General features: G+C 37.5%; 1 protein-coding gene and 1 non-coding gene across 11 annotated transcripts; both read left to right on the forward strand.

The window, feature by feature from the left end:
- The first annotated feature begins 20300 nt into the window (after positions 1–20300).
- LOC136235772 (uncharacterized) lies at positions 20301–40950 on the forward strand. Of its 10 annotated transcripts, none has more exons than XR_010691930.1 (13): positions 29884–30044; positions 30128–30194; positions 31169–31337; positions 31525–31809; positions 31904–32103; positions 32186–32303; positions 37731–37892; positions 37977–38186; positions 38262–38360; positions 38441–38539; positions 38610–38915; positions 40429–40463; positions 40750–40950. XR_010691930.1 is itself a non-coding variant. In XM_066025784.1 (8 exons), the coding sequence occupies exons 2-8, from the start codon at positions 29947–29949 to the stop codon at positions 32587–32589; spliced, it is 1062 nt and encodes a 353-aa protein (XP_065881856.1). In that variant the 5' UTR covers positions 20301–20665; positions 29938–29946; the 3' UTR covers positions 32590–33571. The 10 variants fall into 10 exon arrangements, 4 of the variants coding, with proteins under 4 accessions (XP_065881856.1, XP_065881857.1, XP_065881855.1 ...); XR_010691925.1 differs by having other exon boundaries at positions 37739–37892; positions 37974–38186; XR_010691926.1 differs by having other exon boundaries at positions 37739–37892; positions 37974–38186; positions 40753–40950.
- A 27326-nt stretch (positions 40951–68276) lies between these two features.
- Positions 68277–68383, forward strand: LOC136201612 (small nucleolar RNA R71). The gene has a single exon (XR_010673959.1). It is a non-coding gene; the product is annotated as a small nucleolar RNA R71 (small nucleolar RNA).
- The last annotated feature ends 3706 nt before the right edge of the window (positions 68384–72089 follow it).

The following is a 72089-nucleotide window of genomic DNA, read 5'->3' on the forward strand; positions in this document are numbered from 1 at the left end:
TTGGCAGCGGTATCACTAATAATGTTCTCTTGGCTCCCACTATCAATGATCACATTGCACTTCACCCCTTGCACTAGACATCGGGTTCGGAACAATTGGTGTCGTTGATCCGAAGCTATTCGACTTGAGACTAGGAGCCTCCTCACTACGTGTATGGCATGGCCCCCATCATACTCTTCCCCATACTCATCCTCAACGGGATCACAACAAACATCCCCCTCGTCATCATAGTCCTCGTCATCCTCATACCGCTCAACCATATTGGCACTTCTTCTCTTGGGGCACTCGTTGGAACGGTGGCCCGGCTCATTGCATCGGAAGCACTTGAATGGAGCCAGTTTAGCATAAGGGTTGTTACCCCTAGGGGGTTGTGTCGCCTTAAAAGGCCTCACATCTCCGCTAGGTGCTCTTCCCGTACTTGGCGCTTTGGGGTCGCTTGAACTTGCGATTCCTTTACCCTTATCAATCCCCTTGGGAGCTCCTCTCCCTCCATAGGTACTCTCGGTTCCAGCCCTTCTATAACCTTCTCGACCCCTCAAACTCAGTTGTGCTGCGGCCTTCAATGCCAAGTTACGAGCATCTTGCACCCGAATGACCATTTGCATCCCAATCCGATCTTGGATGTTGTACCTCAATCCTTCAAGATACCTTGAAGTCTTTTGGCTTTCGGTTTCCGACAAGTTAGCCCTTGCCGAAAGCCGCAAGAACTCCGAGGTGTACTCCTGCACACTTCTAGCGCCTTGAGAACAATTCCGATAGGAACTGTAGATGTACTGCTCATAATCGGGTGGTAGAAACCGTTCCCGCAACATCGACTTCATCCTCAACCAAGACCTAATCGGTTCCCTTCCTCCTCTTCTTCTCCCTTCCTTAACATTATCCCACCAAACTGACGCTCCTCCTTTCAATCGGTAAGCAACTAGACGAACCTTCCTATCTTCCGGTATTCCCGAATAATCAAAGAACCGCTCCACTTCTAGCAGCCAATCAAGGAAGCCCTCTATATCAAGTTCTCCCCCAAATGAAGGTAAGTCCACTTTCAGTTTGAAAGCGTCATCCCGCTCAAAGTTACCACCACACTCCCTTCTCATATTCGGCTCTCTAACATATCCGCCTCTCCCATTACCTCGGCCTTCATACGGATCATTCAAACCCACATTTTCTCTCTCGCTACCACCTACAACATCATTATGCACAATATCCATATTCCCGGCACGCACATGCGCGGGACCAACAACATCATTCACATGCACATCATGTCTAGGCCTACCATTCATGGCATTTTCATCAATTCTAATCCCCATATTCCTAGCAATCCTAGGCATATCATAATCATCAAAGAACTCCCCATCACTATCACTATCCACATTTCTAATGGTTATGGGATTAGTCCGCCTTACCTTTTGAACCCGAGGGTCCATCACTTGTGGTGCATAGGTTATCCGTGGTGGTGGTGTTGGTTGCCTTTCAAGTAGACGGTGGGTTTGTTCTTCTTGTCTCCGATGAGGCTCTCCGGCGGGTTGGATTTGACTATTCCGAAACTCAAGAATAAGTCTCTCCGTATCTAGACGTCTTTCTCTTCGTTCCGTTTCTTGCCTCTCTTCCAACTCACTCATCTTGTCATTTATGGCTTTCAAGCTTGATTCTAGAGCTTCAAGCCTTTGTTCTTGAGTTCCAATGGTGTCGGTGGTGATACGTGGTTGAACCATCTCCGAGAAGAAGTCTCCGATCAAGGAAAACGACTCGGCTCTGATACCAACTGATGTAGGGTGAAATCGACTGAGGATTTTAATCTTAAATCCACAAAGAATGCAATCTTCTCAAGCTATACTTGAAGGTTGAGTTAAACCAAAGGATAGAAATCCAAGCTCTCAAGGAGGCTATAAGTTTAATTCTTCAAAAGTTGAGAACATTACAAAATATGGGAGTTTAAATACTATCCCTCAAATCAAAGAGAAAGACCCAAAAGCCTATGAATAGGGTTTTGGTTAACACTTGGCTAAGAGGGTAAAATAGGGAGAATGGTAGTCTAGTAAATAAGTCATAGTGGCAATACAGTAAATAAGGTGTCACAGAAATGGTCCCCCAATGTAAGAACTTGGAGAAGAAGTAGTCTCCAGGTCATGATACGCCCCGCGTATCGAATCTTACGCCCCGCGTGAAAAGGCTCCTGGACTTCAAGAGGTTGGCTCGAGTTCAGTACGCGAGGCGTCCTGCGGAATACGCCCCGCGTTAGAAAGCTTCTGACTTGGTTGCTCGGTGTCACGCGAGGCGTCCTGTGGACCACGCCCCGCGTTATGAGGTTCCAGGAACTGGCAGACCAGCGGAGTGGAATCTACGCGGGGCGTCCAAGGGTTGCGCCCTGCGTGTTTAACCTCCTGGAACTTTTCTTGCTTCATATGACCAATCACGCCCCGCGTGGCAAAGGATGCGTCCCGTGTCACCAACTGACCTGGTCTTTCATCCAAGACCACCATTCCCACGCCTTGCGTCAGGTTGGACACGCCCCGCGTGTTCTCTGTTTTGGGTCGTTCCTTGCTCTCTTTGAGTGGGTTCTCCCGGGTGGCCTCTAGTAGTTCCGGACTCGGGCTTAGGGATAAGATGCCCTCATCATAATGCTTGGATGCATTATGAGACCGTGGTTCCTTTGCTTGCACAATGGCTCCATTTTTATCACAGTACAGTGTAATGGGATTGACAATGTCAGGCACCACACCTAGTTCTGTAATGAAATTTCTAATCCAAACCGCTTCCTTTGCTGCTTCCGCAGCTGCGATATACTCTGAATCGGTCGTAGAGAAAGCTACGCTTCCCTGCTTGGAACTCTTCCAACTGACCGTGCCCCCATTCAAGATAAACAGGTATCCTGATTGGGATTTATAATCATTCTCATCTGTGAGATGACTTGCGTCTGAAAATCCTTCTATTTTCAGATCACATTCTCCGTACACTAGGAACATATCTTTAGTTCTTCTCAAGTACTTAAGAATGTTCTTGACAGCAATCCAATGCTCGTCTCCCAGATTCCCTTGGTAACGACTCGTTACAGATAACACGAACGCTACGTCAGGTCTAGTGCATAGCAATCGAACCGATTGCGCTGGCGTACGGGACTACAGCCATGCGTCGTTTATCATCATCGGTTTTAGGACATTGATGATTGTTTAACTTTACTCCATGTAACATGGGTAAGTTACCTTGTTTCGATTCAAGCATGCTAAACCGGTTTAGCACCTTTTCAATGTATGTAGCCTATGAAAGACCAAGCAGTCTTCTCGATCTATCTCTATAGATCTTTATACCAAGTATATAAGCTGCTTCACCAAGGTCTTTCATTCAGAAGTTACCGGATAACCATACTTTCACTGACTGTAAGAGAGCAACGTCATTTCCCATTAATAATATATCGTCCACATATAGTATGAGAAATGCTATAGAGCTCCTACTTGCTTTCTTGTAAATGCAAGCGTCTTCGCAATTTTGTTCAAAACCAAATTGTTTTATGGTTTCGTCAAAACGCTTATTCCAGCTTCTAAATGCTTGCTTGAGTCCATAAATGGATCTCTGAAGTTTGCAAACTTTATTTACATCCTTCGATATGAAACCTTCAGGCTGCATCATATATACATCCTCAAGCAGGTTTCCGTTTAGGAAAGCTGTTTTCACATCCATTTGCCAAATCTCATAATCGTAGTGAGCGGCAATTGCAAGCATGATTCTGATTGATTTGGACATAGCCACAGGAGATAAAGTTTTGTCATAATCGATTCCTTGCTTCTAACGATATCCTTTCGCTACTAACCTAGATTTGTAGGTGCTAACCTTTCCATCCATGTCTGTCTTCTTTTTGAAGATCCACCTGCACCCAATGGGTATTATCCCTTCGGGTGGATCAACCAACGTCCACACTTGGTTAGTATACATGGAATCCATTTCAGAATCCATGGCCTCAAGCCATGCTTTAGAATCTGGACTAGTAAGAGCCTCTTCGTAGTTTTTGGGTTCGTCGTCTAACATGGGAACCTCATTATCATCTCCCACTAGAAAACCATATCTAATTGGGAGTTCACGAATTCTTTGTGATCTACGAATAGGTGGCACTAGAGTCTCATCTAATGGGACTCCTTCGGGTACCTCAACCGCCTCTGTTGTTTCAGTCGGTGTTTCTTCTTCTTGAACTTCGTCAAGTTCAATCATGCTTCCCTTTTGTGTTTCTTCGAGAAACTCTTTCTCTAAGAAGGTTGCGTGCTTGGATATGATTACTTTCTGATCATCTGGATGATAGAAGTAATATCCCATAGTTTCCTTAGGGTATCCAATGAAGAAACATTTATCAGATTTCGAATCTAGTTTGTCGGACACAATGCGTTTGACAAAGGCTGAACAACCCCATATTCTCATAAATGAAAACACGGGTTTCCTACCAACGAACAATTCATATGGTGTGGAACTAGCGGATTTAGTTGGTACTCGATTTAGGGTGAAGAGGGCAGTTTCTAAGGCATAGCCCCAGAACGTCTTTGGAAGTAAGGCCATGCTCATCATGGATCGTACCATATCTAATAGGGTACGGTTTCTCCTCTCGGACACACCATTGTGTTGTGGTGTATAGGGAGGTGTCCATTGTGAGCATATCCCACATTCAGTTAGATAATTCAGAAAATCATCTGAAAGATATTCGCCACCTCGATCAGATCGAAGCGTCTTTATTTTCTTTCCTAATTGATTTTCTACTTCATTCTTGAAGCATTTGAATTTCTCAAAAGCTTCTGACTTGTGCTTCATCAAGTAGATGTAACCATATCGGGTATGGTCATCTATGAAGCTTATGAAGAATCTGAATCCTCCTCTTGCTTGGACTGACATAGGACCACATACATCTGAATGAATGAGTCCTAGAGTGTCTGATACACGCTCACCTTTATTGCTAAAGGGTTTCTTTGTCATTTTACCTTTTAAACATGATTCGCATGTTTCCAATGATTCGGGATCGATTGGATCTATAAGCCCATCTGAATGTAGCTTTAGCATGCGTCTCTTGTTTATGTGGCCTAAACGACGATGCCACAAGTAAGTTGAATTATCTAGCTTATGTCTTTTGGTATCAATTGCAAAAGCAGGAATTTTGTTATCTAACACATAAATCCTATTTTGTGAAATTCCTGAAAAATAAAAGATCGAATCTTTATAAAAATTGCAACTCTTGTCTTTTATTGAAATATGAAAACCGTCGTCAACAAGACGGCTAATTAGAAATAATATTTCTAGATATTCCTGGAATATCCTCAGGCTGCATCCGGTATCAAGTACCAAAAGATTCAGACTGTGAAATTTCAATATAAAACATACCAGATGTTGAAGTCCCAGCTTCTTCCCCTTTTGAGGAAGGCTAGGTACACCAACAGTTTCTTTTCCAATGCCCGTCTTTACCACAGAAGTGGCACTCTTCTTTGGGCTTCTTCACTTCCTTTCCCCTAGCTTTGTAGGGCACGACTTTCTTACCTTTCTTGGGATAATTAGGATTGGGATAGCTCCCTTTCCTTTTCTTTGATCCCTCAATGACAAAAGCCGGTATGTCTTTGTCTTTCTTCATATTGGGCTCAACTGACTTGAGCATATTTGCAAGCTCTTCAAGAGAGGTTTGCAAGTCATTCATCTGATAGTTCATAATAAACTATGAATAACTTTATGGGAGGGATTGAAGAATTAAGTCTATACTTAATTCGTTATCCATCGCAAATCCAATACTAGAAAGTTTGGTAATGTAGCCAATCATCTTGACACAATGTGTCATGACAGATGTGCCCTCTTGCATCCTACTACGATATAGCAACTTGGATATCTCATAGCATTCGCACCTGGTTTGTTTCCCAAACAATTCCTTTAGGTGCATGATGATGGAATAGGCATCCATTTCCTCATGTTGCCTTTGTAATTCCGGTGTCATCGATGCAAGTATGATGCATCCGGCATGATCATCATCAGCCTTATGCTTCTGGTAAGCATCAATTTCCTCAATGGGAGCATCATCAGCAGGGAGAGGGGGTATCGATGTATCAAGTACATACCCTATTTTATCGAACTTCAAAACAATTTTGAGGTTACGAAACCAGTCGGTGAAGTTTGAACCATTCAATTTGTTATCGGTAAGAATGTTTTGCAGATTGGTTTTAGTCATGATTATAATAGTGGGTTTAATTAAACCTAAGAGTGAGAAAGAGTAAACGTATGTCATTCATTTGCTTAAAGTATATCAATCTAAAATTATAGGCCTTTTAGTTTATTTTAGATTGCTCCCACTATTTTTCCAAATTAATAGCCTTCCATATTAATTCGAAGAATTTCACAAATCCTTTAGCGAGCTAGGATCCTAACTCCTGAGATTTCGCCTTGAGTTTACTCAACAAGCTAGTCTCATTCATTAGGTAGATTCATGTAATCAATCACATCTTTAATGTGATTCCTAGGTTATTGGGTTACTAACCACATTAGTAACTAATATGCTATTCATATTAATCACAACCGTCTTGCCCATTAGTTTATGACAACATGAGTTTACTCATCCAATTATCATAATCTAATTTAAGTATTACCCCATATTCATGAAAAATGATTTTTGATAATTCAGGTGTTACCGAAAGGACCCCGAGCTTGAGTTTACTCAACAACCCAAAGGCCCTCAGCACTGCCGGCTGAATTATAATATTAGGGAGGGGCAACCGATTTTAATAACTTGTTTATTTACTTAACTTTTTAATGAGGGATTTTATTTTAGGTCTCATAATCTAACTTAGTCTTGATTTGCTTTAGCATACATCAGACACATACATTCACATACATTGGCGTTATGGACATATCATCTAAATTATTCCGTCGAGCCAGAGACGGAATAAAAGGGCAAACCTAAGGAAATACTAACTATTACATATTTCTCTTTAGGTCCTCCGTCTTCTCCATGGCGCCTTGAAATTACATATTAATTTCTATACTACTAAAGAAAACTTCAATTGAATTGAAGGGAATTAGATGAGAGGAGAAACGGGGTCGGGAGACGTCAGTAAACCATCTAGTCTAGCTCTTTCTGGCAACTCGAGTTCACCAATGCCACAACGAATGCGCAATCACCCGACGTTAAGGCACCGATTTAATCTGGTTCAGCGTACGTCCTCGGCGACCGAAAGACTTGGAGCATGAAGTTTCTGGGCACCCTTCCGCTTCCTATAGGTGCGAATCCTGAGATAGGCCGAAGAGGAGAATAAGTGAAGTCCCGGTAAGCAAGCCTTTCACCTCGGGGCTCTACCACTAGCTATGATCAGGTTTGGCTAAATGTCTAGAAAGCCTCGTCCCTACGTTGATTAGAAAGGCGAGTTGGGCGCAACTTCGGAAAATCCTGATCAAAACTCCAGCTGTTCCCTGGATCTGATTCTCACACCTCCCCATTAGATTGATGAATTGGAAGCGAAATGCTGGAGAAGGAAGGGTGGAGAAAGATCTATAGAATCTACAACAACTGGGAGACCAGACCTATAAGGAAGGCCTCTTCTTCTTCTCTAGCCCTTGACTTACTTATTAGCCTCCGTCTCCGTATGCCCAAAAAAAGGAAGTCTTTCACTCATAGACTGCCTTAAGTATTCAGCATTTCAGCTGGAGCTCTTGTCGGAACTCGTATTTAAGTAGAAAGATCTATGGGCTACTTTCGCTTTTTTCGGCACGAAGACCCGAACCATCTTTCTTATATGGTCTGGCCATTAAGGGCTGTGGTCAAATTGACTTGGCGAAGTTTAATGGACGCCTTCCATCCGTGACACTATATAGCCCCCAAAAAAGGGATTCCGGGCGGTTTCTATATAAGCCAACGAGTCCACTTTGAGATGGTTAAACACCCCATCTTCAGTCGTGATTCCCCTTGGTCTAGTCACTGGAGTCGTTTGCCAGGAAAAAAGAGCAGCTTAGGTCAGTCAAGTATCTTTAGTGGATATTTCGTAGCGTAGCATGATCAGAGTCAATAACTTTCTCCATGCATTGGTCCGGTCAGTCAGAAGAAGGCTTATATCATCTATGCGTGAAACTACGATCATTGCTAAAAATCCTGGTTCAAATGGCCGGTTTCCCTTCAGGAACGACCGACCCCTGAAAGAGGCAAAAAAGTAGTGTTTTAGCCATAGCGAGATCACCGATTTCCACATTTATGACATGTCCCTCGATAAAAAACAGGAATTAACCATTAAAGAAGAGAGAGTAAGATAGGTACAATTCACTTCCTAATCCACAGGGACAGGGTAAGGAAGCTAGAACTAGAACAGAAGCACTCAAAGCATACGAATCTGCTTAATCAATTGTTTTTTAATAATCTTCCAAAGCAGATCTTTCAACATCCAAACCAGATGAAGGAGAAAGGAGAAGGCTAACCTAACTGTATTCCCAGAATCGAATTGAAAGCGTGTCGAGGTAGGTTTTCCACCTTCTCAACTAGGGACGGCTGCTAGGACACAAAGCCGTTAAAGATTACGAAGAGAAGGGTGCGTCGGATTGGATAGAGTGTTTTGTTAGCTGAGAAAAAGAGTGGCAGCATTGAATTACCTTTGGTGCACTAAACTAAAGAGAGTTCCGCGAAGGCACTATTGGAGCGAGTTTTCATAAAAACCAAGCTTGCTATTCTAGCTCGGTTTGCTGTTTGCTCTTGTTGTTAGCATCATGATCAGGTTTAGGAGGCGCGAATAAAAGAACCTTTCTTTCGGATTATTCCATCCTATCATCCTTTGTAATGGGTTAACCTCATCACCTTCATCATCACTTTTCTAAGTGATAGATAGACATGAAGCTTTAATAAGTTTAGGCCTCGTTCACTGTGAGGTATTACCTGTTGGTTTTTGAGGAGAAGTAAAGTAGAAAAATCCGATTCTGCTACGCGCCTTTTCTTCTGCCACTTATCCTTGCACAGATGTTCTCGAATAAACTAAATGCCGCCGGGGGATATTTTTTTTAATAAGTAAGTGCCTAGCGCTTTCAAAAGAAAGTAAGTAAAGGAGGTAACAGAGCTAATGAGCGAGCCCTGGACCTTATATAGTGTCAAACCTTGCCCTACTTAGGACATACAATTAACAATTTATCCCCCCATAGGCAATCTGTCTCAATTCCACACTTCCCTTACCCAGCTTGAAGTAGGAAGTGAAGTTACTGTCTTCACTTCAAGGCAATCAGTGTCTTATCTACGACACCTCTTTTACTATTTGTAAATCCCTTCTTAGTTAATGAAAATAGATGTCTCGCCTGTCGAATCTTTAGCTTAGCCTTAGCCTCGATAGAAATCCCATACATCCCATCCACATCGGAGTCAATAGCAGCCTACTCCGGGCTTATTATACGACAGCACTCGCAAAGGTAAAGTCCTTACTTAAACTTATTAAAGGCTTTAATTCTTCCTTCTGTCGAATTTCTTCCTTTTCTTTTCATGTGCAGCCTTTACTTTATCTTATTATACGATAAACCAGTAGGTATTCAATTTCCCTAGTCTAGCCTCAACCATATTTACAAAAGCTTTTTACCCACGGTTACAAGGGTCCCGAGACAGACAAGTGATGCCAAAAGCATCAATACTACATACAAGCTTTTCCTCAACCCCATAGCAGCAGACTCCCTGACATCGGGAAAGGGCACTATACATATACAGAACGAGCACTCGAACCGATGGAATTGGGCGATTCAGACAATATATAAGGAAACCTAAGGCCCTATGACCCAATCCTTTTGGGATCTGAAAAACATAGTATAGTGTTAGACCTCTCGTCAAAGGGTGAAGAAAGTATTTTTTCAAACGCGTCATCGACTTACTCTACTCTATCAAGTAAGAGAGAGCGACAAATAATTAGAGCAGGATGTGGAATCTCTCTCCTATGCATTTTGCACCTACCCCAGGCGTGATCAGTAGAGAATAGAATCTGAAAAAGAAACTGCATTAGGCTTGATTCTGTCATAACGGATATGCGGGCAGACCCTGGATTTTAATTTGAAAGATAAGGGTTTCAGCTCAACAGGCGTATATATATAATAAAAATAAAAAAGGCATAAATTCTTTCAAAGTAGCTAGTAGCTAAACCAGATTCAATTGAGTTGCTTTTCGTCTTTGAATGCCGAGCAAGTCGTCTCCTTCCTTTCAAAAGAACAGTCATTTTTTCTGTTGCCCGAAATGGCTTGGGTGGGAGCATTTCTTACTTGGTAAACTCTGTTTTAAGCCGATGTAGTTGCGGCGAGCAAGTAAATTCAAATTCAATAAAAAAGGAAAGTCCCATCCCCAGAGCAAGGGTACGAAAGATAGCCATTCTTCGCATCTCTCAAGGCAGAAAGACAGTCAGTCCGAGACTACTATTAATAAGACTCAGAGCTATACCCTACGCATTCCGTCTATTGCCTTCTAAGGCTAAAGAGCTTCCTCGATAACGAGCCGAGCTTCACTTCCTTTTCTTAGCAATTAGATCTCTTCCCCCCAGGTGCTATTCTTCTTGGTGGCTGCTTGAAAGCCTTGGAAGCTTGTGCTCCACTAAACAGGGCATCTCATGATAGTTCCATACAAAACAATCTCTGTTCCCTTTACCAATCAACCATTTACTGTAAGTAAACACAAATGGAAGTTGATCCTTCACCATTCTCCAGCAATGAGTGGCATAGCTAGGGCAGGGCTTCTTTTTTAGACATGCGCCCAATCAGAAAAACGGAAGCTCTCAAATTCTATCTAAACTGTTGTCTGATAGATTGGCCCGAATTTATGAACAAACGGGCTTTGTTCATGGCCGTAATATTGTTGAAAATATTGCCCTTGCCTGCTGCGGATATTGAAAAGCATTATGGTTTGGACATTGGCAAAGTTGATATGCAAAAGGCTTACGTGTCTCTTGGGACTTCCTATTGGCTGTTTTAGCTAAGTTTGCTTTCTCATCTCATTGGTACTCTTTCTTTTACGGATTGGCTCAGCACACATTTCTCTATCAAGAAATCTTGCATTCATAACCAGTCTTTCCGCACATACTTCTAATGCCGGTATTGAATCCCAGAAAAAAGCATAGGAGAAGGCTGTTGCCAACTTGCTATTGAAGGCATAGATCGATCTTAGCACACCTTTTATATCCAACTCATTCTGCTGCAAGGCTACGCATAGCGCAACTATAAGGTAGGTAATCGCTTTTCTTTAAAGGAGAGAGAAGGGAAGGCCCAGTGCCTGATCGATGAATTCACTTGAGAAAGCGTATCGGCCTGATCCTAGTGGCTCGAAAGGTCATTCATACTTCATTTCTTTCTGGGGATAAAAGAGAGTTGGATAACAAAACCAACAAAAGAAAATGGGGAAGTTTGTCTTGAGTCTTCTTGGGGGGCAAAGAGTAATCACAGATAGCGTCGTTTTTCTTCGTCAATCAATTCTATTAGCACCCACCTTTGGATCTGGAAGTGAGGATGTTCTAGTCTAGTTACAGATGAATGGAGTGGGATTTCCGAGTCCATAATATGGGAATCGCTTGTTATTTAGATATCCCGACTGTGCACGACACTAGGACAGAGGTTTTAACTGTAGTAAGAGTAAGCCGCAGAACCTTCTTGTACTAACCGCACTTAGAGTATTACTAACTCAAAGCAAGGCCAACCCCTTAGGGCATTAGCCAGAACCAGATAACTTAGGCTTGATGGTAATTCACCCGTACCAACCTAGTCACAAGCCACAATGGATCCCCGGTAGCCAACCCATAAAGGAAAGGAGTTAGACAATAGGAATTAAGTTGTTTAGCTGGTAGGGCAATCAGAATCATCCTTGAACCTTCTGAGAGATATCCTTTTGTCTAATCCATCTTATTAAGGTGGAGGGCCTGGAGTTCCTTTTTTGATTCCCTTTTGTAGAAGCAAAAGCACGACCCGGAAAGATCCTTCACAGATAGAAAGAATCCAGGTTCCGCTCTACTTCTCCAAATTCGTTTGTATAATGGGGATAAGCGAATTGCGAGCATACTCGATGTCGATGTGAGGCAGCTATGCGTGTGCGGTGCTAGAGAGGAAATAAAGCCAAGCTGATATCATATAAAGGTATGGCATAATATTGATTGGCAGGTCTACTAGAGATGGCTTTTCTGGGAATCAGTCTTCATCCTCTTCCCTGACTTGGTTTGCTCCGTTGTGAAAGAATCCGCAGGAGTGAACTGTGCTGCTAGCGAGGAGGGTCCTTTTTTCTCTTGCCTTGGACATTGGTAAATCCGTCCCTCTCAGCTCTCCTAGCGATGTCACCTATTCCCACCCAAGGAATTGCTTATTACAGACAGACCGGTCCCACAGCTGAAGACGAGAAGCATTCGCAGAGTTTATTCACTCGCAGGCAAGCTTGCTCATTCATTCGTTTGTCAGCTCGCTCGTTGTCTACTAAACGAGCCAAGAAAAAACAGCCGTACAGAAACAAAAAAGAGGACTTTACCCTTCTATCAAAAGGGCTTACATCTAATCTAGTGTTAGCAGCCCTACTTAAGAAAGAATAAGAACAGTAGGAAAGAAGAGCTTTCATGTAATACCGTGGCTACTCTTTTTGTTTTTTATTAGATTAAGGAGAAGTTCTTGCTCCTCTCCTAAGGACACTATCCAGCTTTCTTTTTTTACTTTATTAGTTTAAGCTTGCTTGCATTGACACCCTGTAAGATGAAGAGTCAGCTTTTTGAGATTAAGCCGTTGTGGGGCCTCCCTCTGCTGAGAAAGTTCTTTGATGGAGTTGCAGCTCTTTATCACCATGTCTTCCTTTAAGCTCGAGATGTCTTTCCCAGGATCGAGAAGGAAGAAGTTAGAATGTCCATCTACAAATCTACAATGAAGATAGGGTACCTACCATCGATCAAATAAATCGAGTAAAGTAAAAGTAAGGGGTCTTTCGCCTTCGAGACAGAGGTCACATCTATGAGCTAGGATTCAATTAAACCTTTGAAAAAAAAAAAGAAAAATTTGACATCAATCATCCATTGGATCTTTCTCTTGCATCAGACGAGCTCGCACTACTCGAAGCGAAGCCTCCGTAAACTCATTGTTGGGTTCTATCGTAGTGAAGGTTGCTGTGAAGAGATCCTTGTGCCAGTGAAGATTGCTTCCAGTGATCGGGAAATAAAAATACAAAAACCTATTGTGAAATAGTCAATCTCTTCCCGGACTGAAGGAAGAAAGATCGTAAGGGGCGCCCTTTCAAGTAGTAGCTATATCGTATTGAAAGAACTATATAGGTGCACGCATTAAAAATCTCTACGGCACAGGCATAAGAACAGATGCGAAGGAAGACACTCTCGCATGAATTACGAGTAATAATCTCGCCAAGAGAGGGGAACTATCTGATCAAATCAAGTTTTCTTTTTCCTATCATAGGCAGCTTCCTTATATGTAAATCACAATCTACAAATAAATAAAAAATGTGCTACATCATCGTTATCATCATCAGATGGGTAATTTTTCTCATTACCAACCACATAATCTTGCAAGCGAGCAGGCAAGCGGCGTTGGTGCTGTGGACGACTAGAAGACTCTGCAGGAGTAGGCGTCACATGTGATGGAGGAACATCATTAGTAGACTGCACAATTTGATCTTCAACTTGTCTTTCTCTATTGACATGACAACAATTAGCACCGGCAAAGATAATATTATCTTGAACTGACCAATCCCAAACACCATCCTCGCCAAAAGAAAAGTAAGATCTCGACTGACTTTTTAGTCTTCGGATTATACAGCTTGTCACCTTTCGTCTCATGACTGTAGCCAATAAAGATACACTTTTTTTTGCCTTGTCATCTAGCTTCAGGCACGGCAATACAACAACCTTTATGATCAAGCAATTGTAAACTCCTTATTTAGGCTAGCTACTTTGCTGATTAACAAGATTATCGCATTGGAGCTGTGACAGTTACGTAAACTACTTTCTTAATGAATCTGAGGTCAAAGCCAGTGAGTAAGCCTACCCGCTAGGCCCTTGAGGAAGATCCAATATATATAATAATATATATATAGATACGTCGGCGAAGAAGTTGTTGAGGGGTTGAAGCTTTGTGCCGTGTCCAACCAGGTGTACTCGTCCCGAAGAACAGCATAACCAGACCAAGCAATATAGCAGCTACCTTTAAGCGTATCATGTCTACCGAATCATTAGGATGTACCTGTGGCGGGTCTGCTTCATTGAAGTATTCTCTCCTGTTGTGAAAGACAGCTCTATTCGCGTCTTGCTTGCTAGTCTCCAAGGGATTAAATATAAAGACTCACTACACTGTTCCAATAGCTTTGACTCCCTAACATTGATTTGACTCCCATCCCAGAACCGCAGTTACTATATATAATCAGATTCCATAACGTACATGTGTACTCTATCTGTAAAAGAAAGATCTTTTTGAAGCGGTTATTACCACAGCGGATGCTAAGACTGGACTTGCTCGCATCTCTCTCAAGAGTAAAAAGAAATCCCTTATTCGCTGCCCCCACGTGAAAGCTATAGAAGTACCATATTTTTCTTTAACTGCAACTGCGCAGAAAGAAAGGCTCCCCTTCGTGTTCGTGCCCCACGGTCTAATAGATGTGTCAAAGAGGGGATATTCCCCTAAGAGCGGAAATCCCCCACCCAAATGACTTGCAGTATATTCGTCGCAAACATTATTTGTTTGTCCAATTCTTCCATTCCCTCCTTCTATCAAAGAGCCAAACTATTCGATGAAGCGAATTCGATAGCACATTGTGAAATTCCTCTTTCCACTAGCAGCTTATTCTCAAACAGGAGATTCTATTCTGATTCAATTTCATTCACCGGCTATTCACTCACCATTTGGACATTTGTAAACAACCTAGCAGCACCTTCTTATACTGCGAATTCTTCTTCAATGGTTACGCCGACAAGAGCTCTTTACGGTCTGACTTCTGTGGCATTTGTCCCCAGCTTTCAGTGAAGTTCCTAAATAAAAAATTCATATCTGATGTCCGGCATTTCGAGAGGCATATGAATAGTGAATATATCCCCCTTCCTAAAGACCCACGAAAAGGGGGTATTCTTGTCTTTCACTCTCATTACTTTTCTTGTGGGGAAGAGCTGCTTTTCAAACGTCACTCGTTCAAAAGCCACTTTAGTTGATGTGTCCCATGCTAAGTAGCTTCGACTTGCTCTTACGAGATATGCCTTGCCTGCATTAAGAGAAGAAGGTGGGCCTTGGTCTTCTTCAGAATATTCAGGTCCAAAGTTCTCACTCCAAGTATTCCGTTCGTTTTATCCCATACGAATCCAAGACAATTTTCAGCAGACTTAGTTAGTTAAGAGGACCATCTATTCAGGCTTGGCACACTAAGAGAGGATCCTCCACAGCTAAGGAATTCACTTGGCCTTGTTGGATCGATCAAGACAACTTCCCTCCCAACTAGCTCCCACACTCAAGCTTATTTATTTAGCTACAGGGCAACTAGTTTAAATACTTATTAAATAGAATAGGATCTTTCTTAGCCCACTGGTGTACGTGATTCACTAGTCTAGCCTTCTCTTCCCTCTGCTCTGGGGAATATGATTAAGCTCTTGCTCACTAGATTTGAAGGGAGAGACCCGGGAACACATGTGGTTCTTTTATTTGGCGATACTCGTGCAAGCTCAAAATAGATGTACTCTCGAGTCGCTAAACCCGGGGAATTGGACATAAAGAGCTCTTTCATTTTAAGAGAGGCTCTTTCCTTGTGTATCGGCAGGTACCAGTTCCTGAGAAGACAAGGGAGTCCCAAACGGTTTCTTACGCTAAGCTCAGTTATGTGAGTGCTGCAAGGGAGTAACGTGAGCTACGTCTTAATATTAAGAAGGTAGCGGTCTTGTTCCAAAGGAAGGCTCAAGAGCCGTGGATATCCTATAGTGAAAGTAAGGGCCCTTCTTTTTTTTAGTAGAATGTCGCGTGAAGCTTTTTTTTTCATTCTGAATCTTGTCACTAACTCGAGGTTTTCGCCTAATGAATTCGTTTACATTTCCTTTCCGATTTCAAAACAATTGAAAAAATCTTCATATATATAGAAAACAAAGCAAACCACTTTTCTTTCCCCTGTAAAATTGAAATATATATATATTATGGATATGGAAAAAAAATGCAATTCAACTGCCACATCAGTTAAACTCAACCATTGAATACTGAAAGAAAGCATAAATGATCTAGTTCATTATTGAATGTATTGTTTAAGAAAAAGTAGAAATATCATATAAGATTCGAAGGGCGATTTACTGTCGAGAAAAAAGAGATAGGTTAGACTAAGAGCTCCCAGGAAGCAGGAAGGACGCTTTCAGAGACCGTCGAAACGGATGGCACACCTCACCTCAAGCCAAATTGCTACAAATATGCGGGAGTGCATAAGAAAAGGTCTCGGGGGGGATCCCATGGCCAAGACAATCATGCGGCCAAAGAAGGTAAGACCCGCCGCTTGGATAGAAGATGGCTTTCGCCAAAGAAAAAGCCCAATCGAAAATAACTACCATATGATATGTATGCTAGCCTACGGCAGAGGCCAAACCAACCCAGGGAAGTTTTATATAAAGAACGAGAGAGCGATCGTGCTTCTTGCGAGGCTTCACCTACGCTTGAAATGGCCTAACGGAAACAGTCCTGAGTCGGTCAATCAAACATAGAGTTAGTAAGTCCAACAATCAGACGGGCTCAGCGAATGCTGCCTTCACTCATTCTTGGGCCTTCGGGCCCGTCAGGGACGACTCTAGTCAAGCAATACAAAGAATGACATTGACTAGCCAGATATCACGTAGAAAAGACAGATCCGACCCCCTCGCGGGGAGCCTAGTCGAAGGAGTAGTTCGCAGAGCACTATGTACAGGCTGCAAAGGGCAGCGCCCCTTTTACAGGGAAAGTTTGATTGCGTGGAAAGGGATAGTGAGGGCTCAAATACTTACTAAGAGTTAGTACTATGCCTCTAATGCCAGTTAAAGATGAACCTAGAAAGTCACACACATACAAGTTGTTTGTATCTAGCTTTTGTTAAATTGATTAATTAAAAGTGTTTTAATTAATTAATTGACACAATTGAATATGTCAATGGGATTGACAAAACATTCTAACACTGTTTGATATTCAATTGAAATGAGGAATAAATAATAATTCTTGCTCAATTTAAATTGATGTCTTTTTCCGAATATAATAGTCAAGTGTTGACCGTTAGTATTAAGAGGTGTCTTAAATTAGCTCCTCTAAGTATGTATTAAGGAATATAATAGTAATTAATTAAGTTGTTAATTAATTATTATTATATATAATAATAATAATATAATTAATTATTATATTAATTTATTATTATTATTATATTAATTATTTTATATATATATATATATATATATATCAAACGATATATATATACATACTACGGAATAATAATAGCGATATACGATTTTTGCGGTTCAGAAAAATCGGATCCGAAATCAGTTTTCGATTTTGAGCAAGATTAATCAGTTTCTTCAAGGCTTGATCTAATCGACTTAGTGGACTGACTAGAGGCTTCACCACTAGAGAAGCTTTAATACCGGATTGGAATCTACAAGAGGTATTTTTCCAATCTCGTAGTATAAATATCAATTTGATTATTGAAGAACTTAATGATCTTAGTTAAGGATTTGATGTCAGACATCAGATGCTTGACTGTTTATCAGAGTGATTGGATCACACTGATTGTTTGTTTAGGGAAATTTTTTTGAAATTCGTTTCTTAAATACCAAGATACTTTCGCTTCAAATCCTTCAGAGTCTAGTAGAAAATGGTTTTGAAGAACCAGTCTCTGAGACTGTGTTGACAAACGCACAACAGCTGCAACTAGAGAATGCTAGAACCAAAGACCATAAGGTGAAGCACTATCTTTTCCGAGCCATTGATAGAGCAATTTTCGAACAGATCTTGGATAGACGCAATTCAAAGATCGTTTGGGAGTCCCTGAAGAGAAAGTTTGGAGGAAATGAACGAGTGAAGAGATCAATTCTTAACTCTTTAAAGAGAGATTTTGAAATTCTGCAAATGAAGAAGGAGAAACTATCATAGATTACTTTGCCAGGGTCATGACAGTAGCCAAAAAAATGCGCATCAATGGAGGAAATATGCAAGACTCGGACGTAGTACAAAAGATTCTTCGCACATTAACAAATCAGTTTACCTATGTGGTGATTTCCATTGAAGAATCCAAAGACACCGAATCCATGTCTGTGGATGAGCTTCAAAGTTGTCTGGTGATACATGAACAGAAGTTCAAAAAGAAGATGGTGGAGAAGAGCAACAACGACATTGATCAAGCTTTCAAAGTAGAAAGCAATTGAGGCCGAGACAGAGGCAGAGGAACTTACAAAGGTCGAGGACGTGGAAGAGGAAGACAATCATTCTCAAAAGCCACTGTACGATGTTTCAAATGTCATAATTTGGGGCATTTTCAATATGAATGTCCTTAATGGGACAAGGAGGCTAACTATGCTGAGTTCGAGGAGTTAGTTTTGATGTTATATGTGAAAGAAAAGGAAGCCAAAAGGAACCATGCTTGGTTCGTAGACTCTGGCTGTTCAAATCATATGTGTGGAGATAGAGGTATGTTTTCAAACATGGTTGATGGGATACAACATTCTGTTAGATGTGGAAATAATTCTAAAATGCCAGTAGCTATAAAAGGTAGTGTCCATCTAGTATTCAATGGCACTAAATTTACTGTAAAAGATGTTTATTATGTCCCTGATTTGAAAAACAACTTATTAAGTGTGGGTCAGTTGCAAGAGAGAGGACTTTCTATCTTGATTAAAAATGGCATCTGCAACAATTATCATCCTCACAAGGGCTTAATTACTCACACGAATATGAGTACCAATCGAATGTTCGTGCTGTTTCATCAACCTACAGATGTTTCAAGTTCTAATGTTGGTGAATGCTTACATACGACATCTGATCTCACTCATCTCTGGCACCAGCGATATGGGCATTTAAATCACAAAGGTTTAAAAACTCTACAGAGCAAAAACATGGTGAAAGGATTGCCTCAATTGGAGACGTCAAGCATAATATGTGTGGACTGTTTCATTGGCAAGCAACATCGAAATCCAATCCCAAAGAAAAGTAAATGGTGTGCAAACAAAATCCTAGAGCTCGTACATGCAGACATATGCGGTCTCATAGAGCCTATATCCAATAGTGGAAAAAGGTACCTTCTCTATTTCATTGATGACTTCAGTCGTAAAGCTTGGCCCTATTTGCTTAATGAAAAATCAAAAGCTCTCCAATGTTTCAAAATTTGGAAGAAATTGGTGGAAAAAGAAACAGAAGAATTCATAAAATGTTTGAGAACAGATCGAGGGGGAGAGTTCACTTCCCTAAACTTCAAGAATTTCTGTGAAAAAGGAATCAAAAGACAACTCACCACAACATACACCCCTCATCAAAACGGAGTAGCAGAGCGCAAAAACAGAACAATCATGAACATGGTTCGCTGCATGATCACGGCTAAAAAGGTTCCCAAACCTTTTTGGACTGAAGCTGTCACCTGGACTTTCTATGTATTGAATAGATGTCCTACTATGGTTGTTAAGAATGTTACACCACAAGAAGCCTGGAGTGGAGTTAAGCCCTCGGTGCATCATTTCAGAGTTTGGGGATGTGTTGCACATGTTCTCATCCCGGAGGTAAAGCGAAGTAAACTCGATAATAAAAGCTTTCCATGTATTCTATTAGGTGTGAGTGATGAGTCGAAAGGATATTGTTTATTTGATCCTAAGACTAAAAGAATTGTTGTCATTAAAGACGTGATCCTTGAGGAAGAAAAAGGTTAGGATTGGGGGGAATTTTTTGAAGAGCAAATAGAGGCAACCTTGGTGTGGGGAGATGATGATCTTCGTGACGATGATGAGTATAGAAGAGAAGATGATAATGAGAGCAACGGAGCTGAAATACACTACAAGAAATTCATTCTATAACGACCAAATTTAACGAAGGTACCTCTGATACTCTCGTTAAAAATGCTTTTCTACGTGGGTAAAAAATTACTCTCGTTTAAAATTACATTATTAACGACTGTAAATTGAAGTTGTTGTTATTAACACATATTACTGTCGTCATTGATATTATCATTTATTAACTAGAAAAAAGACGGTCATTATTTATTAATACTACCTTCACAATAAATCTTCAGAAATTTGGCGCTAAAATCTTACTAAATTTTTGTAAAAAAAAAATTCCACTCTAAGTAGGAAATCCTATTTTTACGTAAATTAAATAGATATAGCACCCAAATTAATATAGTGGGGTCATTGAAAACAAAACAAACTCTGGAGCAAATCCCTAAATATTGGGGATAATGATATTTTGAGAAGACGATTTCCCCCAAAACCTCACGATGTTAACCTGGCCGCCACGCTCAACATCTCCACGCCTCCACCGTTTCGTAATCGCATTTACATTCTGTATCAGTCTAGATACTTTCACAAGCATAATCCCCAAACCCCACGTTATGCATCATTGTCTCCCACACCATCTCCACACCTCCATTCATTCCATTTTTTTTCTCTATATTCGGTATAGATAAGTTCAGAAAACTTTCACGAGCACCAAAAAGTTGAAGTGTTGAAGCTGTTCCGTAACTCAACGTCTACAAACAGTGAAAAGATAAAGTTGAAGCTGTAGCATAACTCAGGTATGTTTGTTCAATGTTCCAATTTATGAAAATTAAAAGTCAAATGGTGGAATTCATCTTAACATAAGTTGATTTTTTAGTGGAATTGTTAAATTTTCAGTGTTGTATAATTTGATTGTGCTTTTTTTGTTGTTTAGAAATTTTGTTCCCAAATTGGTAAGACTGGTTTTATTTATTTTAGAGAAATTGCTGTCAGTTTTTATTTGCTTAAACTCTGAAATTAGAAACCCATAAAGTAGATTGATAAGGTTAAGCTTTTTAGGGCTAGTACGAATTAAGATTAGAGAGATGAGGGATGTGGTGAACATGAGGGTACAGAGTTAATTGAGTGCAAAAACAAAAAAAAAACTTATAAATATAAAGAATTAAAAAATTATACAAATTCATTTTCTATGTGTTTGGGGTTCAAATGAGGATACACTGTCAAGTCCATATTGATAGAAGCAAGGAAAAGGATACAACCATAATGGACAACACGACCAACTTACCAGAATATGTTCCTAGTGCATTGTTTTCCTGAATTTACTGTGTCTATGAATATGTTAAATTTTGCAATTAAAAAGCCAACTCATAGGTCCAAATGTCCTTTTATCACTTGTCATGGATTATTGATTCATTAGGTAATTCTGTTTTGCAGAAGTATCATTTTGATTACTGTAACTGTTATTTCTTCAATTTTCAATAAAATCCTTCATTTTCTGTTAATATTACAAGGCAATATATAGGTATTATACGAAAGTGTAGAGCAGCACTTTTCATCAATGTATTTTCATGTCACTGATTCAATTTATTTATTCAGTTTATCAGTTCAGACATTGTAAAACATGCCTAAAATGTATAACTAAGTGTGTGCAACTTTCTACTTCACCCTGGCCAGCTAAAGGCCATCTATTATTTGGAGTCCTTCCCCTACCTTTTTTCTAGAAAAACTCTAAACCTTCAGCTCAAGTGGTAACCTTTGCACCACATTAAAACCTTAAGGTAGAATGATAGTAAATGGTGATATAAAATGCCTATCCTGTAACAGATATAGAAACAACATCAAATGGATAAGTAGTTTAACAAAAAATTTGAAGATACATTAAATAATAATCAAAACAGAAAAAGGTACAGAGAATGATAGTAAATGGTTTTACCAACCATATTTAAGAGTGCTGTTTGTAATTAAATCAACCAAAAAAGTAGTTTTCATATTAACTTGACATGTGCCAACTATCTTATGTCAATATTTCACAAAATATAAGAAACTAAGCAGGGCCGTCTTAAACTTTTTGGGGCCCCTGTGCTAAATTTTTCTTAAACCCTTACTAATTAATAGAATTTTGTATTAAGGTTGTAAATTTTGAATGGTTGAATATCTAAATCACATACGTACTCAATGTAATGAAAAAGTGTAAATAAATCTTATTACATTATATTATTATTTTATTATTTTAAGCTAATATCTATATTCTACTAAGCACATCTTAAATTTTGGGGCCCTTATAATTTTGAGGCCCTGTGCGTTAGCACTCCTTGCACGCCCTCATCTACTCCTCTGAAACTAAGAATTGTATATAATGTAATTATCATTCATTTGTTGGGGTCTCACTTTTAAGCATAGATGAAAATGACACTGCATTTACTCTTATGGTACTGATTACACTATTTAGGATCTTAGAATTAGAAAGAAAGAAAGTCTCTTCTTATTAATCCTATTAGTTCATGGACCCAAATTAGAATATATATTATTTGGCCAGGATAAGGTACCAAAACAGATTTATGGTTATCAATTTTAGGCGCCACGTACAAAATAGCATCAATATAGGCTTGAAGTTTAAAAGAGTAACAATTTAGACCTCGGATAATGGATTGAACACGTCATTCCTATTACTCCATTAAGTTCTGACTTCTCCCTCCACGTACAATTGATAGAACTTAACGGAGTAATATCAATGACATGTCTCATTCCGTTATCGAGGCCTAAATTGATATTTTTTTAAAATGTTAAGTCTATATTGGTGCTATTTTGTACGTGGAGCCTAAATTGATACTTCTCCAAAAACCATAAATCTGTTTTAATACCTTACCCCTATTATATTTTATGGCTTCTATATAAGTTATAGCCTATGTAAAATGTCATTTCTATTGATAGGATTTTCACTTCTTTAGAATGTAGTAATGCTATAGGACTTTTCCTAATCAAAATTACTAAGAATTAATGTGTTCGGAATAATTTATTCAAATAATTTATAGTGAAAACAAAGATTGAAAGTAATGTTGTCAGAATTGGAGCGGAATTGGATTGCTTTCCTGTTTGGGTTAGTATGGGTTTTTCAATTTGCAACAACCCATCTGAAACTGGTGTCAACATGGGAACCGGATTCACCCTGTTTTTTTAATTATTAAAAAAAAAATTGAAAAGTCATTAGAAAACTCTCAACAACCGTGCTTCTTCTTCGATTTTCTTCTGTTCTTAGTCTTCTGCTTTGCTCTCTCAGTCTCGGCTGCTTCCCTTTTGCGTGTTCTCTCTCTTGATTCTTCTCCGCAAGCTATTGTCTAATTTTGCTATGAACTAATTGATTAATTAACTAAATTAACTAGTTGCTGCATGTGCTAAGTTATTTGCTGACTTTATTGAAAAAATAAAAGCTTGGATGAGGTGAACTTAGGAAGAGTTAAAGAAGAAAATCATTTAAGGTTAAGACCTTATGAGCTGAACTATCTTGATGCAACATCAGAGAATGAGTTTTATCTTTGCTAAGTTTTTGGATTATAATAAGTTATTATATATAAATATATGTTATATTATTTATTTAATTATTATTACGTCATCCAGTCCGACCAATCCGAGTCAATTGGTTGAACCAAATGATCCATAACCCAATTATAAATCTAGTTTAATATCCAGTCAGGTTCTGAAAACATTGTTTGAAAGTTATGCAGAACCCAAATCTAATCACCTGTTATGTGCTATGTTAGCTGATATCATAAAAAATCCAATCCACATTAATCCAAACATACAACTTCTTATTCTTACCTTAAAGTAGTAGTAGATCTACAAAGTCAACAGCTCAAAACATCCTTAAAAACCTACAAACTAATATCCTTAAACCTGGCCATACTAATCATAAAAATACATACCTCAAGGAGGAAAAAAGAATCTAGAAAAATAACTTGTGTATTGCATTAGCTAATTAAATGTGTAATTAATTACAAAATCCGATTTGATTAATATAAGATAGGGGATAAATTTCCCTAATTGTAATCCAACTTGTTAATTAGGATCTGCATGATCGAGTTCTAGAATAAGTCTAGAATAAGAACCGAAATAAGCATAAATCTAATCTGTATGATCTGACCTCCAAAGTAAAGTTTGGAGTGACAAAACACCTATTATGAATCTCTGAACTAGATTGAGTCTTTGATCCCTCCCCATAAATGAGACTTGTCAAAATTTGAACTTTTCATCTTAAATTTTGTACCTTTGATTGAATTATAGAGCAAAGCATCTGTATTTGAGGTTTTAAAGTTAAGAGTTGTAGCAACAATAATATGTACACGAAACCAACACCCCAAATTATTAAATTGGAGAGGAACATCTACTTAAATTTGTGAAGTAGTTAAAGAATAACCAGAGAATGAAATGAAGATAGAGAAAATTAAGAATTCCGCAATGAAAATGATACAAGAAAGTTCACAACTTTTACATCAATCTAAATAATACAAAGAAGTGAAAATGTATCACTTGCGACAAATACTAGTAGTAGGCAGTAGGCATTGTAAGGTCTAATAGGACCATACTTCTTCTTAGCTTTTGGTGTCCCTCTCATCGGCTAATTTTCAGCCATCACAACTTCCCCAAATGAAAATGTAGTAACAGCAACAGCAGTTGCTACAAACACCAAACCTCTCCATCCATTAACACTTACTTCCTCTTAGCTTCTGGTGTCCCTCTCAGCGGCTCAATTTCAGCCAGCGCAACTTTGCCAAATGAAAATCCAGTAATAGTAGTAGCAGCTGCTGCTACAAACACCAAATCTCTCCTTCCATTAACACTTTCTTCTTCATTGTTCTTCATCTCCACATTCACCCTTTCTCCATCTGATACATTTGAGGCTTTAGACACAATAAGACCTCAATGTTGGGCTGTGAAAAATGATGCCATCTAATTTGGAGGCTATCATCATTGTATATATATATATATATATATGGCTCACCAAAGGAAAACACTTAACACAGCAGACCAGTTCTACTCATGTAACTTTCTCTCTCTCTCTCTCTATATATATATAGAACTAGTCAATGAAATATGGTAGAAACATAGAGTTTTTTAGTCACTCAAATAGACAATGGCTCAGCTTTTAATAAACTTGGTCTAGTATATGAAACTGTCAAATTATATTTTTTAGTGTGTGGATTGGTACTGTCACAACAAAAACCCTCATCATGAAGAATTAATTTAAGAAACTAAAATAATACTCTTTTTTAGATGAATTTGGTTAATGGTTTGAGTTAAGTGTATTATTATAATTATTATTACATTTATATTTCAGTGTATTAATTATTTTGTTGTTGCATGTTCTATTCTTCATGTGTTTCTTTATTTGATGATTTTAGGAGAATGACACCTAATAAAGAATGGATAAGACTTACTAAGATAGATCGGTTGAGTGAAGAGTATAATATTGGTGTTATAGAATTCTTGAACTACACTTTCAAAAAAACAGGAGAAGCATACGAAATTCGATGTCCATGTGTTAGGTGTAACAACACCAATTTTGGAACTCGAAACTTGGTTCACACACATTTAATAACAAATGGAATAATGGAAAACTATACCTTTTGGTATCATCATGGTGAAAGACGACATGATCTTGATTCTGATGAAGAAGAATATGATGAAGATGATAATTGTAACATCCGTGTCTAAAATTTTTATTTTTCGAAATACATAGCGTTAATTATTTATAAATTTAAATATACTATTGGGTTTAATTTAATGTCTTTAAGTTTAAATTAAAAAGTTTTGGGTAAGTGTAATAAAAAGTTATAAATTCAAAGACCAAAATTGATATTTTTTAATTACTAATATACATACACGTGTAAGTATAGTTGAAAGTAATTTCAACTTATCCTATATAAAAAAAAAGTAAAGAATAATTCATATTAAAGTAAATGGATTAATATGGTTATGATGTAATGTGCACAAAGCTTTTTACTACATCCAATTAATTAAATTATAATATAAAAACATGGCTTTTATATATGTATGTGTCAATTAAATATGAAAACATGGTTTTCTATATCTATGTGTCAACTAGATATTAAAAGAATGCTTTAATAATAGATGATGTGTCAAAATATAGAATTTAGTGATGACAAGTGTTTCATAAATTGAAATTAAAATAAAAATATACACACAATTATATATATTGGAGGGTATCTTAAAAAGGGGGATGAATGAGGAAAACAAAAGAGTTTTTGTTAGGAATTGGAGAAAAGCGTTTTTGGTCGTTGTTGACGACGATATTTTGGATTAGCTACCGACGACGATATTTCGGATCAGCTATCAATGGATTACACTGATTAATTTTCAGTGACCGACGACGATATTTCGGTAGCTGTATTTGTTATCTAAATTATTTTATCAATGTTATAAGTATGATTTTGAGTAAGTTTAGTTTCGATAGTTCCGTCAAATTTAATAGATTTACGATTAATGAGTTAGCGTCTATCAATTACTCATAAAAATGTAAAATTTAGACAGTTGTCCATTAGATTTATTCAAGTCGGTATTTTAGCATCGTCACTAGTTTAAAAGTATAATCGGTATGAGTTTAAAAGTATAATCAGTCTGAATTAACTATCTCAGTGACCGAAAATAATCCAATAAGAATATTTGGATCAGTAAAATATTTTAAGCGACTTTAACAGTTAGAGTTAAAATAAGTTGAAAATAAAAGGACTAATACGGATATTTTCCAAATAAAGTCGGTATCGAGTCGAATATAAAATTTGTATAAAAATTTGAATATAAAATTAGTTCAAATAGATTTATGACAATATAATGTGTCTAATGGTATATTCGGTCTAAAATAACGATACTCAGTTAGCGATACGCGTAACAATTTCGGTAACAAACATAAACGGTTTGATAAAAGTGTTTAGTTTAAAATTATTTATATAATATATTTGAGTTACTTTGAATACTTCGATTCAATTGTTTAAAATATTATATACTTTGGATTTCGATTGAATACTCTGGATTTTGATTATTGGAAGAATAATTATTATTATTGTGGTACTTTGAAAATCGGATTGATAAAATGAGTTTGACGATTTCTTAAGAATTGTTTTTGAATTGAAGAAACTATTGCGGTTGTTGTTATTATTTTGGGATTGAAGTCCAAATATGATTTTTATGAGTTGTGATATTTTGAAAGATAAAATGGTTTTGTCCATCTAGGATTGCCCGGGCTAGGAGTTGTAAGTTTTAAGACCATACCTAAGGGCGGTATGGCCAGAGTGCACGGCTGGTAGTCCTAACATTAGGCAAGGCGAGATATGAATGAGATATCTCGATTATTGATATGATTGATGTTATGATAAGCTACACGGGTGGAATTCGAGGATGGACACACACGCAAATTTTGTATTACGTTTTGATAATGTTTGATGATTTGAATTATAATGTTTTACGATTTATTTGATTATGAGTTGGTTTGTTAAAGCGGTTTGTTCGATTTGATTCGATTTGATAAAACGTTGTTCGATTTGATTCGTTTTGATAAAACGTTATTCGATTTGATTCGTTTTGATAAAGTGATATATATATATAGTAATAAAATGAAATATACAATTAAGTTATTAGCGTGTCAATCAACGTGTCAATAAGTTACAATGAGTTCATAAGTTAAGAGAACTACCGGAGTTAAGAGAGCTACCTAAAATAGGTAGAACTACGTGGCTTTGATTCCCGATTTAAAAATTAAAAGATGCTCGGGATACGTAGGAAGCTTGATAGAATTATCAAGTCCAAGCCAAATAATAAATAAAATTTTAGGTAGTCCGAATAAATTTTTATCTAAAAAAAATTGGTTCGGCTTTCAGGATATTAGAAGTTGGTTGTCCTGTTTTCTGTTCATACCCGATGCCGTTTTGGATCGGGTGTGACAATAGTGATAATGATGATGATGATGATTGGGCTGAAGATATTATAAATGATATATATCCTGATATTGAATTGAATGAAGAGGGACCCAATGATGAAGCGAAGAAATTTTATAGGTTATTACAAGATTTAGATAAAGTAGTTTACCCTGGTTGCAAGACCTCTAAGTTGGATGCGCTTGTCAAATTACTATACATCAAAAGTGTTGGTCGGTGGAGTAATAAATCATTTGACATGTTATTGCAAGTGTTAAAAGAAATACTCCCAAATGGTTCTACTTTGCCAGAATCATATTATGAGGCAAAAAGAATTATAAAAGATATTGGTCTCTCTTATGACAAGATTGATGCATGTGTCAAAGATTGTATGTTGTATTGGAAAGAAGACGAAAATTTGGACAGGTGCAAAATATGTGGTCTCTCAAGATGGAAAGATGATATTCGTAATGGGGAAACTAAACTTCGGAAAAATGGGAAGAAAATACCAGTCAAGACAATGCGTTATTTTCCTTTAAAGCCAAGACTTCAAAGATTGTTTATGTCAAAGAAGACATCTTCTTTGATGCGATGGCATAAGGAAGGTAGAGTAGATGATGGAGTTATGAGACACCCTGCTGATTCCCCCGCTTGGAAGACCTTTGATGATGTTCATAAAAACTTTTCCTCTGATCCTCGTAATGTAAGACTTGGCCTTGCTAGTGATGGTTTTCAGCCATTTAATCATTCTAAAACTTCATATAGTATTTGGCCAGTCATATTAATTCCATACAATTTGCCACCATGGATGTGCATGAAAGAACCTAACTTTATCCTTTCTACCCTTATACCGGGTCCTGATGGTCCAAGAGATGCAATTGATGTCTATCTCCAACCTTTAGTCGAAGAATTAAAAGATTTGTGGGAAGTAGGAGTTGCAACATTCGATGTGTCGACAAGACAAAACTTTATGTTACATGCATCCTTGTTATGGACTATCAATGACTTTCCTGCATATGCAAATTTGTCTGGTTGGAGTACAAAAGGTAAGATGGCTTGTCCTTGTTGTAACAAAGACACTTGTTACTTGAGGTTAGCTAATTGTAAGAAGCAATGTTATATGGGACATCGCTGATTTCTTGATAGCAAGCACAGATGGAGAAAAGATAAAAAAAAAAAGTTTGATGGTACTCAAGAATTGAGGCCGCCACCGAAATCACTCTCTGGAATTGATATCATTGCTCAAGTTACTAGCCTTGAGGGAATCATCTTGAGTAAAGACCTTATCATGCAGATAGAGGTGACAATTTGAACAAGAAAAGCATATTCTTTGAACTTCCATATTGGAGTAGTCTTTTGTTACGACACAATTTGGATGTGATGCACATTGAGAAGAACATATGTGATAATATTGTTGGGACAAGCATGAATGTGAAAGGGAAGACTAAAGACACTATGCAATCTCGCAAAGATTTGGAGGCAATGAACATTCGTCCAGACTTGGATTTGATTCTCAAGGAGGATAAGTTTGAGATTCCTATAGCATCTTACATGTTATCTCATGATGAGAAGCACTCATTTTGTTCATTTTTTAAGCAACTAAAGGTCCCTGATGGTTTCTCATCTAACATTTCTCAAAGTGTGAACATGAAAGAGCACAAAATTTCTGGTTTGAAGAGTCATGATTGTCATGTTTTGTTGCAACATCTAATTCCTCTTGCAATACGTGGCCTCCTTCCAAAAAATGTTTGCGAACCCCTTTATCGAGCTATCTTTATTCTTTATTAGTTTGAGTGCTAAGGCATTAAAGGCAGAAGAGTTGGAAGAAATTCGCAATCAGATTCCTATAACTCTATGTAAATTGGAACAATGTTTTGTTCCTTCCTTTTTCGATATAATGGTTCATTTGCCGATTCATTTGGCTAATGAAGCTTTGATATGTGGCCCTGTACAATTTCGTTGGATGTACCCTATTGAGCGGACATTACATGATTTAAAACTTCTTATTCGTAATATGGCTCGTCCAGAAGGGTCAATTGCATATGGGTATATTGCAAAAGAGTGCATGACTCTATGCTCAAGGTACTTGAATGGTATTGAGACAAAATTTAATAAACCAGATAGAAATGGCGATGGTTGTTCAGATTATTTTGATGGTGGATTTTCCTTATTTTCGCAACATGGGCGATGAATGGGTGGAAGCACATGCATATGTCATAAATAATTGTGATGAAGTCATACCTTTTCTCGAGTAAGTCAATATCTTGAAGAGCTATAATTGTATTTTAAATTCTTAAATAATTATGAATAATAATTTCTAAAAATTCGTTGCAGAGAGTATTCCCAGATTCGAGAAAGTACTCATCCACAACAATCTTTTAATGATTGGTTTAAAGATACAGTGAGTATATCTTTAAACTCTTCATCAAGAAAATATATACCACGTTTAAATGTCTCATACGTAATTATATTGTAGGTTGCAAAAATGTATGCATCTAGCAAGGAATCCAATATTCGAGATTTGTTGTCATTATCTCGTGGTCCATCCCAATATGCTACAAACTTTGATGGTTATATTGTGAATGGGTATAGGTTTCGCATTGAAGATTGTGATAAACGACGTAGAACACAAAATTATGGTGTGTGTGTGAGCAGTGATGTTGGAAATGAGGGAGGACCTATTGATTATTATGGGATTTTAACTGAGATTCTTGAATTGCAGTATCTTGGTGAGAAAAGAGTTGTCCTATTCAAATGTAAATGGTTTGACGTTCATGACAATGTGTGGGGATCAAAAATAGATGAATTTGGATTCATTTGTATCAATCCTCAACGTTGTTTGAGAACAAATGAACCATTTATTCTAGCAAGTCAAGCTTCTCAAGTCTTTTATGCTATAGATAATGCTAATAAGAATTGGCATGTTGTTATTAAGACACAACCACGAGATTCATACAATATGTCTTCTCAAATAGATGATGACAATGAGAATTTTGATGATTTTGGTGAGGCTTATCAAGAGGGTGAATCATTCAAGTTTCAATGTGGCACTACATTGAATACAACAGACGGGAAAAATTGGGCACGAAGTGATTCATTACCAATTACTTATGATGTGTCAAAATCTAAAAAGAAAAGAAAGCGGTAAATAATATCTTGAAGCTGAGATTTTTTTTTCAATATGTTCATTATTATTTTCTGATGTATCACATATGTTTGAAGTCGTTATATTATTTGACTTCTTTAAATAAGTAAAATGCTCAGACATGCACTTCCTTTCAAATATGTTCAATATTAATTCCTTATGCTCATTTTGTTTGTGTTCTATAGTTTTCTATTGACAAATATTGCATATACCTTTTTTTTCAATTTGAGGTGAAAATGCAATCAAGCCAACTTCCTACTCGCAAAAAGTTCATCCAGCCAGGCAAACTGGGGAACAAAAATCGAGTATTGAGTGCTTTCCAACATTCAAGCGTACCTCATGATAAAAGTACTAAAGACACTCCGAAGGGTGTTACTCCAAGAAAAGAGAACCTTAAAGGTATTTTTCAATTTCTTTAAGGTAGTTTTCCATTTATATAATTTCTTTAAAATAGTTTCTATTTATACAAAATTGATTTTTTTTTGTAAATATATACTGCCTCTGCATCTGCAATTTGATGGTAAAATGTTGTATTTGTGTTATTATATTCGACTATAATTATCTTTATTAAATTAATGCTTTGTAGATGTTGGTTTGATTGTGCATTTTGGTGATCTACAATACCACGATAAAGGTTTCAACGAAGAATGTTGTTTCCTGGACATTTTGAGCATATGCAAAAAATTTGTCGATATTTATTCTGTTGGCTTGAGATTTGCTGATGATGATGGAAGACCAGTACAAAATGATTTAGATGTCTTAAATATGTTCAAAAATTATTCGGGTTCTACAGTCATACATCTTTATGCCAAAAGAGACATAAACTCACGAGGTTTAATATACAAACTCCCAAGTGACAATCCTAATCTAGGTACTTTCATATTATTGCTAAAGATAATCTATTTTAACATTTAGTTATATATCCTATTTGACTCTAACTCTTATCTAAATTTTCATGTTATTAGCTTCTGATATTGCACCCATACCAATAGTGACAAATGTAAAGATAATGGGTGAGCTTAAGGTAAATCAGAAAGTGATGGTATATGGTGCTATTAGTAACAGGGTGGAGACTGCGAGTATTGCCGAATTTTTCATAACTATGAATAAAAACTTGGATATTGAGAATGGTCTTACACCTATCAGCTCACCTAGCAAAGAGAAGGTAAATATTCTTTGTTATTCAATAATTATTATGTTGGACATATTTGCATTATTAATTTATGATGATGATATTGTTTATTTAGGAGCTTGAATTACCATTACAAGCTGTTGGTCAATTTGTTGTTGCCAAACTAACTCCCATGACAGAGGATGGAAAATCTGGTGATCCAAAGTATGCAATATCTCAAACATTTGTTAAGAGTAAGCATCTTTAATTGATGTATATTTTCATTTCAATAAATGTATACTTTCTTGTGCTTGTTTTATTTTGCTTAATTTCCTAAGAAAATAAAACATGAACATTCTGAATTCTTAGTATGAGTTTGTTTCTTCTTTTTAATTCTTTTTTATTCATTTTCTAGGTGATATTCCAAAAATTGTGAGAAAAGTTAGAGGTTGTAATAAGAACAAAAAAATTTGTTCTCTCAAACAAGGAGAGAAACTTGACATATGTTTCTGTAAGTCGTTGTTTTCTATCACTTGCTGATGATGATGCTGAGTCAACAAGTCAGCGTAATTGTAAGTCAACCCGTCAGCAAGAGTAAAATCAAGAAGTCGGAATGCTGAGTTATCAAGTCAGCATGGCTGTGGTCAGCATGGTACTGAGGTGATAATACAGGTCAACATGGTCTTGCTGTGTTACCACTGGTCAGTAGGTCTTGCTGAGTTAGTACATTTTGAGTAAGGATATTTTGGGTATTTTCACAATCTTGTAAAGGCTATAAAAGGTCTGGGTTGGGAAGTAGTTTTATACGAGAGATTCTTAGACTAAGTCATAAGTGTACACTGTGATAATCTGAATTGGGGATTGGGAAAACACGAGAGTTTCTGGAAAAGGAGAAACTGTTTCAATCTTGTTGTAATCTCCATTGATTAGTGAAGTTGCTGGATGTAGGCAGTTAAGCCGAACCAGGGTAAATTCTGTGTGTATTCTTTTGATTGTTGTTTCAAGATCCAATCTGTGATCTTTGTGTACTTTGTTTCTCTGTGTGGTTGATTGATCGTTCGAAGCGTAGTTCAACAATTGGTATCAGAACTAATCAAGAACAGAGCAATGGGTTTTACAAAGATCGAGATCGAGCGTTTCAATGGTAAGGGAGATTTTGCTCTATGGAGACAGAGGATGAAGGCAATCTTGGTTCAAATGAAGGTTGCGAAGGCTCTGAAGGGCGAGAAGGAATTTCCGGCGACAATGACGAAGGAGGAGAAAGAAGATCTTCTTGAATTGGCTTACAGTACGATCGTCCTGTATCTTGGCGATAAAGTGCTAAGAGAAGTTTCGAAGGAAACCTCAGCTGCTGGGGTTTGGCTCAAGCTTGAACAGTTGTACATGACGAAGACACTTACCAATCGGGTTTATCTTAAGGGAAAGCTTTTCGGCTTCAAGATGAACGAGGACAAGCCAGTTGAAGACTATCTTGATGATTTCTCAAAGATCATAATTGACCTAGAGAACATAGAGGTAAAGATTGAAGATGAAGATCAGGCCATAATGATCTTGAATTCTTTACCCCAGTCTTTCAGTCATTTTGTTGTAACCATGAAGTACGCTAGAGAAACACTAAGTCTGGAAGAAGTTCTGATGGCGCTAAAGTCAAAACAGATTGAGGCCAACACCAACACTGAAGCTGCAGAAGGATTGTTTGTTCGTGGAAGGTCTGAGAAAAAGGACTCTCATAAGCCAAAGAACAAGAACGGGAAAAAGTCCAAAACTACATCCTCAAGCAATAAAGAAGGCAAGGTCTACAAGTGTTTTCACTGCCATAAGGAAGGACATTTCAGGAAAAACTGTCCTGAGAGGAATAAGAGTCTAGGTCAGCCTAAAGATCAAGGCGAAGCCGCTGTGGTAGAAGAAGGTTATGAGAGCGCTGAGGTCCTTGCTGTCACTGATAAAGATCCAAACACTGACTGGATCTTGGACAGCGGATGTACGTTCCATATGACTCCCAATAGGACATGGTTCGAAGACTTTCAAGAGGAAGGTGGGAGGGTTCTTCTAGGCAACAACAAGTTGTGCAAGGTACTGGGTCAAGGCTCCATTAGGCTGAAGATGTTCGATGGTCAAGAAAGGATTATGACCGGTGTGAGGTATGTGCCAGAACTGAAAAGAAATTTAATTTCTTTGGGTACGCTTGATAAACAAGGATACAATTATAGAGCCGAAGGGGGTATCATAAGGATATCTAGAGGACCTTTAGTTTTTATGAAAGGTACCATGAGTAATGACCTATACACACTCCTAGGTAGTACTGTGTTAGTCTCTACCGCAAATCTCACCGAGTCTAAAACTGATAGAACCAATATTTGGCACCTTAGACTAGGTCACGTGAGTGAAGTTGGTTTACATGAACTTAGGAAGCAGGGTTGTCTTGGTAAAGATCACATAGGAAAGATAGATTTCTGTGAGAACTGTGTCTTAGGGAAGTCTAGTAAAGTCAAGTTTCCTAAGTCAGCAATACATAGAACCTAGGACATTCTTGAGTACATTCACTCTGACCTATGGGGGCCAACAAGAACTAAGTCTCATGGTGGGAGGACCTATTTTATGACTCTTATTGATGATTACTCTAGAAGAGTATGAGTTTATATTCTAGCTCATAAGAATGAGGCTTTGCAAACGTTCAAGGATTGGAAAGTGTTAGTGGAAAACCAAACAGGAAAGAAAATCAAAAGGTTGAGAACCGACAATGGTTTGGAGTTTCTTGACAAAGATTTCATCACTTTGTGCAAGAAGTCAGGTATAACTAAACATCATACCGTTCCTGGAACTCCACAGCAGAATGGCCTAGCAGAGAGGTATAATAGGACTATCCTAGAAAGAGTTAGGTGCATGTTAATCCAATCCAGTCTCCCTAAGTCTTTCTGGGCTGAAGCAGTGCAAACTGCGTGTTACCTAATCAATAGGTGCCCATCATCTGATATAGGTTTTAAAACACCTATGCAAATGTGGTCTGATTACCCAGAGGATTATGAAAAACTTAGAGTGTTTGGTTGTTCAGCTTTTGCACACGTTAGACAGGGAAAATTAGAACCTCGGGCTCTAAGATGTGTTTTTATAGGCTACCCTATAGGAGTCAAGGGCTATAAGTTGTGGTGCCTAGAATCTGGTTATAAGAAATCCATAGTCAGCAGAAATGTTGTGTTCAATGAGATGGATTTTCCTTATCGGAAAAACCAAGAAAAAACTCAGTTAGAACCGAGTAGTCCTAAGTCCATTCAAAACCTTGAGAGTGTTAAGAATGAGGTGGAGCTTGAAGAAAATAGTGAAAACACCCGTAAAACCGAGCAAGAAGTCAGTGATGGTAATGATACTGAGTCCAGTCAAAGCTATAGACTTGTTAGAGACCGTGAAAGAAGAGTCCCTAGGGCCCCGGTTAGATATGGTTTTGAGGACCTTGTAGCTTATGCATTTAGTGTTGCTAAGGAAGTACAAGAGTCTGAACCTGTAACCTATAGGGAAGCTGTGAATTCGGTTGACAAGGAACAGTGGATTAACGCTATGAAGGATGAGATAAAATCCCTTGATAAAAATGAAACTTGGATTTTGGTAGATAAACCTTTTGATAAGAAGTTGGTCGGTTCAAGGTGGGTGTTTAAAAGAAAGGAAGGGATACCTGGTGTAGAGGAACCTAGGTTTAAAGCTAGGTTGGTGGCCAAAGGGTTTACTCAGCAGGAAGGTATAGACTTTAATGAAATCTATTCACCGGTTGTTAAACATAGGTCTATCAGGATTATTCTCTCTCTTGTAGCTCGTTTTGATCTAGAATTAGAACAATTAGATGTCAAAACAACTTTTCTTCATGGAAACCTGGATGAGGTCATATATATGCAACAACCAGAGGGTTTTGAAATAGGAGATAAAGACCAGCGGGTATGTTTGCTTAAGAAGTCTCTATATGGTCTGAAACAGTCCCCTAGACAGTGGTACATGAAGTTCGATGAGTTTATGATAAGTCAGGACTTTCATAGGTCTAGTTATGACTGGTGTGTGTATAGTAGAGACCTTAGTGATGGCTCTAAGATTTATCTCTTGTTATATGTTGATGACATGCTTATAGCTTGTCAAAACAAAGCAGCCATAAATCAGTTAAAGGCACAACTAAACACACGGTTTGAGATGAAGGATCTCGGGTCAGCACGGAAAATTTTAGGGATGCAAATTTCTCGAGACAGAGGAAGAAAGAGGCTATTCCTAAGTCAGTCAGTTTATCTGAGCAAGGTGTTAGAACGTTTTGGTATGACGAATTCAAAGGCCGTTCTCACTCCACTTGCAAGTCACTTCAAGCTGAGCAGTAAGCAAAGTCCTCAAACTGATGAGGAAAAGGAAGACATGGAGAGGGTGCCATATTCGAGTGTTGTAGGCTGTCTAATGTATGCGATGGTCTGTACACGTCCAGATTTGGCTCATGCTGTGAGTCTCATCAGCAGGTTCATGGCAAATCCAGGAAGAGCTCATTGGTCAGCGGTGAAGTGGGTGCTGAGGTATGTCAAAGGCTCACTGAGTAAAGGTTTGAGTTATGGTGGAGCTGAAGCCCTAGTGGATGATGTAGCAGGTTTTGTTGATTCTGATTATGCTGGTAGCATTGACACCAGAAAATCCCAAACCGGGTACGTATTCACTGTGTTTGGAACTGCAATAAGTTGGAGGGCAAGTCTACAGTCAGTTGTGACTTTGTCAACAACCGAAGCTGAGTTTATTGCTATTACAGAGGCAGTAAAAGAAGCTATGTGGCTGAGAGGAGTCTTAACGGAACTTGGAGTGACACAGATTGATGGTTTGAAGATTTACTGTGATAGCCAATGAGCTATACATCTGTCAAAACATCAAGTTTTTCACGAGCAATCCAAACACATAGATGTGAGAATGCATTTCGTCAGGGATGTGATTAGCACTGGTACTGTTCAGGTGGTGAAAGTGGGAACTGAGGATAACCCAGCCGACATGCTGACCAAATCTGTTTCAAGTAATAAATTTGAACATTGCTTGAAACTGGTTAGGATGGTCAGTGGTCCTTGAGTGTATTTTCTTCACTAGTTGATGGAGTGAATAGAAAGACAAGGTGGAGATTGTAAGTCGTTGTTTTTCTATCACTTGCTGATGATGATGCTGAGTCAACAAGTCAGCGTAATTGTAAGTCAACCCGTCAGCAAGAGTAAAATCAAGAAGTCGGAATGCTGAGTTATCAAGTCAGCATGGCTGTGGTCAGCATGGTACTGAGGTGATAATACAGGTCAACATGGTCTTGCTGTGTTACCACTGGTCAGTAGGTCTTGCTGAGTTAGTACATTTTGAGTAAGGATATTTTGGGTATTTTCACAATCTTGTAAAGGCTATAAAAGGTCTGGGTTGGGAAGTAGTTTTATACGAGAGATTCTTAGACTAAGTCATAAGTGTACACTGTGATAATCTGAATTGGGGATTGGGAAAACACGAGAGTTTCTGGAAAAGGAGAAACTGTTTCAATCTTGTTGTAATCTCCATTGATTAGTGAAGTTGCTGGATGTAGGCAGTTAAGCCGAACTAGGGTAAATTCTGTGTGTATTCTTTTGATTGTTGTTTCAAGATCCAATCTGTGATCTTTGCGTACTTTGTTTCTCTGTGTGGTTGATTGATCGTTCGAAGCGTAGTTCAACAGTTTCTACAACAATCGTGGCGTTGGAGATAATCAGAAGTATTGGTCGAGGCATTTAGGGAAGATTGTACGTAATTGACATATTTGTCCTGTACGGGTACAAACATGGATGGATATAAGTGATGTCACAAAAAAGCACATGTGGGACACAGTTACAGTAAGTAGTTTCAACACTAATCAATTTAAACTATTTCAATATATATATTTAATAATATTGGCTATAATCAATTTGATGTAGGAGTATTTTAAACATCCTGATATCCAGTCGTACTATCTTCACACCTTAGAGCATATGAAGGAACTGTGGGGAAATTAGAGGGCAGAATTGAATAAAAAGTATGTGAAGACTTGTGAAAGTAAGGTGGAGGCTTTGAAAAATGTGGCTAAAGGCATGGATTCAAAAGATTGGGAATGGCTAGTAAATAACGTATTCTATACAGCAAAGTTTCTGGTATGATTTTGTGCATCTTAAATCTAATTTAGTTAACAAGGTTTTCAATTTGATGTCGGTGGTGTAATTTCATAGGAGATAAGCGTAAGAAATTCTCAGAACAGGGCTTGTCAACAAAGTATGCATATCCATCGTTGTGGAAGCAAGCCTCATAGGGAAGTGATATATGAAATGGTATTTTCACCACTCTTTCAAAATTTTCATTAGTTTGATTATCAATATTTCCTTTCTATTAATTTGTAATCATTTTATAGGGAGGCAAAGACGGCAACCCGCCAGATGTAAGAGAAGTCTTTGTTAAAACTCGAAAGATTGATGAAAACATAGTTGAACCAGAAACAAGAAAAAAATATGTAAGTTCCAATTTGTCAAGTCATCCCATTGAATTATATTTATTATATTTGACATAATTAAAATTTGTAGGATGAACTAAAGATGACAATGGAGTCAGAGCCAACTCTTACTAATTTACAAGTTGTGGAAAGGTGCTTCTGACGACAACGCCATGGTCGTGTCTTTGGTTATGGAGGTGGCTTGAAGCGAAAACATTTTGAAAGTACTTCTCAAATCGAAGAACTCAAGACCAAGCTTCATGATAAGGAAGAGGAAAACCGTAAGCTTATGGATCGTTTAGAGCAAATTGAAAATCGATTAGTTCAAGTGGAGAATGAACGTGTGGAACACTCAGATACAAATACTTCATCAAATACTAATGATGAGCATCAAAAGGTACATTCATATCCTCTAATTTCATTATATTGTTACTTAAGCTTGGTTGCATCATTACTCTAGATAAAGTGTCATCCTTATAAGGTCTCTTATTAGTGCTTTCAAGGATTGATATACAAAGGATATGAATGTGCGTTCTCTCAATATTAGTTGACTGTTTCTGTCTAATTATTTGTAGGAAAATGTGCTTGAATATAGGGAAAAAATTGTGTGTGCTAGTTCAATGATAAAAGAATCTAGTTGGTGTTAATTTGGATTGTTTTATATTCACATTCTTTTCATTTTTGTGTGTTTTTTTAATGGATTTAGGGATGCATTATTATTTTTGTTTTCTGCCAAAGTTTGTTTAAGAGCTAACTGGTGATATCGAGTTTTGAAGTAAAGTGAGAAGTTTGAAATGAAATGATACTATGTCTATTATCCTTGCTTTTCTTCATGCTTTGTGTGCTTAGATTTTCATTAGTGTACTGTTGTTGTAAAAAGAAAAAAATCATGTGTCTCAATGTCATATCCCTCTTAATTGTTGTTTTAATCTGGTGCAAAAATCACGTGGGATATATTTGATGCTGATTATTTTAGTTTCAATGCATAAATTACATAACAATCTGACTTTTCGTTAGTAGAGTTGAGTTTTGAGATTTTGTTTGGCTGTGGGATGCGTTTTACAATTTAATGCAAACAATTTATATGAAAACAAATTACTAAACCCAAATACAAACTTAAAAACTTAACTATAAGCAAATAGCTCTAAATTTGTAGAAGAAATTAAGTTGTCCCAGGTTTTAAAAACTATGTTCAGGCTATCAAAATTCAATTGCTTTAAATTTTCAATTAATTTTTGCTTCAGTTTTGGGTTAACAGTTTTGCGTTATTGTGTGTTTTGAGTTTATGTTTGAGCTAAACACACAATTTTCATCATGTAACTTGCTGAGCCTAGTAATAACAATAACAACATGAGATTGTTTGATTTGTCATCGATTATTGGATAGAGTAAGGAATTTAAATTTTCTCAGTTGGATTTTTCCATAACTTTATGTTTGTCTAAGATTTGGTGCTTTTTTGAGTTTAACTTGGAAATTAGCTGGATTGAATCAAATAATTTATTTCAATAGCCATTGTTGCACATTAAAAACTTGATATAAACCTCAATGTACCTATTTGACAACCTTTAATCCTCATAGTTTATTGCTTGAAAATGGCCCTAACAATAGCGTTTATTTTTGTACTTTGCCCTTGAATTAATGAATGATAGTTTACAGGGTGATCAAGTTAATGCAAATTGAATGCTTATGTTGCTAAGGATTTAATAGGCTATAATTTCTATTCTAATATACATTTTTACAGTTTTTACTCTTGATGCATGATTTGGTAATTACATGTCTCATATTCTCTTGTTTATTCTGTCTAATTATTTATAGGCATTTTTTTATGATGTATAACATGTGGCAGAAAATTAGTTCATAATATTTTACATTAGATCTTTTAATTTTAAGTTCATTTTTTCTTTCTCCAGGGCGTTTAGCTACTCATTTATTCCCCAAAATTCAAGTAAGTTTTTGTTTTACTTTGAGAGTTTTAGTATATATTTAATTTCACCCACAAAAGAAAAAGTATGGACAGTGAAAAAGTACTTGAGGTTTATTTATCTTCAAACTTTATTACCTTATAATATAGGAGTATATGATTAATATAGACCAATAATGTTCAATATTATGCCAATAATGTTTATTTTGGTCCATCTTACTAATATAGACCAATACGCTTTGTCTAAGTCTTTGCTTATTCTTTTCTCTTATACCTTTCCCTTATTATTGGATGTTTACATTTGTAACAGCAGAGCTAATTGTTCTGTTCGGTTGGATTATTCTTCTGGGATGAGATTTGGAACAAACTGTTGAAGTAGCTTTAATGGAGATTATATATGCCTTTGATTATATCATATTAATGTACGAAACAAGATGATTTGTTTTCCTATTTTAGAAAGAACAAGAACACATTTCAGTTCATAGTTTTGCACTTTTATTTTCAATCTGGTTAAATGACAAATTGGTTTATATTTTATTGAATTTACGTTTCAATTATTGAATTTGTATTTATTGTGTATTTAGATGATTCTAGTGTCACAACACATTAATTCATGATATAATTACTGATTTCTTAGTTGTAAAATATTACTTCTAATGACAGTACATATAGAAATAATGACGGTCTATTATCTCGTGAGAATGTTATAATGATGATGGTAGAAATTGGAAATAACGACGGTTTATTTTCTTATTAAAAGGTTATAATAACGACTGTTTATTCACTCGCTAAAGTATAATAACAATGACGGTGGTTTTTGGAAATAACGACCGTATATTCAATCATTAACGTTTCATAATAATGACGGTGAAGAACGGAAATAACGATCGTTTATTCACTCATTAAAAGGTCATAATAACGACAGTGAATTATGTGAATAATGACCGTTTATTCACCCATTAATACGTCTTAATAACGACGGTGAAATCAGTTAACAACGACGGTCATTATTGTCCTAATTATTGAGTAGTAAGGACAGGCTGCATACAGTCGTTGTTTTGTTTTAACGACGGGACACGGTATACCTTCGTTAATACCTTTAGCGTCGGAGGTTTTAACGAGGGTGGACGACGGTATATACGGTCGTTATAAGTTAATAACGACGGTATTTATTTAATTAACGACGAGATTAACTCTCGTTATAGACCAAATTTCTTGTAGTGATAGATACGGATCTTGATAGTGGGGCAGAAAACATTTTGAGACAAGAAAATAGTGAAGGAGAAGAGCAAAATGAAGAAGGGGCATATAAAACAATGAATAGGAGAGATAAGAGGATGCAAACTTGGATGGGAGAGTATGTAAGTGGGGAGGATCTAAGTGAAGAAGACGAGACAGCCTATATGGTAGCATCACTACAAGAAAATCGCTTTTTGGTAACAAGCTTTGGCAACAATGGAAGAAGTTGTTGCTATAAACGAACGTTAGCAACCAACTTTTTTGAGTCGTTACAAAAGGTTGTTACTGTAAATTTATTTTCGACGGGTGGGATTTGATGAGAAAAGGTAATAACTTTGGCAACAATGTCTTTGTTGTTATAAATGAAAATATTTTTACCAACAACTCCATGTTGTTACTTTAAATGAAAGCATTTACTACAACAACGCATTGTTGTTGCGGTAACGAAAACATTTATAGCTACGATAAAATATTGTTGCTGTAAATGAAAGTATTTACAGTAACGAATCCGTGTTGTTGCTGTAAATGAATGTATTTACAGTAACGAATATGTGTTGTTGCTGTAACAAATCAATTTACAGTAACAACTCTATGTTGTTGCTGTAAATGAAAGAAATTTTTAACAACGACCCTATGCTGTTGCATAAGAATTAAATATTTTTACAACAAAAGAGATGGTTGTGAAAGAAATTTTTAAACTAATTAAAAAATAAAATAAATACATATAATATAAAATAAATATTTAAAATTATATACTATATTTAGTAAATTATATAATTTAAATTGAACTGCAAAATATTACAAAAAATGACATTTCTTATTTTTTTTTATATTAATAAATTTTAACTTTAAATATAGATTGAATAAATTTTAGAAGTTAGTAATTCAATAAATAATGTTGTAAATAAGAGAATCCATTCCGTAATGAGGAAGGTCACATTATTAGTAATATTAATTAATTATCTATATAAAAATTATATTTAGAAACCCTAATCATATTCTCTTCGAATGAAACACATTAGCTGCTCATTTTCTTCTTTGTGCTTTCTCTGCTTCTTTCTTTGAAACCACAGCCACCCACCCTTTTCTCTTCCTTTATCTCACAACCTTACCTTATTACTCAGAATTCTCCATGGTTACTCCAGATGCACGAACTCCGGCGGAAAACAGGCTCCTTTCTACCAACGTCAGCAGCTCTCCATAACCTTCCACATATTCGTTCTCACTCATCGTGGTTAGTCTTTCATCTCTTGGTTCTTTCTTTCTTTTCCTTCCAAATTTCATAGGGTTTCTTCGGAATCAACATCGATCTTGGTTTCCATCCATTGTTTTTTCGATTTCGACTGCAGTAAACACACGGCACGGGAAGCATAACCGTTTGAGTCCTTATTGAGCGGAAGAGTGGAGGTGAAATGGGGTCTAGTTCGAATCTGATACAGCTCCGAGGTATGGTATTTTCGATTAGCTTTAGTATATTTCGGTACATAACTGGTTTAGTTGATGCTTTTACTGTGATTAATTGCAGTCTATCCATCAGTTTTATGCCCTGCCTATCAATACTAAAATGAATCATCTGCAGCTTATCAATTTCTAATAATCTCATTGATGCTTTCCAGCGACTAGGGACATGACTTTCGTTCTGGTTATAGGGCATTGGAATGTCTCAACAAGCATTTTCCTAATGTCCCACTGATGGCTTTGACTGCTAAGGTTACTCACTCTGTTCATGAGGTGATTATTCTACAATATTTTGTGCCTTTATTAGTAAAAATGTTGTCCTTATATTCAAATCTGTAAATTAAAGTAGTGGAGAACATGGTTAGTGATTTTAGGAAATCACAACTATAATTAGAACCTCATTCTTCATCTTTATGGCCGTTTTCAAACATTCAAGTTTAAAATCATTAATCTCAAGCCATCAATTTCATATTCATAATAGAAGATAATCTGTTGATTATTTCTTAAGCCTAACACGGCATATATACAAATATACAAGAGTAATTTTAGGAGCTAATCTAGGAAACAAGAGTAATTTTAGGAGCTAATCTAGGAGTAATTTTAGGAGCTAATCTAGGAAACAAATCAACCTACTAATCACAAATAACTCTACAACAATATTTCCTAAAACAGAATAATAACCATTCGGTTATTCTAACACTCCCCCTCAGTCGAAGCAGGAGAAGGACGAATGTGATAACAACTCAAATTATTCTTGAATAAGGAATAAAGGAAAATTAATAGAAATAATGACAAACCATTATTCCTTCTAAAAGAGATATTTATGCATGATTAATGTGGAATTAATGATAATTAATGCAGGGGAAAATATGCAAATAATGAGGAAAAGGAAGGAGTCTCTAGCATTATGCCACGCCACGTGGACCATGGCGAGATACGCCATAACGAGATACGCCCGATGAGAGCGAGTAATGGAGACCCGCCATTGCTCTCAAGGAGAGCATACATACGCCTTGACGGATCCAAGAATACCAAAAGGCGCCTTTATTACCATCCATGAATGGGAATAAATACAATTAAATGACAATTAATAGCCATTAAAGGGGAATAAAGACTTGACTGTTCGAATACCTCAACTCTGAGGGTTTTAATGATAAATGTTGGGATTAATGGAGAATTGATAGCAATCAAAGATGAGTAATGACACAACTCTTCACCTGCTTCCCCATTAATGCTGAAGGCTACAAAAACCTATATAAATACCCCAGCTTCCTAGGATCAAAGGTACACTTACTGATTCTCTACTTTTGTGCTTACAGTTTATTCTCAGAAATATTACTGACTTTGGCATCGGAGTGTCCCCGGCCGATCCCAACGACGCCTCACAGGGAAGTGCTCTGATCAAGGATTTTTCCACAAGTTATCAATTGGTGCGGTGAAGGTGGATCTCTAACAAACAGAAGATCACAAAATCTTGATTGTATAGAGTTTCACAAAGAACAAAACAATGGAGTCAACAGAATAGAAATCACAATCTCAAACTTTGGCTTACGAAGAGCATCAGAGGAAGCTGTGAGGATGATGTCATCGACATATAACAACATATAAGCAATATGTGACCCATGATGATAAATAAAGAGGGAGTGATCGGAAGTACTATGAATAAATCCAAGAGTACACACAAAATCTGCAAATCGCTTGTACCAAGCACGAGGGGCTTGTTTGAGGCCATACAAGGATTTCTTCAACAGACATACATGATTCGACTTGTCAGGATCCCGATAACCAATCGGTGGATGCATATACACGGTTTCTTTCAATTCACCATGTAAGAAAGCATTTTTGACATCCAATTGATGGATATCCCAATGCTTGGAGAGAGCCAAACTGAGAACAGTACGAATAGTTGCGGGTTTTACAACCGGACTAAACGTTTCACCACAATCAACGCCCACCTACTGAGTTTTCCCATCACCTACAAGACGGGCTTTATGCCTCTCAAAAGAGCCATCAGAATGCTCTTTATGAGCAAAAAACCACAAAGAACGAATAACATTAACATCAGGTGGACGAGGCACCAACACCCACATCTTATTTTTAATAAGAGCATTAAATTCATCATCCATAGCAGTTTTCCAATTCCGATCATGAAGAGCAGACACGGGGTTACGAGGCAAATGAGACCTAGACACGACGGTATTTAGCTTAAATTGACTCTTGGGTTTAAAAATCCCACGTTGACTCCTAATAACAGGACGGGAAGACATATTGGGAAGAGGAGGTAATGGTGGTGGAGTTGGGATCCGTGAGGGAAGTAGAGGTGGGCTGTTTGTATGATGGGAAGGAGAGGCCAAGATATCAGATGGGGTCAGATTTGGGCTTGGCAAGGATGGTTCCAATGGACCAGCAGCATGGGTCGGGTGAGAGAGGGCCAGATAAGAGTGGCTGCCCGCGGCTAATAGGAGGGCTGTTTTGGGCTTGGGTTGGGGTAGAAACCAGCGGGGTGTCAAGAGGAGGCCCATTAGTGAGATGAAATTGCACATAGGGTGTAAGTCCATGATCCAAAAAATCATAACTAGACACAGTGGGTGGAGGAATAGTGGCGAAAGGAAATTGAGTTTCATAAAAGATCACATGACGACATACTATGATTTTCTTAGACTCCATATCATAACATTTATACCCCCCGGTGATGAGACGGATAGCCTAAAAAGACACAAGACGGATATTCTAACAATTCAAAGCTTTCAATCTCATTTCTTACTGTTTAAAGAATATCCATCACTCAAAATTCCAACTGTTACCTTATCCGATTTTTCCACCATTGTTCCAACAGCTTCAAAGCTTTTTTAACTTCATTCTCTTTTATTCAAACTTGTCTTTACAGCCATAGTTAATTTTCTCCAAGCCTTCCATTTTACTTAACATCAATTAATTTTCAGCTCACATACAATCATTCCAGTAATCACTTTGTCTAATTTATTTCACCATTGTTGTAGTATCTTCCAAACTTTTAAGCTCCACCCCTTTAGCCTAAAATCGTCCGAAACCATAAGGTTTAACTCCCACTTTGTGAAATCATTTTCGGCCATATTTTTTGAGTTTTCTCAAGTCTATTTTTCTCGATTTCCTAAACTTATCTTGAAGGTATTGTTGCTTTTTTTCTCGTATCTACTTAAATTTATTATCGAAATTCACTTAATTTTCACATCATATTCACTCATTTCCCAGCTGAATTATACACCGATCATTATCCATAACCACGACACTACTTCCAGCTTCAATACCTCAAAATTGTCATTTGTTTTGACTTCAAGCTTGTCATTTCAATTTTTATTTCGTTAACGCATTTGATTATTTCAATTTCCAATTTTTTTAAGTTATTTATTATATTGGAACTCCGCCTGTGAGGGTCACTTGGTGGCCTTTAGAGCCGGTCCCAAGCCCGGACAAAGGAGGAGTGTTGCGGTATGTTTGTGGCGGCCAGCGTAAAACTTAGCCACATCTTATGACATGAACCATACTATAAATACCGTTGGGGCGTTCCCTACTCAGCGACGCGCTGCACTTCCTAGACCCGGGTGTAGTGATAAATGTGCAAGGGTTGCTAGGTCATCGCCCCGAAGCGGTGCGCCACCCCAAGACCCGGGGGTGGTGTCAAATATGCAAGGGTTGCGGGTAAATAAGCTAGTCCACTGTAATGGTAGGGTTAGGGGTAAGGGTAGTAGGTTACGCTTTGGGACATGGAACATAGGTTCTTTGACAGGAAGATTAGCTGAAATTGTAGATGTTATGAAGAGGAGGAGAATAAATATAATGTGCCTACAAGAAACCAAGTGGGTTGGAGCCAAGGCTAGAGAGATAGCTCCTTGGGGTTATAATCTTTGGTACTCAGGAAAGGATAAAGGTAGAAATGGAGTAGGTATTCTTATTGATAGGGAGTATATTGATGATGTAGTAGCGGTGTCTAGGAAGAGCGATAAAATTTTGAGTGTTAAGCTAGTGATAGGGGATGAGGTTGTGAATGTCATTAGTGCATATGCGCCACAAATAGGATTAGATGTCTCTATCAGACAAGCTTTTTGGGAGGACCTAGAGGAAGTGGTGCAACAGGTTCCTAGGGATGAAAAAATGGTATTGGGGGTGATCTCAATGGACATGTGGGTTCTAGGCGAGATGGGTTTGAGAGTGTTCATGGAGGGTATGGTTTTGGAGATAAGAATGAAACAGGAAATGATATTTTGGAATTCACATCAGCCTATGACTTGAGTATCATGAACACATGGTTTATGAAGAGAACATCCCACTTAGTGACTTATCGGAGTGGTGGTAATGCGAGCCAAATTGACTTCTTCTTAGTAAGGAGTGCTTGGAGAAAGAGTTATATTGATTGTAAGGTGATCCCTGGTGAGAGTACAACAACCCAACATAGAGTAGTGGTGCTTGATTTTCGAAGTAGGAAATGTATAAGCAAACAAACACCACAAGTAGAGACTAAGATTAAGTGGTGGAAATTGCAAGGGGAGAATCAACAAAAATTTGTGGATGAGATGACCAAAAAAGATGTTTGGACTTGTAATATGGATTTAGATATAGATTCGATATGGACTAAGATGGAGCATAGTGTAAGGGAAGTAGCGAAGGAAGTTCTAGGGGAATCTAAAGGTAGTATGCCACCGGGTAAGGACACATCTTGGTGGACAGAAGAAGTACGACAAGCAGTAAAGAGTAAGCGAGAATCCTATAAAATATTGGGGAAATGTAGTAGTGACGAGAACTATGAAAAATACAAAGAGGCTAAAAGGGAAGTAAAGAAGGTCATACGAAATTCCTCAAACACAACTTGGGGAAGGCCTTTGGTAAAGATGTCAGCTATTTGATAACGTGAAGGAACATGCAAAACACGTACCTCGCCCTTAGCAACCTTTTCACGAATAAAATGCATATCCATCTCAATGTGCTTAGTTCGCTGATGTTGAACAGAATTTCCTGACAGGTAAATCACACTAACGTTATCACAATATACCAACGTGGCCTTTTGGTTAGGACAATGAAGCTCAAGTAAAAGATTACGTAGCCAACATGACTCAGAAACAACATTAGCAACCCCTCTATATTCATCCTCGGCACTAGACCGGGAAAGAGTTGCTTGGCGTTTAGCAGACCAGGAGATAAGATTGTCCCCAAGAAATACGCAATAACCCGAGGTTGATCGTCTAGTGTCCGGACAACCGCCCCAATCAGCGTCGATATAGGCCAAAAGAGTGGATGTGGAGCTCGGAAAAAGATGAAGACCATGAGAAATAGAACCCTGAACATACCAAATAATACGCTTGAGAGCATGCATATGGACCTCCCTCGGATCATGCATGAACAAACATACCTGCTGAACAGCATAAGTGATATCGGGTCGAGTAAAAGTCAGATACTGAAGAGCTCCGGCAAGACTCCGATATTGGGAAGGATCGGCATATGGTGGACTGTCAGTAGCAGAAAGCTTGGACTTAGTATCCACATGCGTGAAGGAAGGTTTACAAGATGACATTCCCGCATGCTCAACAATTTCTTTGGCATATTTCTTTTGAGATAAAAACAAACCACCGGAATTACGAGTAACCGCAATACCAAGAAAATAGCTCAAGGGACCCAAATCCTTCATAGCAAATTCGGAGCTAAGAGTAGAAATAATGTGCTTACGAAGAGCATCAGAGGAAGCTGTGAGGATGATGTCATCGACATATAACAACATATAAGCAATATGTGACCCATGATGATAAATAAAGAGGGAGTGATCAGAAGTACTATGAATAAATCCAAGAGTACACACAAAATCTGCAAATCGCTTGTACCAAGCACGAGGGGCTTGTTTGAGGCCATACAAGGATTTCTTCAACAGACATACATGATTCGGCTTGTCAGGATCCCGATAACCAATCGGTGGATGCATATACACGGTTTCTTTCAATTCACCATGTAAGAAAGCATTTTTGACATCCAATTGATGGATATCCCAATGCTTGGAGAGAGCCAAACTGAGAACAGTACGAATAGTTGCGGGTTTTACAACCGGACTAAACGTTTCACCACAATCAACGCCCACCTACTGAGTTTTCCCATCACCTACAAGACGGGCTTTATGCCTCTCAAAAGAGCCATCAGAATGCTCTTTATGAGCAAAAAACCACAAAGAACGAATAACATTAACATCAGGTGGACGAGGCACCAACACCCACATCTTATTTTTAATAAGAGCATTAAATTCATCATCCATAGCAGTTTTCCAATTCCGATCATGAAGAGCAGACACGGGGTTACGAGGCAAATGAGACCTAGACACGATGGTATTTAGCTTAAATTGACTCTTGGGTTTAAAAATCCCACGTTGACTCCTAGTAACAGGACGGGAAGACATATTGGGAAGAGGAGGTAATGGTGGTGGAGTTGGGATCCGTGAGGGAAGTAGAGGTGGGCTGTTTGTATGATGGGAAGGAGAGGCCAAGATATCAGATGGGGTCAGATTTGGGCTTGGCAAGGATGGTTCCAATGGACCACCGACATGGGTCGGGTGAGAGAGGGCCGGATAAGAGTGGCTGCCCGCGGCTAATAGAAGGGATGTTTTGGGCTTGGGTTGGGGTAGAAACCAGCGGGGTGTCAAGAGGAGGCCCATTAGTCAGATGAAATTGCACATAGGGTGTAAGTCCATGATCCAAAAAATCATAACTAGACACAGTGGGTGGAGGAATAGTGGCGAAAGGAAATTGAGTTTCATAAAAGATCACATGACGACATACTATGATTTTCTTAGACTCCATATCATAACATTTATACCCCCGGTGATGAGACGGATAGCCTAAAAAGACACAAGACGGATATTCTAACAATTCAAAGCTTTCAATCTCATTTCTTACTGTTTAAAGAATATCCATCACTCAAAATTCCAACTGTTACCTTATCCGATTTTTCCACCATTGTTCCAACAGCTTCAAAGCTTTTTTAACTTCATTCTCTTTTATTCAAACTTGTCTTTACAGCCATAGTTAATTTTCTCCAAGCCTTCTAATCATATTTCTAGCCTTCCATTTTACTTAACATCAATTAATTTTCAGCTCACATACAATCATTCCAGCAATCACTTTGTCTAATTTATTTCACCATTGTTGTAGTATCTTCCAAACTTTTAAGCTCCACCCCTTCAGCCTAAAATCGTCCGAAACCATAAGGTTTAACTCCAACTTTGTGAAATCATTTTCGGCCATATTTTTTGAGTTTTCTCAAGTCTATTTTTCTCGATTTCCCGAAATTATCTTGAAGGTATTGTTGCTTTTTTTCTCGTATCTACTTAAATTTATTATCGAAATTCACTTAATTTTCAAATCATATTCACTCATTTCCCAGCTGAATTATACACCGATCATTATCCATAACCACGACACTACTTCCAGCTTCAATACCTCAAAATTGTCATTTGTTTTGACTTCAAGCTTGTCATTTCAATTTTTATTTCGTTAACGCATTTGATTATTTCAATTTCCAAATTTTTTAAGTTATTTATTATATTGGAACTCCGCCTGTGAGGGTCACTTGGTGGCCTTTAGAGCCGGTCCCAAGCCCGGACAAAGGAGGAGTGTTGCGGTATGTTTGTGGCGGCCAACGTAAAACTTAGCCACATCTTATGACATGAACCATACTATAAATACCGTTGGGGCGTTCCCTACTCAGCGATGCGCTGCACTTCCTAGACCCGGGTGTAGTGATAAATGTGCAAGGGTTGCTAGGTCATCGCCCCGAAGCGGCGCGCCACCCCAAGACCCGTGGGTGGTCAAATATGCAAGGGTTGCGGGTAAATAAGCTAGTCCACGGTAATGGTAGGGTTAGGGGTAAGGGTAGTAGGTTACGCTTTGGGACATGGAACATAGGTTCTTTGACAGGAAGATTAGCTGAAATTGTAGATGTTATGAAGAGGAGGAGAATAAATATAATGTGCCTACAAGAAACCAAGTGGGTTGGAGCTAAGGCTAGAGAGATAGTTCCTTGGGGTTATAAGCTTTGGTACTCAGGAAAGGATAAAGGTAGAAATGGAGTAGGTATTCTTATTGATAGGGAGTATATTGATGATGTAGTAGCGGTGTCTAGGAAGAGCGATAGAATTATGAGTGTTAAGCTAGTGATAGGGGATGAGGTTGTGAATGTCATTAGTGCATATGCGCCACAAATAGGATTAGATGTCTCTATCAGACAAGCTTTTTGGGAGGACCTAGAGGAAGTGGTGCAGCAGGTTCCTAGGGATGAAAAAATGGTATTGGGGGTGATCTCAATGGACACGTGGGTTCTAGGCGAGATGGGTTTGAGAGTGTTCATGGAGGGTATGGTTTTGGAGATAAGAATGAAGCAGGAAATGATATTTTGGAATTCGCATCAGCCTATGACTTGAGTATCATGAACACATGGTTTATGAAGAGAACATCCCACTTAGTGACTTATCGGAGTGGCGGTAATGCGAGCCAAATTGACTTCTTCTTAGTAAGGAGTGCTTGGAGAAAGAGTTATATTGATTGTAAGGTGATCCCTGGTGAGAGTACGACAACCCAACATAGAGTAGTGGTGCTTGATTTTCGAAGTAGGAAATGTATAAGCAAACAAACACCACAAGTAGAGACTAAGATTAAGTGGTGGAAATTGCAAGGGGAGAATCAACAAAAATTTGTGGATGAGATGACCAAAAAAGATGTTTGGACTTGTAATATGGATTTAGATATAGATTTGATATGGACTAAGATGGAGCATAGTGTAAGGGAAGTAGCGAAGGAAGTTCTAGGGGAATCTAAAGGTAGTATGCCACCGAGTAAGGATACATCTTGGTGGACAGAAGAAGTACGACAAACAGTAAAGAGTAAGCGAGAATCCTATAAAATATTGGGGAAATGTAGGAGTGACGAGAACTATGAAAAATACAAAGAGGCTAAAAGGGAAGTAAAGAAGGTCATACGAGATGCTAGAGCAAAGGTGAATCGGGATCTGTATACAAGATTGGATACGAAAGAAGGGGAAAGAGACATATATAGAATTCCTCGAATGAGAGATAAGAAGACGCGAGATCTCGAAAAAGTTAAATGTGTGAAGGATGTGGACCAGAAAGTCCTAGTTGGAGATAAGGATATGAAGGAACGATGGAGGTCCTATTTTGATGACTTATTTAATGGAGATCGCAGACAAGACGTTGGAGATATAAGTATCCATCACGATATGATAAATCATGAATGCCTTCGGAGAATTCAAAAGGATGAAGTCAAAATGGCATTAAGTAAGATAAAGTTGAAGAAAGCAATAGGACCGGATGGCATCCCTATTGAGATTTTGAGATGTTTGGGAGAAAGAGGAATCGAATGGTTGACGACGTTCTTCAACAAAATTTGGAGAAACAATAAGATGCCATCAGAATGGAGGAAAAGTATCTTAATCCTTTTGTATAAGAACAAAGGCGATGTCCAAGATTGTGCCAACTATCGGGGAATCAAATTAATGAGTCACATTATGAAACTTTGGGAGCGAGTGATCGAACAAAGGCTAAGGAGGACGGTGAAGATCTCGGAAAACCAGTTTGGCTTTATGCCGGGAAGATCAACTATGGAAGCCATCCATCTAATGAGACAATTAATGGAGCACTATCAAAGTAAGAAGAAAGACTTGCATATGGTTTTCATTGACTTGGAGAAAGCATATGATAAGGTACCAAGGGAAGTACTTTGGTGGGCCTTGATAAGGAAAGGCATTTCGTGGAAATATATTGACATCATAAAGGACATGTATGAGGGAGCATGCACGAGTGTACGTACTACTGTTGGGAAGACTGAAGAGTTTCCTATTACGATTGGAGTGCATCAAGGTTCCGCACTAAGCCCATTTCTTTTTGCCATCGTTATGGATGAACTAACATGTTCACTTCAAGATGGTATACCATGGTGCATGCTGTTTGCAGATGATATTGTGTTGGTTGATGAGACGAAAGAAGGAGTGGAGAGGAAGTTGGAACTATGGAGACAAACTCTAGAATCTAGAGGCTTTAAGTTGAGCCGAAGTAAGACAGAATATTTGGACTGTAAGTTTAGCGGCCATAGGAGTAGGGAGGCAAGGACAATCACCCTAGATGGCAGAGTTGTTCAGGCCTCGGATTGCTTCCGGTATTTAGGATCTATTATCCAAACTGATGGAGAAGTAGATGGAGATGTTGCTCATAGGATTAAAGCTGGTTGATCGAAGTGGAAGAGTGCTACGGGTTTCCTTTGTGACCCCGGCATGCCTAACAGATTGAAGGGAAAATTCTACCGGACGGCAATTAGACCAGCATTGTTATATGGTACGGAGTGTTGGGCAGTGAAACACTGCCACATCCATAAGATGTCGGTGGCGGAGATGCGTATGTTGAGATGGATGTGTGGTCATACGAGAAAGGATCGGGTGAGTAATGAAATAATTAGGATAAAAGTAGGGGTCACATCTATTGAGAATAAAATGAGAGAAAACCGACTAAGGTGGTTTGGCCATGTGAGACGTAGAGCGCTTGATGCGCCGGTTAGGAGAACCGAAGAGTGGCAAAGGGATGTAGTGGTGAGGGGTAGGGGAAGACCTAAGCAAACTTGGAGGAGGGTGATCGAGAGTGATATGAGTTTACTGGGAATTGAGGAAAATATGGTAGTGGATAGGACAGAGTGCAGGGAGCGAATTTGTGTCGCTGACACGACTTGATTTCACGATTTTATATGATGGTTAATGTTAGCCGACCCCGAATCATTTCGGAACTAAGGCTTTGTTGTTGTTGTTGTTGTTTATTTATTATATTGGACCTAATTCCTCTATGGAATTGACGTAAGTTCAATTGTAATTTCCTGTTTCTTTTCCAATTCAACAATTGTAATCAAATAATTTTTAAAATGAATAAAAAGGAAAAAGTTACCAACTCCACACCTCGAAAACAGAACAAGACTTTTTAAGCATGTCTTCTGGTTGAACCACAAAAAGAACAGATCATTCATCACTCAGGAGGTTATTTTAATATTATTAGATTGTTTTATTTTCTTCTTAACTCGGAAATTTGAGAGATTGATTTGTTTTCTTTCTTAACAGTTTTGATCATCTACTCTTGTAAAAATATGGCTACATGGACTCAGAAGCATATGGACGGATCAGAATTGTTAACTTGTTTGAATTCGGCTGTAAAAAATGCGGGGAATTTAGTATGGAGAAATGATGAATTGAAGAAGGAAATTGAGATTGAAATGTCGAAGAGATAAAGGTTGGAGAAGGAGAACCGGGAGTTGAAAGAGATGGCTTCTCGCTTAAGGGAAGAGCAAGATGGACTGTGTAACATATTGAAAGAAAAAGAAGATGATCAAAATGAAATTATTGAACTTAAAAGGAAAATTTGTGGGCTAGAATGTGACAAGTTGAAAGCTAAGACTGATGTTGATCTATCTCAAAAGAGAATCAAGGAATTAGAAGGGAGGATATTGATCATGAATGTAGAAAAATATGCATCTATGAATGTGAATCTAACAATTTCAGGTTTTTCAGACTGCTTGAATGTCATCTTCCATTTAATTTACTGATCTTTAATCTGTTAAGTATGTTTGATTCATTACAGGGAAAAGAAAAGCAACTGTTGTAGAAACTGAAGAAAATACAAATCCAAGTGATGAATTGATTACTTTTGTAAGGGAAGGTATGCCTTTTTTTAGTTTTACACTTAACGTTTATAGTCATGAGCAATTTTAAACATTAGAATTAATATTGAAATTGCTCTTGAATATTAATGTTGGGAGTATTTTTAAATTTTATTCCTTTTAATTTTCATTCTAGTCCTATATCAACATTTTGGACCGAAGAACTGATTGATGTAATGTTCTTTAACTCAGGTACCAATAGTTCATGATTATGTTCTGGAGTGAACTTTATGATTTTATGTTACTGACTTGTTTAATTGAATAAATATAGTAGAGAATGGGCAGTTTCAGTTGTCAAATGCCAATTGCTTAAGCTTATATGTGTATATGATTAATCTAGATACAAAATGTTGTCATGTATATTTGGAACCAAAACAATTCACCAAATACAAAACAATTTTGAACTCAAGTCCTCCCACTGACACAACCAATTGAGGTACGCCCTGGTCTTAAATCATTTCACTTATAGATTCACTGACAGTATGAGTTGCTACCTCTCTTCACTTCTAAATCATATGTATATGCCTTACATAATATCGTATGATGTAATTGCTGTAATTTTGATCATATATCATGTCTATGTATAAAATAGGAAGAGTAATTGCTTAATTAATTAATTACTATGTTTATCTATATCACTTGATAGCTTGGTGTGTCTCCCTCTCTCTTTTATAGCATCATTTTGTGTAAGAACTATGATACATTGGCAACCTATATTTTTGTTTGCTTCTACAACACTTCTTTAATTCATGTTCATTCCTTGTGACAGTTTTGGTGTAGTTTGTGATTGTTTGGATTTTGTTCGGAACGAATATCGCTAGAGAGTATATTGTGTTGCTAGCACCAGGTGAGTTTCATTTCACATTCATTTTTGAAATACTAAAAATGCCTGGAGTTTGTGATGGACTTTTTTTTATCTAGGTATCAATTTACAGAGGAAGGACATAAACGTGCACACTACCGTTTCAGCCAAGCTAAGAGATTCCTTCCCCAATGTTAGAAAGTGGTATGGCTTTAGTCTTGTGTTCTTTGTCTAATTTGTTATTTTTTTTATAAGAATAGGGACGATACAGAGACTATCACTAGACATCCCAACTAGGTCGGCACCCTAGATCAAGCTCTGTAAAACCTGAAGAATAAAATAAATGAAAGAATAAGGTTCATACAAGAGAGGAGAGAAAAGAGTAAAAAAGGACAGCTATGCAAGCCTATAGTGGCAAATATTACACAAATCATCACGGATCAGTTCTTGACAAAATCGAGGTGCGGAGGGCCACCAGCTGATGCCTGATGAGGAGACGCCAAAACGGGTAAGCGCATCGGCCACCCAGTTTCCTTCCCTATAGATATGAGATATAGTGATTGTCATTTGCGTGCATTGTTCAAGACATCTCAACCATGTCTGACGGATAGTCCAACGAATTGTCTGCGTGTGGGTTCTAACGAGATTGACAACGAACAGTGAGTCTGATTCTATCCAGAGATGGTGCCAGTTTTTCTCCCATGCCATATCAATTGCAAAAATCACTGCTCGAAGCTCAGCCATATACGCAAAGGTTTCCAGGATTGCAAAGGCAAAACTACCTCTTGCAAAGCCGCGACACATGCGGAAAATGCCACGAGCACCAGCAGCGACTGGAGCCCCAAGGGCGGAACCATCCACATTGACCTTCAACCATCCCTGAGGTGGACAGATCTAGTGGACCTGAATGATATTTGCCGCAGGTGGGGGTCTCGGTCTGATATGGAGATTGTCAAGGATTACACGATCGTTGACAGTAGAGCAGCAGCCATTGGCTTTCTGTTGAGTGATTTCCGTAAGTGCACGGTTTCGCTTGTAGTAATAAAAATATCGATCCCACAGGGATACGTTTTTTAACGAAAAAACTTATTTTTTGAATTTGTTAATTTCGAACTAGTTAGATTTACTATTAAATGTAAATGAAAAGTGAAAATTGGTTTAATTGAATTTAGGAAATTTGTTTAATTGAATTTGTGAACTTTGAGTATTTGAAAATGCTGGAATAAGATTTTATATTTAGAATAAATCGATTGTTAGAAAGGTCTTCTGATTTTAAGGATGAATTTTACAAAACAGGAACATTTAGAACTTTTTAGAAAAACGAAAGAATTTATTCATTTGCATTAAGCAAAGAAAACAACTTAAACTTTGTATCAATTATGATGATGAAATAAATGACGGAACCTCTAATTAATTGGCTTTGAACGCGACAAAACCCTTTCGGGATAGTTGCCCTTACTCAAATTAAAACTCTTTCGAGATGATAATTTGCCTAAGTGTTCAACAAAGTTTCCTTGTAATGATTTTGAATTCAACTGCATATTAATGAAAACATCAGCCTCACTTATATTGGATTGGTTACCATAAGTGCTGCATAACGATTTGTCGAATAGAACGGACTTTATTAGATGAAATATAAATTGATACAAGTTTACAGAGAACAAGGAGCATCGAGTTCTTCGAGGGCGTGCAAGTGAAGGGCTTGATCGGTTCCGCTTCCTTGGGTTTCCTAAGAGGTTGTCAGGCTCAGGGGCGAACACTCTACTCAATCTTCTCGCTGTAACTTCGTAATAGGGATTCGGTCGGCCACTACCATGATGCAAACTAAAACTGGAACAATGTCTAAACTCTACTGAGTTGTAATTAAACTATAAACAATATGTGTACCTCATCTTGTTTTGTACAGAATCTAATTTCTAACTCTCGAAATGTGTTTACTTAGAACTTCGACATAAGTTCTACGCTCTGATTCTATATCTATATTATAACATTTCACATCCACTTTTTCTCAACATCAACTCTTTATTTATAGATGTTGAAGGGTTGTGTTTGAAGTGATGTATCCGTTGGTTAAGAGTCGTGTCCGTTGTGAAAGGACGTCTTTATCCACTTGAACGAACGCGTTTCTTGGACTTTCAGCATGTGTTAAATGCTCTTTGTAAATTTTCTGCACTTACCGAGGATGGTAATCCGCGGCCGTGAATGACGTAGCATTGAGTTGAGCTTCGGACGAAGGGGAGAAATAGCTATACCACGCGTGTCGCGGCCGCGGGTTGAGGATCCACTGTCGCGGCCCGGTGATTTTTCTCACTTCTTAGCTTTCATTCGTGTCTTCAACTTGGCGCTTTCGATTTACGTCGTCTTTGACTCCTTTTGTAGGGTTTTTCTTCTGTTTTAGATCCTTTTTCGTTCCTATTTGGATTTTACCAAATATTTAGGTACCTTGCAAGAAAGAAAGATATTCGAGAGTAAAAGTAATCTAAACAGATATAAATAACACGAATTTGTAATAAAAATGATGTAAATGTTAATGATATTTTAGGTATATTTTGGGCTTAACAAATCTCCACACTTAATCTTTTGCTAGTCCCGAGCAAAATTTCACTGAATTTATTCCTTAACTAATCTCTTTATGAAAATAAAACATATATCTTTGTGTTTACCTTTTAAATTAGTTAAGCCGAAAAGACTAACTTTGCATGGCAAATTTATACGCAAAATATCAAACTAACTTAGTATAAGTACGGTATATCATTCGTCTTGTATTTCAATGTTTAAATTGAAGTATTGGGGACGATGTAAGCACGCATGTTATTGAGTCTTTCATCTCAAGGCATTTCAAAGCACCAAATTTCCTTTCCCAAACTTGAATTATTATATATGAGTATTAAGTTTAATTTATTTTCTTAGTTACGCCCGTGATAAGGGTGGTCTCGATCGTAACTTTATATGGATTTGTTTTGTGTTCGCTTAAGAGGTACCGACCATGCCATGGGTGGACGCAATCGTTACTTTAAACTTTAAACACGCTTAATTTTTTTTTATTTAAACGTTCCTTTCATACATCGATTGTGATAAGGGTGGTCGCAACCGTGGCCAAAAGTACGCTTTATTTATTAATTTCTTCCCTTTCATACCTCGATTGTGATAAGGTTGGTCTCAATCGTGGCCAAAAGTTAAGAATACGATTTATTGATTATAACTTGGGAAAAAGAAAATTAGCACATTCTTCCTATATTGACTTAAAATTCAACATGTATTATGGCTATAGTTTCCTTAAAAACTTCAATTGGTGTTAATGTAAGACAAAATCAAAACCGAGCTAAAAATTGTTAGTTTAATTTAATGCCTATAAACCTAATTGAAAATTTAAAATAAGATTTATTATATCATGAATTTCATGATATGAAATAGAGATTGAAAATAAAGAATTTTTACTTAAATACATTTACTCGAGACAATTTTTACTTAAAATCGTGTCGAAGATTTGTGAAAATTTTGAAAAATATTACCCGTATAGAAATATTTATTTCTATCGATAATGATAACCTAAAAATAATCATAAAAATTTTAACTTATGATTAATTTATAAATGTAAAAATGATATTTCATAAAAAATGTTAATTTTTTCATTTGTTGCAATATACTTAAAGTGTTGCAATATACGTTGCATTTTGTATTTTTGAAAACAAGTGTTGCATACATTCATTCATTCATTTGCATACATTCGTTCATTCATTCGTTTGTATAAAAATGATATATGTATATATCTCCTCCCACACTTAAATTGGACCATGTCCTCATTGGTGCAAAAATGGAGATAAAACGTTAAAGATAAAACAAACGGAAAGAAATGAAAGATATAGCAAAGAAAACAAGCATCATAAAATTAAATTAAAACTGAAATTGTACGAAACATAAGAAAATAAAAATGTACGAAACTGAAATGAAAACAAGATAAGATAAAAATAAAAGATAAAACCTAAGCATGCGGCGGGGAATTCGGAGGTGTTGGTGAAGTTTCCACATTTCGGCATCGTAAAAATGAAAGCATCCGATGCCGAGTCGATCTATTCGCACGCCTCAAAGAATTGAGGTTGTCATTCATCACCATGTTGTTTCTCCACCAAATCATCAATCCGTAAATTCATTTGCCGATTATTGGCATTGATTTGGTTCAAAATTCTCCTTAAATCCACCGGATCATTATCGTGTGTTGCTTGGGCTTGTGGGGCATCTTCCGCTCCGTCCTCCGCTCCTTCTTCCTCGGTACCTACATTATGAGAACTAGAAGCACCTCCACCCATAGTGCCACGAAGATGAGCAATACGAGTAGCATAAGAAATAAAAACCGAAGGAGCCGCAGAAACCAACAAATGAGCCCGCTCAAGAGCCGCAATGTCCAAAACCGGAACATATCCATGGTAGGTGGACATATCAAAAGTAGCCAATTCATCCCGTGCTCCCAAAACAATAGCGGTTATGAAATTACCGAGAGGGACTTGAGTGGTATGAGCCCTCGAAGCACGATATAAATTGTCAAAAATCATTCCAATGCTATCAACCCGTAAACCCTTGAACAAACAATCCCAAACAAACAAATCCCGGACTTGAATCTTCGAACTCTCAACACGACCAAAAAGTGAAAAACTCAAATACTTGTGAAAGAAGAACACACAATTGTCCTTAATCAACTTGCTTGAAGTGTTTTTAGAATCAAAAGAAGTTTGGTCGGAAAGAGTTTGCCAAAAAGAGTTATTGTCAAAATCCCGAGGCTTATCATAAAAATCACTAGTAGGGAAACCAAACATGTTACCCATAGCCTCATAATCAACGGTATAGATGACACCATTATTCCGAAAAGAAATTTCAGTCCTCTTTTTGTTCATCGTCAAAGTAACCAAAAATTCAACCACATACTCTTGAATTTGTGGAAAACGCATAGAAGCAAAAGTTTCCCATCCCAAAGTTTCAATAAAAGCAGTAATTTGTGTAGTGAAGTTCAACTTCCTTACCGAATCAAAGTCAAGAAACTGCATATCCACGAACTTACAATTGGCGTTTGAAAAGTGCTTGAAACGTCCAACTTCTTCTTCAGAATGAATGTCGAAATAAGCCCCGCAACTAATCCTTAGGCGATTAGCCTCAGTGACAGTCGGCTTGTGTCCAACACGCTTTGCTCTAGGCATGGTTATGGTGTTTAGGGTTTAGATGAAAAAGATGAAAAGAGAGAAAAGCTTGAGGTTGAAGATGAAGTAGAAGTGTTGTATGTAGACTTGAATTGAAAGGGGTAAGTGATTAAAAATGGTAATGATGAAATTGGGAAGAGTAAAAGTGAAGTATTGGGAAGAGGTAAGAGTAGGGAATTGGTTAAAATTGGAGGTGGTGTAAGGGTTGTGTAAGGAATAGGTATATATATAGGGTTTGAAGAGGAAGTTTAATAGGTAGAGTAGGAATAGGAAGATTAATGAGTATAGTTGGAATAGGAAGAGGTGTAAGTAGAGGAGGAATAGGAAGAGTAATAGGTAGAGGTTGAATAGGAAAAAGGTTGAAAATTAGGCCAAAAATCCGGACTTGGAGTTGCCTTTAACACGCGTGTCGCGGTCGTGGATGTGTATCCGCGGCCGCGGATCGCGTTTTTCAGCCAATTTTTTCTTTGAATTGTTGTGGGAATTTGCTGAAGTTACCGAGAAATACACCATTCGCGGCCGCGAATCGCGTTTGGCAGCGAATTTTTTGTCTGAATTTGGAGTAAATTTGCTGAAGTTACCGAGAATCCATTAATTCTCGGCCGCGAATCACCTCGTGGCTACCCAAATCTGCATATTAACTTCATTTCGTGCATTTTCTTGATAAATCCTATCCTGAACTCCTTAAAAATGTTATCTGTACTTAAAAACATAAATGTAAAACATTAAATGATAAGGAAAACCAAAGGTTTATCCTTATTAATGGAAAAATAAATGAAAAATGCTTTAATTAATGGATGTTAAATTAAGAATAGGAAAGGTTTGGAACTAAAATTAATTGAAGCATTTATATGCATGTATTAATGTAAGTTAAATGAATCTTTATTTAAGGAATTGAAACTTAGTTATTAATCATTTAATTAGTAATGAATGGATTAAGTTTGCATTTAATAAGTGCATTAGTTTAGAATTATGGAATTAAATGTTAGTTTAACCAAATAATCAAAAACAGGAAATAATGCAAAAGAGAAAGATTTTTATTGAATAGAAACATATTTACAAACAAACGAAACAAAAGCTATGCTAAAAATTCGTCCCTTTCAATCGGGATTTTCTTAGCCCTATAGCGTTCTATTTTCAACTGCACGAAGGCTTGACGTTCTTGTGCAGAAAGAAAATTGGGTCCTGATCGAAATACTCGTTTCACTAGACCTTCATATTGTAAAAACTCATAGTCTAGCATTGGGAAAGACTCAGCATCACTCCAAGGAACAGAAATACTTCCCTTGGTCCCTAGAATTATTCCACATACAATATTCCCGAATCCAACCTTCTTAGCCTTGGATCTAGATGCGGCAACAAGACCCTCCATCAGAATTTTTGAAGAATCAACCACGTTGCCTTGAAATATATCGCCAAGGACATAAAGATCAGATTCTTGGACGACACTACTGAACGTGCGACCGAACAGGCTGTGACTCAGAAACTTATGCAAATATAGCATAGAGTTGGAATAGAAAGACTTATTATAGGCAAGTTTTGGGTGGAAAGGCCAGATGCCGGTGAGCATTCGCCAAATATCAGTGGACGTCATATCTCTTCCATGATGACGTTTGGTAGTATCCTTCAAGGGAAAACCAAACCAAGCATGTAATTCTGGATATCCAAAAGTGAAAGTTTTGCCATCCCGACGAAAACTAAGACGCACCCGACGCTTGTTAACAAAGCGAACCGTACAGAAGAACTCTAATATCCAGTCTCCAATTATAGGAAACTTCATATCAACAAATCTGGTCCATCCTAAGCGTTCCATGTAGCGACTCATATCTTCTTTAATTCCCAACTGATCGTTAAGAAAGTCATCCATGTATAGCATTCCGACAAAGAATGTGTATCGAAGCCTCAAGAATCGCCTTCCCTCATCATGATTGAAGATGGGAAAGTTACATCCGTAACGCTCTGATATATCAACATGCTTATTGCGTGAAGCAATAACTTTCTTAGATGAAGTGTTTGAGGAAGTCATGGTGTTTGGAATGATTAAGGAAGAAAGGTTCTAAACTTAGTTTCTGGATTGTTGAATGGTAAGAAAATCAGAGAATTGTTCTGATTGAGATGAAAAGAAAGTGACAGAAAACTGAACCTCTAGAACCTATTTATAAGATCCTAGGACGAAAAGAGGTGTTGTTTTTTAAATGAAAAGGCATGAAACATACCTTTTAGAAATGAAGAAACTTAATGCTTCGTTTCTGAAGAGTTGCATCTGCTGGAAAAAAGGTCAATTTTTGCATAATTTCCCCGTGTCGCGACCGAGGATGCTGACCCGCGGTCGCGACACGCTGATTTCCTTGCGGAAATCAGTTGTCAAAACTCCAAATTTCTGATCCTCTACCGAGAATCCTCATCCTCGGTAAGTTCAGAAATTTTCCTTTCAATTTGAAATCAGAATTCTCAACTGAGAATCTGAAATCCTCTACAAGTCCAGAAATTTTCCTAGCTACTAATTATACCCAAATTCTCAACTGAGAATTTTAAATTCTCTATAAGTTCAGAAATTTCTTACTTCCTTAAGAATTCTATATATGTGAATCCTCAACTGAGAATTTCAAATTCTCAACTGAGAATCACTGAATTTCTTCTAATTCTCATTAAATTCCTAAAAATTAATTAAAATCATGACTTGTATATATTTTTCTATATCTAAAATTCTAATATAAAATGATATAATCTAAACAAAACAAAAATAAAAATAAAAAATAATAAAAACTAACTATTAGAAAAATGAAATGATTTATATGTCAGGAAATCTTGTTACGAAATTAGTTCCTATTTCGGAAATATTTTCGTAATAAATTTTACATCGATTACCGTTAACTTTAAAACGATTACCGTTGGTTTCCTCAAGTTCCAAAGAACCATAGTCGAATGTTTTGACGACTAAATACGGTCTGTCCCATCTGGACTTAAGTTTTCCTAGAAATATACGAAGCCGTGAATTAAATAACAGCACCTTATCTCCAACATTAAAGTGTTTGACTTTGATCTTGGCATCGTGCCATTTTTTCACTTTTTCTTTATAAATCCTCGCATTTTCATACGATAGATGTCGTAACTCATCTAACTTATTTAAATTGAGCAAACGTTTCTTTCCTGCTTGTTGTAAATCAAAATTAAGTTTTCTAATAGCCCAATAGGCTTTATGTTCTAATTCAACTGGTAAATGACATGCTTTTCCATATACCAAATGGTATGGAGTCATTCCTATTGGTGATTTAAATGCAGTACGGTATGCCCATAGCGCATTATTGAGTTTTTGTGACCAATCTTTTCTTGATGATGAAACAGTTTTCTCTAGAATCCATTTGAGTTCTCTATTTGAGATCTCCGTCTGACCATTCGACTGAGGATGGTATGGCGTTGACACGCGGTGGCGTGCTCCATATTTTTTCATAAGCATATCAAAATTTCGATTTATGAAATGGGTACCGCCATCACTAACAACGAATCTAGGACAACCGAATCTATAAAATATATCGTCAAGAAAATTAATAACTACTTTAGAATCATTCGTAGGGGTTGCAATTGCTTCAACCCACTTCGAAACATAATCAACGGCTACTAATATGTAAGTTTTACCATTGGAAGGCGGAAAAGGTCCCATGAAATCAATTCCCCACATGTCGAAGATTTCAACTTCCAACACGTTTTTGAGGGGCATCTCATCTTTCCTTCCTAAATTTCCCGTTCTTTGGCATTTATCACAACGAGTAATAAATGAACCAACGTCCTTAAACATTGTAGGCCAAAAGAAACCACATTCTAATATTTTAGCTACCGTTTTATTAACTCCATTATGTCCTCCATATGAGCTGGAATGACATTCTGTTATTATAGATTCATATTCATTTTCTCCAACACATCTCCTAATTATCCCGTCACCACATGATTTGAATAGAAAGAGATCTTCCCAAAAATATTGTTTAATATCGAAGAAAAATTTCTTCCTTTGTTGGGAAGATAATCCTTCCGGAACAATATCGGTTGCAAGATAATTAGCAAAATCTGCATACCATGGTGACATGATACTTTCTACTTGATAGAGATGTTCATCGGGGAAATCATCTCGTATACCGACAGTTTCACCTATAGGACCGTTTTCATCTTCTAGTCTCGATAGATGATCGGCGATAAGGTTTTCTACTCCCTTTTTGTCTTTAATTTCTATATCAAATTCTTGTAACAACAAAACCCATCTAATCAGACGCGGTTTTGCATCTTTCTTAGCAAACAGATAACGTAAAGCTGCGTGATCTGTATAAATAATAACTTTAGATCCTAACAAGTATGACCTAAACTTATCACATGCAAATACTACGGCTAACATCTCTTTTTCTGTTGTTGTGTAATTTAATTGTGCACCGGACAATGTGTGACTTGCATAATAAATAACATGTAATCTTTTATCCTTTCTTTGACCTAAAACACATCCCACTTCTAGGTCACTTGCATCACACATGATTTCAAAAGGTAAATCCCAATCGGGCTTAGCAATTATGGGTGCACTGACTAAGGCTGTTTTCAATGTTTCGAAAGCTTTAATGCAATCTTCATTAAAGTCGAAGGTTGAATCCTTCATAAGTAAATTAGTAAGTGGTTTGGAAATTACAGAAAAGTTTTTTATAAATCTTCTGTAAAAACCTGCATGTCCTAGAAAAGATCTTACTCCCTTGACAGTTGTTGGTGGGGGTAATTTTTCTATTACTGAAGTTTTTGCTCTATCCACTTCTAATCCTTTTTCGGATATTTTATGACCTAAAACAATTCCTTCGTCAACCATGAAATGACATTTTTCCCAATTTAATACTAAATTCGTTTCTTCGCATCTAGAAAGAACTTTATCTAAGTTTTTTAAACATGCATCAAAAGAATCTCCATAAACTGAAAAATCATCCATAAATACTTCCATGATATCTTCGATGAAATCATTAAAAATTGCAGTCATACAACGTTGAAAAGTTGCTGGTGCATTACATAGACCAAAAGGCATTGTTCTATATGCAAATGTTCCATAAGGACATGTGAAGGTTGTTTTATCTTGGTCATCCGGGTAAATATATATTTGAAAGAATCCAGAATAGCCATCAATAAAACAATAAAATGCATGACCGGCTATCCTTTCGATCATTTGATCGATGAAAGGTAAAGGAAAGTGATCTTTCCTAGTTGCCTTATTTAGGTTCCTATAATCTATACAAACCCTCCAACCGGTGGTGGTTCGCGTAGGTATTAATTCACCTTCATCATTCCTTACTACAGTTATACCTCCCTTTTTGGGTACACAATGGATTGGACTAACCCATTCACTATCCGAATATAAATGATTCCATTGTCTAAAAGTTTAGTAATCTCATTTTTGACTACTTCTTTCATGTTCGGATTTAAACGTCTTTGTCTATCCGCTTTAGGTGGCTTATCTTCTTCTAAGTGAATCCTATGCATTACAATACTAGGATTAATTCCTTTTAAATCTGAAATCTGCCATCCCATACTTCCTATTCTATTTCTAACAACTTCTTTCAATTTTTCTTCTTGATTTTCTGTTAATTTGTTAGAGATGATTATAGGTAGAGTATCACTTCCGCCTAGGAAAGTGTATCTCAGATGGTTTGGTAATTCTTTAAGTTCTAATTTAGGTGGAACTATTACTGAAGGCGGAACTGGTCCATCTTCTCGAATTAAGGGCTCTGGGTCCTTATCTTCTAATTCTTCACCCATTATAGGTTCCATTATTTCTTCTCTTTGAACAATTTCATTAACACATTCTTCAACTAAATCAAGCTTCATACAAGCGAAATCCTCCATAGGATATTTCATTGCTTGATTCATATCGAACTCAATCTTATCATCACCTATTCTTAAAACTACTTTTCCTTCCGACACATCAACTAGAGCACGTCCCGTGTTCATGAATGGTCTACCAAAGATTAGTGGACAATTAGCATCATAAGCAAAATCTAAGATAACAAAGTCAGTAGGAAAAATAAATTTGTCAACTTTCACCAAAACGTCTTCAATTATACCATATGGTCTTTTAGTGGATTGATCCGCTAATTGCAAAACCATATTGGTACGCTTGATGTCTTCTCCTAAACCTAATTTCTCAAAAATAGACAATGGCATCAAGTTTATACTAGCTCCTAAATCACAAAGACAACTTGGGAATTCCATATTTCCCAAAGTACACGGAATGGTAAAGCATCCGGGATCTTTGAGTTTAGTAGGTAATTTGCTTGATACTATCGAACTACATTCTTCAGAAAGTGAAATGGATGAAATTCCTTCCCAACTAATCTTTTTTGAGATTAAATCTTTCAAGAATTTTCCATAGTTAGGAATTTGCGTAATTGCATCCATGAATGTTAAATTTATATGCAAATTTTTAAGTTTATCTAAAAATGATAAAAGTTGTTTATCATGGTCCTTATTTCGGACCCTGTGTGGAAAAGGTGGTTTTGGTACAAAAGGTTTCGGATTAGAGTCAATTTTTGTATCTTTTTGTTTTAATGTATCTTCTTTGGATTTTGGTAAATCATTTCCAGGTAAAGTTGAATTTCCGGGCATTTCCGGACCTATGTAGTTTTTTCCTGAGCGAAGAGTGATAGCCTTAACATGCTCTTTCGGATTTTCTTCCGTTTGGCTGGGAAGACTTCCCTCTTTGCGGGATGGAATTGATTTAGCAAGTTGTCCAATTTGAACCTCCAAATTATGGATGCTAAATGATTGGTTTTTGATAAGCTGATCGAATTTATTTTCGATCCGTTTAAAACCATCGTCTTGATTACTTACCTTTCCATTCATAGCATCAATAAATTTGTCGATTTTTGAAGATAAAGTGCTAATCGTATCTCTTGTTTGATTTTGATAATTATTTATCCGATATTGATTAGCATTTGCATTATTATTATTATTACCATCTTTCCAGTTAAAGTTAGGATGATTTCTCCATCCAGGATTATAAGTATTAGAATAAGGATTAGTAGTTTGGTTTTGTCCTTGGACAAAATTTACCTGTTCTATCTCATTCATACCTTCGTAATCAATGTCTCTCTGGATTGGATCATTAGGATCGCATGGTGCCATAAATTTATCAATTTTGTGCGATAAGGCAGAAAATTGGGCTTGTAACATTGCTACAGGATCAAGATTCATTATACCTTTAACCGATGATGTACCTGAGGATGATGGTTTCGCTGTCGGTATATGGCCACGCTCGGCGGGCCACATACTGCTGTTGATTGCCATTTCTTCCAAAAGTTCTCTTGCTTGGGCGGACGTCTTCTTCATAAATAACCCTCCAGACATAGCATCTAATGAACCTCTAGTTGTAGGATTTAATCCATTATAGAATGTCTGCATTAAAAGTGCATCTGGCAGTTGGTGGTGTGGGCATAAACATTGAAGTTCTTTAAAACGTTCCCAAGCTTCATAAAGAGTTTCATTATCATTTTGTGTAAAAGATGTCAACTCTTTGATGACTCTTGCGGTTTTTGCTAAGGGAAAATATTTTTGTAAAAATGCTTGGGCTAATTGGTCCCAAGTTTCAAATGTTGCAGCAGGCATAGAAGTTAACCAAATTTTTGCCTTATCCTTCAAAGTGAAAGGAAAGAGGCGAAGTTTGATTTCTTCGGCTGTTACATCAGTAATTTTAAAAGTGTCACAAATTTCTGAGAAATTTGTCAAATGTGCATTAGGGTTTTCGTTAGGTAGTCCATAAAACGTTACGTTGTTTTGCAACATATTAAGCAAAGCAGGCTTAATTTCAAATTGATTTGCGTTTATACGGGGTCTAACTACACTATTAGTTACACCGGTCATTCCTGGCCTAGCATAATCCATAAGTGTCGGTGGATCGGCCATAATCTCTGGCTGGTCTACTTTGGTTTTTAAGGGTGTTTTGTCTTTGTTTTTGTTGTTTTTCTTGTTTTTCTTAAGTGTTCTTTCAATTTCTGGATCTAAAGGATCTGGTGGCGTGCCCGAATTTCGCAAACTGCGCATGAACTTGAAATTGTTACACGAGCCAAACTACCTTCAAAACAAAATTGAAAACAAGTATGTTATATAACTGAAAATAAATAAAATATAAAAATTGTATAAAAATAATGTATAAACCTATATTCGAAAATAAAATACAAAAAATAAAAATTTTGTCAAAAATTTTGGCGTATCCCCGGCAACGGCGCCAAAACTTGTTGAGCGATTTCCGCAAGTGCACGGTTTCGCTTGTAGTAATAAAAATATCGATCCCACAGGGATACGTTTTTTAACGAAAAAACTTATTTTTTGAATTTGTTAATTTCGAACTAGTTAGATTTACTATTAAATGTAAATGAAAAGTGAAAATTGGTTTAATTGAATTTAGGAAATTTGTTTAATTGAATTTGTGAACTTTGAGTATTTGAAAATGCTGGAATAAGATTTTATATTTAGAATAAATCGATTGTTAGAAAGGTCTTCTGATTTTAAGGATGAATTTTACAAAACAGGAACATTTAGAACTTTTTAGAAAAACGAAAGAATTTATTCATTTGCATTAATCAAAGAAAACAACTTAAACTTTGTATCAATTATGATGATGAAATAAATGATGGAACCTCTAATTAATTGGCTTTGAACGCGACAAAACCCTTTCGGGATAGTTGCCCTTACTCAAATTAAAACTCTTTCAAGATGATAATTTGCCTAAGTGTTCAACAAAGTTTCCTTGTAATGATTTTGAATTCAAGTGCATATTAATGAAAACACCAGCCTCACTTATATTGGATTGGTTACCATAAGTGCTGCATAACGATTTGTCGAATAGAACGGACTTTATTAGATGAAATATAAATTGATACAAGTTTACAGAGAACAAGGAGCATCGAGTTCTTCGAGGGCGTGCAAGTGAAGGGCTTGATCGGTTCCGCTTCCTTGGGTTTCCTAAGAGGTTGTCAGGCTCAGGGGCGAACACTCTACTCAATCTTCTCGCTGTAACTTCGTAATAGGGATTCGGTCGGCCACTACCATGATGCAAACTAAAACAGGAACAATGTCTAAACGCTACTGAGTTGTAATTAAACTATAAACAATATGTGTACCTCATCTTGTTTTGTACAGAATCTAATTTCTAACTCTCAAAATGTGTTTACTTAGAACTTCGACATAAGTTCTACGCTCTGATTCTATATCTATATTATAACATTCACAGCCACTTTTTCTCAACATCAACTCTTTATTTATAGATGTTGAAGGGTTGTGTTTGAAGTGATGTATCCGTTGGTTAAGAGTCGTGTCCGTTGTGAAAGGACGTCTTTATCCACTTGAACGAACGCGTTTCTTGGATTTTCAGCATGTGTTAAATGCTCTTTGTAAATTTTCTGCACTTACCGAGGATGGTAATCCGCGGCCGTGAATGACGTAGCATTGAGTTGAGCTTCGGACGAAGGGGAGAAATAGCTATACCACGCGTGTCGCGGCCGCGGGTTGAGGATCCACTGTCGCGGCCCGGTGATTTTTCTCACTTCTTAGCTTTCATTCGTGTCTTCAACTTGGCGCTTTCGATTTACGTCGTCTTTGACTCCTTTTGTAGGGCTTTTCTTTTGTTTTAGATCCTTTTTCGTTCCTATTTGGATTTTACCAAATATTTAGGTACCTTGCAAGAAAGAAAGATATTCGAGAGTAAAAGTAATCTAAACAGATATAAATAACACGAATTTGTAATAAAAATGATGTAAATGTTAATGATATTTTAGGTATATTTTGGGCTTAACACTTTCCTATTTGCTTCCCGAATTAGGGGGGTTAGCATATGGAGACCGATTTGGATTGAAGGGAGCTCCGTGCCAAATAAGGCTTCGTTCGCCAGATCAGCCATACGCAGCTCACGACAGCCAAACTCCAAACAGCAGCCACTTGAGCACCAAACCTGCATCGGATGAGTCTGTCAAAAAAATATCGAAATTGTCATTTTGCATTAGCCGCTGACTGAAAATAGACCCAATTTCCTACCAAAGCCGTCTTGCGAATGAACATTGCAGAAAAAGATGATCAATGCTTTCCACCGATGATAGACACAAAACACACCGGGAAACTAGATGGATTCCTTTCTGCTGAAGAATGTTCTGTGTTAAGATTTTACCATACATCACCTTCTATAAGGTTATTGAACGGGACGGTGGGATGTGAGTTCCCCATACAAACCGGTGCCAATTAACCGGGGTCAGCTCCGTACAAAAGGCTTGATACATCTCCTTGACCGTGAATTTTCCTTTAGTAGAAGGTTTCCAAATGCACAAGTCACTAGGATCTAAGCCACGCGAAACCGCGAGAATATTACCCTGGACTGCCGTCGGGAGCTGGTCAATGTGGTGCCAGGACGAGTCAGTCAGGAAATGATCCACACTGCTGAACGTTTGCCGCTGACGTGCAGGTGACCAGCCGAGTTGCTCAGCCATAGTAGGGTGGATCCAACTGTCCGTCCAAAAGTTCAGACGGGAGACTTGACCAATCCACCAATACGAATGGCCTCTCACTGTAGCATATGACAGCCTACAGGACGACCATACTGAAGAAGGTGCAATTGAAGGTTTCGGGACCCTGTGCTTGAAAAAAACTGACATTTCAGTAAGTTGATGATCCAGCTATCACCCTGTAGCAGATCCCAACTCATTTTCCCTAGCAATGCCTGATTAAAAAGCCTGTAATCCTTGATACCAAGCCCCCCGGCTTCCAAACTTTGGCAACCGACATGGCACGACACCGTAACCAGCTTCCGTTTATCAGTGCAGCCCGTCCACAAGAAGTTATGGACACATCTGTTTAATTTCTTAAGAAGGCTTACCGGCCATTTGTAGACAAGAAAAGAATGAACTAAGGCCCTTGTCACAGCAGATTTCACAAGAGTTAGCCTTCCTGCAAGCGAAAGGGCAGTCCCTTTACATTTACTGAATTGCCTAAGGAACTTGTCGGCCAGGCTGCAGGGGAACCGAGCTATTGGAGCTCCCTTAAAGACCGGCACACCCAAATAGGTGAACGGTAGCTTTTCCTCCTGGATCCATAGGAAATGCGGGAGGCGGTTCGCACGGGTTCGAGTGACAAATATACCAAGATAGATTGACGATTTGTTCCAACTCACCTGTTGACCCGAGACTGAACCATAAAATTGAAACACGGACTTGAGAGTGCGAATATTCCTCATGGAGGCAACCCC

The sequence above is a fragment of the Euphorbia lathyris genome, chromosome 7 (assembly GCF_963576675.1).
Source record: "Euphorbia lathyris chromosome 7, ddEupLath1.1, whole genome shotgun sequence".
NCBI classification, from domain to species: domain Eukaryota; kingdom Viridiplantae; phylum Streptophyta; class Magnoliopsida; order Malpighiales; family Euphorbiaceae; genus Euphorbia; species Euphorbia lathyris.

Bases quoted from the DNA above. Each gene is read 5' to 3' on its own strand.
- LOC136235772 (XM_066025782.1), top strand. From the start codon at position 29,884: ATGGTATTGAGACAAAATTTAATAAACCAGATAGAAATGGCGATGGTT. The intron at 30,195-31,168 runs GTGAGTATATCT...TTTCAATTTGAG, and splicing joins ATGATTGGTTTAAAGATACA to GTGAAAATGCAATCAAGCCA. The intron at 32,304-32,464 runs GTAAGCATCTTT...TTCATTTTCTAG, and splicing joins ATCTCAAACATTTGTTAAGA to GTGATATTCCAAAAATTGTG.